The 70,496-nt window shown below is 51.3% G+C and overlaps 4 protein-coding genes across 4 annotated transcripts; all 4 read left to right on the top strand.

Moving 5' to 3' along the window:
• The first annotated feature begins 5,073 nt into the window (after positions 1-5,073).
• Positions 5,074-8,658, top strand: GJB5 (gap junction protein beta 5). The gene is made up of 2 exons (XM_004614268.2): positions 5,074-5,203; positions 7,430-8,658. Exon 2 carries the CDS (start codon positions 7,454-7,456, stop codon positions 8,237-8,239), a length of 786 nt encoding a protein of 261 aa, XP_004614325.1. The 5' UTR covers positions 5,074-5,203; positions 7,430-7,453; the 3' UTR covers positions 8,240-8,658.
• Positions 8,659-11,312: 2,654 nt separating this feature from the next.
• On the top strand, positions 11,313-12,113 carry GJB4 (gap junction protein beta 4). The gene has a single exon (XM_004614334.2). The coding sequence runs from the start codon at positions 11,313-11,315 to the stop codon at positions 12,111-12,113; it is 801 nt and encodes a 266-aa protein (XP_004614391.1).
• A 24,226-nt stretch (positions 12,114-36,339) lies between these two features.
• GJB3 (gap junction protein beta 3) lies at positions 36,340-37,238 on the top strand. Its single transcript, XM_004614267.2, has one exon. The coding sequence runs from the start codon at positions 36,345-36,347 to the stop codon at positions 37,143-37,145; it is 801 nt and encodes a 266-aa protein (XP_004614324.1). The 5' UTR covers positions 36,340-36,344; the 3' UTR covers positions 37,146-37,238.
• Positions 37,239-42,949: 5,711 nt separating this feature from the next.
• GJA4 (gap junction protein alpha 4) lies at positions 42,950-45,635 on the top strand. Its single transcript, XM_004614266.3, has 2 exons — positions 42,950-43,001; positions 44,127-45,635. Exon 2 carries the CDS (start codon positions 44,144-44,146, stop codon positions 45,155-45,157), a length of 1,014 nt encoding a protein of 337 aa, XP_004614323.2. The 5' UTR covers positions 42,950-43,001; positions 44,127-44,143; the 3' UTR covers positions 45,158-45,635.
• The last annotated feature ends 24,861 nt before the right edge of the window (positions 45,636-70,496 follow it).

Below are 70,496 nucleotides of genomic sequence, written 5' to 3'. Positions count from 1 at the left end.
GAGGGAGGGAGGGAGGGTGGGAGAAAGGATTCCTCCCAAGGTCACAAGTTTGGTAGGAGGGCTAGAGCAAGAATCTGAGCATCTGGGTTCTTAAACCAGAATCCTTCCAACGCCCTGTGCTGTGTTGACTCTATTCATTCATTGATCCTCAAATACCCATCAGGTACCTACTCTTGACCAACACCTCTGCACAGTCCAGAAGAGAGTCTGTCTGTCCCGATCCTTGTCCCCGTCCCAAGCTCACTGCTGGGTCCACTTCCCTGCCGTCCCCCGGGCCCTACAGTCTGGCTCTGGGGAGTGAGAAGGGAGGGGGTTCTGGGGGGCTCTCTTCAGCCTCCCCCTCCCTCCGCTGTCTGTGAGCCCTCACTCTCCTCTACTCGCTGCAACTTTGCCCACTTCCTGTCAGAAGTCCCCAGAGCTCTGCCGGGACCCTCTTCTCTCACCCTCTTTTTGTAGGGGTGAGAGGGCCTCAAAGCAGTACTCAGGGGGGATCTTACCAGGCCACGCCAGCAGAGTTTGGGGCCTCAGTAACCACACCCAGCATTGCTTTAAGGGGTGGGGGGAGGCTCTCGGACTACATCCAGTGGAGCTCAAGGATCACGTGGTCCCCCAGGGTTTCACGCAGGGTCTGCGCACCTGACCCTGAGGCCAACGCCCCAAACCTGGGCCTTCTTTCCTTCCTCAGGCCACACCTCCCAAACCCCCTTGTCCAGCCCTTCGCCCTCTGGGAACGGGAAGGCACATCCCAAAGTAGTGTCTGCTGCCAGCTGCTGGCTGTGGGCGGCCCCGTGGCCGTGCCCCACACAGTCCCACCCCACCCACATGGAACATGGACCTCACCGCCTCCCCCACATCTGGGAAGCATCTGTGCCAATCATCCACACTCCCTGGCCCCCTCGCTCGCCTGCTTCTCCCCCGGGACCCTCACTTCTCTCAGAAGGCTTACCTCCTGGGTCCCACACTGAGCCGCCCTCCTCCCTGCAGACCCCTGAACAGTTTCCAAACCCAGCCCCCAGTCTGCTCCCAGGCCTCGGCACGCGGGTTTCCTCCTCTCCCACAGAACTTTCCAAACACACAGAGATCCTGTGAGTCACAGATTCCACATCTGGAGTGTGTCTGCTCCTTGTATATGTTTGGAGCCCAGAGCAGTGCTCTTGGCTTTCTCCACCACTCCCGGACACGCAGGGCAGGGAAAGCATGAGTCACGGGCAGGCACATTCCTGGCTGAAGCTGAGCAAGGCAACTGCCTCCCTGCTTCTACAGAGCCTGTAAGCGTGTCCTGTTTGGGATCGATTTAGTGCCACTTTCCCCACATCTCTGTGCTTTGCGACGGTGATTTTGCTGTTTAAACGGGCCCCGAAGCGCAGAGCTGAAGTGCCGTGTAGCGTTATCAGGATGGCTGGGCCGAGCCAGGAGGAAAATGCACATGGTAGAGTTTACTTCCAGCGTGAATGATGGTGCCGGTGGCCGTGAGGTCAACGCTAATGACGCAATAATGTATATTAAATAAAATGTCTTTAAAGAGAAACACAGACAAAACAAGGTTTTGTACTGATCCATTCAGGGAAATGTTGACAACCGGAAGCTCAGAGGCATTTCCCCTAAAACTTGCAGCATTTGCTAGTTCAGTGTTTATGGAGTCTTTTGCGGGTATAACAAGCACAGATAAACTGCATTGGCACTACCAGTCTGACAGTGGAGCTCCCTTCCTCCCACCAGCTTCCCCCGCAGGCTCTTGAGGCTGCTGCTCTGAGCCCAAAGGTCTTTGATATCCTTCCAGGAACGTGCCCTGGCCCCTTCCCACCAAGGCACGCTCTAAACCTCTTCCATCGCCTTCAAGGGGTCCTGCACCCACTCGGTGCTGTCTGCCTCAAAGGTCTTCCTACTATTGTGCCTCTTGGTAAACTCCTACACACCCTTCAAACCCCACTTCAGCGTCTCCTTTCCTGGGTCTCCCTCTGGCAGAACTCAGCACTCTCTTCTAGTGTCCTGACGTACTTCTCACTAGGACTGTGCCAGATCTGTTATCTCTTCTCGGCAATCACTCCGGGGATATATGCCGTGCAGCATTCTTGCAATAAGCAGAAATGGACACCCAACTGAGCACTGGTCCAGGCCCTGAGGGACAGCGAGGTTCTGGCCCTGTGTGTGCAGCCCCAACCTCCCTGTGTGGGTCTGTGTGTGACCGCGAGTGGGGTTGCTCACTGTAGATGGGGTGGGGGGGTGGGGGGTGGCTGTGAGCACAGCTCCTGACACCTCACCCGCTGACTCCCAGCCCTCTTAGAAAAGGGCATTTTAGAAATTAATCAGGCTAACAAACTACGTCTGTGCGCGCTCATGAGAAGCCTCCCAGGGCACTCCCAGTCTGGCCTCCCCGCCCGTGCCAGCTCACTGCCTTTCACACAAAGGCAATCTCCCTCCACCTGAGACCTTTCTCTCGCCCACCTTCCTGCCCCTGCTACAAGCTCAGAGAGAAAACACGCAGGAACCAGGCAAAAGGGAGGAAAGGTTGGGTGCCCACATGTGCAGGGAGCACCCCTCCATCAGAGACACAGGGGCGGCTTGGTTAAGGCCCTGCCTCTCCGGGCTGGCTCAGTTGGCACCAGCCTTACCAGGTAGATGATGTCGTGGTCCCTTATGGAATGAGCACAGCACGGCTAAGACAGAGCAGAGTCAGGCACAGGCTCTGCACAGCCACTGTGCTACAGACGCTCTGGGCAGCAGGAAATGTCTCAGGGATCAGCAGAGACACTGGACAGCTGCCCAGATCTCAGAGCTGCAGAGTAGACAACACCAGGGGGCTGCTGAGGACCCTTCCGGGGTCAGAGGCCCACATCTAGCACTCCCCATGCGGAGAGGTAAGACTTCCAGTGGGGGGGGGGGGGCCAGGTGCTGGGTGTGCTGCCTTTCCTGATCTGATCTAATGCATCTTCTCCAGGGCGGTCTCTTCCATGCTGGAGCTCACCTGAGGCCTTTCTTTTATCTCTGCAGCTAGGGCCTGTCCCAGCTGGCGACCCTCCCCCATCTTCTTAAACCTCCCTCCTTATCTCTGGAGCCCAGACCAAGCAAGCCCATAGCACATAGCAGGGCCACAAGATAAACTTTTCACTAAACACTAGGGCTGATTGATAAATCTGTATGCGCAGAGTACACTCAAGTATCCAAACTCTGCAAAATCCAGATTTCTGCCCCTTTTCTTTCCCTTTTCTTTCCCCAAACTTAGAAAGACTCTCTGGCATTAAGTCCAAAATTTGCCTGGAGTGATAGGACAGTGGGTAGGGCTCCTGCCTTGCATGCAGTCAACCTGGGTTCTATCCCTGGCATCCTGTATGGTCTGACATGCACACATGGTCCCCTGTGAACTGCCAGAAGTAATTTCTGACCATTACCAGGTATAGCCAAAAAATTAGAGGAAGAAGGAAGCAAGCACCTCCCAGAGAAAGAAAGAAAGAAAGAAAGAAAGAAAGAAAGAAAGAAAGAAAGAAAGAAGAAAGAAAAGAAAGAAAGAAAGAAAGAAAGAAAGAAAGAAAAGAAAGAGAGAGAAAAGAAAGAGAGAGAGGAAGGAAGGAAGGAAGGAAGGAAGGAAGGAAGGAAGAAGGAAGGAAGGAAGGAGGAGGGAGGGAGGGAGGGAGGGAGGAAGGAGGAAGGAAGGAAGGAAGGAAGGAAGGAAGGAAGGAAGGAAGGAAGGAAGGAAGGGAGGGAGGGAGGGAGGGAGGGAGAGGAGGGAGGGAAGGACAAGTGGACGAACGTGTGTATGTGTGTGTGAGAGAGAGAGAGAGAGAGGAGAGAGAGAGAGACAGAGACAGAGACAGAGAAAGAGACAGAGAGACAGAGAGAGAGCCTCCCAGAGGCTGGGAGGTGTGAGGGAAACTGGGACACTGGTGGAGGGAAATTGACACTGGTGGTGGGATTGGTGTTGGATATTATATGCCTGAAACTCCATCATAAATCAAAGATTGATTTACAATCTTCCTTATAAATCATGGAAGGAAGGAAGGAGGGAAGAAAGGAAGGACAGGAAGGAAGGAAGGAAGGAAGGAAGGAAGGAAGGAAGGAAGGAAGGAAGGAAGGAAGGAAGGAAGGGAGGGAGGAAGGGAGGAAGGAAGGAAGGAAGGAAGGGAGGGAGGGAGGGAGGGAGGGAGGAAGGGAGGGAGGGAAGGAAGGAGAAAGGCAGGCAGGCCTGTTAATTTCCTAACAAGTCCCCAAAACCAGCTCGTGGTGGGCTTGGATGTAGCTCAGTGGTAGAGTACTTGCCTCCACGTGTGAGGCCCTGGGTTGGATCCCAGTACTGCTAGGTATGACTCCCCACAACAAACATTACTGTTCTCATTACTATTCGCTCATATTATATGGATTGATTTGGTCATTCCACAGAGAGTCCTACTGAGACAAACCCAGTTGAGATCAAGAACTCCAATACAATCTGATGATGACGTAGAAGTCAGAAAGGGGGCCCTCTGCCCCCTGGAGCAGCACGATCAGGGAGTCTTCCTGGAGGACAAGGCCGGGGCGGGAGAGCTGAGGGTCGAGCATCCGCTTGGAGGTCTCTGAAGGAGCAGCAGTGTTCGAGGTGGAGGTGAGTTTGGCAGTCACGGAGGTTCTGGAGACTGGAAAGTCTTGAAAAAGGAAAAGCCGCAACGGGGCAGCGGAGAGGGCAGTGTCCAGAGCACAGCCCAGAGACGCGGGCAATAACGGGATTTCTGAGTGGGCTCAGCATCTCTCGCACCGGACCAGAGACAGGACACGCGGGGCGTCCCGGTGGGCCTCGCCAGAGGCAGTGTGGGGAGTCTGGGGCCCAGCCCAGAGGAAAGCCAGAGCCAGCCCCAGCCCCAGCCCCAGTCCCAGCCCAGCCCCAGCCCCGCCCCCTACTCCTCCTCCTCCCCCCCCACTACCCCCCAGCCGCAGCACACCCAGCCCCATCCCTAGCTGCAGCTCCAGCTCCTCTAGCTCCTCCTCCTCCTCCTCCTCCTCCTCCTCCTCCTCCTCCTCCTCCTCCTCCTCCACCTCCTCCTCCTCCCCCCTCCCTCTTCCCCCTCCCCCCGGCAGCAGCACACCCAGGCGGGCCCTGGAACAGGTTTCCCCGGGACGTAGGAGACAGCCGTGTCTGCTCCTGTCATGCGTCCGGCTGCGCGGAGGGTGACCAGGGTGCCGGCCGTGGCCAGCCCGGAGTCGTCCTGCTGAGCTCTGAGGAGTAGCCGCTCAGGTAAGGGGCTCCCGGGGCCGGGGCCACACCCCAGCACGCCGGCAGAAGTTTCCGTGATGGGGAGTCAGCGGGGAGGTGGCCGGATGCAACTGGGTCCTGGGGGTGGGGAAAGGAAGGCCCCTCCCTCTCTGCTCCGGGTGCCGCCGCCCCCGCCTAGCGTGGGGGGAGCCCCGCACCGCCTGGAAAAGAGAGGGGGGCTCTCGTGGAGCAGAGGGGACGGACCCGCCCTGCCCGGGCCTGCAGAGCCCCACCCGCGCCCTGCACGGTCCCTGGGGAGGAAGGGCTGGGCCTCCCGGCTTGTTTCTTAAGGAGCTGCCAGGGGTTCCACCCGTTTTAAGAGAGCACTGAGTAAAGACAAGGGATGAATCAGAGCAAGGGCCCGGTGCCTAAAGGGGAGGTGGTGTAGACATAACAGTGGAGAGACAGGGCAGAGTAACAAGGCATCCCATCCTCACCCCGGACCCATGAAGTAAAGAAGCATGTGGACACAGACCAGGTGAGCAGAAAGGCTCAGATTTTTCTAGGGGGCTTCGAGCCACCAAGCCAGCCTGCACGAGTTCAAATCCCAACTCTGTCCCTTTCTAGCTGTGTGACCGCAAGACAGTGAGTCAACCTCTCTGTGTAACTTTTCTCCTCTGTAAATGGCGACTAAAAATTACTACAGCCCTTCTCTGGGTGCTTGTCCTGCTTTCTACAAAGTGCTCAGAGGGGAGCTGGGTTAGTGTCCCAGGCTGGTTCCTGGCCCCTGCTGTGGCCACAGAGTCTTTGGGTGCGGGGGTGAGGGCATCTGTCTGTAGTCTGGACAGTCCTTCGGGAATCAGCAACCCCTGAGAGCTGGCAGGGTCCCTGAGCTCCCAGAAGGTCCTGCAGCATGAAACCAGGGAACATGGGTCTCAGTAGACCCCTGAGGAGGCCGGCACAGGACTTTCAAGGAAGGAAATGAGCACCGTCACTCTGACAGCTCGCTCTCTGCAGAGAATTCCAGTTCCCACCTTCATCAGCCAAACCCACAGCGGGACCAGCCAGAGGGGCCTTTGGTGATGCCTTGGCAAGGTTGTTCCAGAACTGATTTTAAAGGAATTCTAGTGCTGGAAAGATGGTCAGTGGGTAAAGCACCTGTCTTGCACGGACTCTGATCTCCTGCACCCCGAGCCCCGCCAGAAGTGATCCCCGAGCAGAGCCAGGAGTAAGTCCTGAGCACAGCCAGGTGTGGCAAAAACAAACAAAAGTTTCAGGGGACCTCTGTGTCCAAGGAGTTTGGTCCCTACTACATACCTGCCCTCTTCAGAGTCTACACCATGAACTGATTAGCACAGAACAGATAACCTGTTTAACTTGGTTGAATGCAAAAGTTTCTTGAGCACGGAATCCTTCTCTGACTAACCCAAACATCAGCCCATAGAACTGGCTTCCATGGAACGGCAGTTTGGGAAGTCCTGGAATATCAGGGCTCTCTCTGGAGTTGATTTAAAGAAACCCACTGCTTCTTCCTTTAACTTTCCACTCGTGGCTTTAGGCCTTGCTTCCGATGTGCCACCTGCGTAGTTCACTGCCTGGTACCCATGCAGACCAGAGGGGACTGGGGGGCCAAAGTTCCAGATCCTTCTCAATCCCCGAGCCAAGGCAGAGAGAGTCAGCCCCTTCAGGGCAGAGAAAGCAGTGCTGTAAAAGGAGAGACACCTCCAAAGTCTTGATCTCCTGAGAAGGGGACATTGGACCAAAGCAGAAGAGAAAATAGAAGGTTCCACAGCTGTACCTTCACGTAGCACGTAGCAGTTCAGCAAGACCAGCGCCGAGGCACTGGACGCACCTTCACCCACTTTCAGAAGTAAGAGTTCCGTCCTGGACTTAATTACCTGTGCGCAAACCCCAGCTCCACACCTAATACTTGTGTCACCTAGTATAAGCCCTCTAAACTTCCACTTCCTCTACCTGTAAATTGGGAATGGGAATGGAAGTCAGGGGCCAGGGAGGTTAAGGTGCTTGCTTTGCTTGCGTGCAGGTGACCCCAGTTTGACTCCCAGCACCTCAAGAGAAGATCCCTGAGCACAGAGCCAGGAGTAAGCCCTGAGCATCGCCCAATCTGGCCCAAAATCCCCCACACCCAAAATAAAAAAATTAAAATTAGTATCCATAGAAGCTAGCTCACCAGTGAGGATTAAATACACTCATGTATTTGCCCCGAGTCTATGAAGGCAGAAATGACTGACTTTTTTTTCCCTGCAGGAGCGGCTGATACCCAGGTCCACCATGAACTGGGGCATCTTTGAGGGGCTCCTGAGCGGGGTCAACAAGTACTCCACGGCCTTCGGGCGCATCTGGCTGTCTCTGGTCTTCATCTTCCGCGTGCTGGTGTATCTGGTGACAGCAGAGCGCGTGTGGAGCGACGACCACAAGGACTTCTACTGTGACACCCGCCAACCCGGCTGCAACAATGTCTGCTTCGACGAGTTCTTCCCCGTGTCCCACGTGCGCCTCTGGGCGCTGCAGCTCATCCTGGTCACCTGCCCCTCGCTGCTGGTGGTCATGCACGTGGCCTACCGCGAGGCCCGGGAGAAGAAGCACCGGGAGATGGTCGGGGATGAGGGTGGGCGCCTCTACCCGAACCCCGGCAAGAAGCGGGGCGGGCTCTGGTGGACCTACGTCTGCAGCCTGGTGTTCAAGGCCGGCGTGGACACAGCCTTCCTCTACGTGTTCTACTTGCTCTACCCCCACTACACCCTCCCCCGTGTGGTCAAGTGCCAGGCCGCCCCCTGCACCAACACGGTGGACTGCTTCATCTCCAAGACCTCGGAGAAGAACATCTTCACCCTCTTCATGGTCATCGCGGCCGCTGTCTGCATCCTGCTCAACTTGGTGGAGCTGGCCTACCTGGTGAGCAAGAAGTGCCGGGAGTGCGTCGCCTCAAGGAAGGCCCAGGCCCCGGGCAAACAGGCTGACCTCCTCTCGGGGGACCTCATCTTTCTGGGCTCCGACACCCATCCTCCCCTCTTACCCAGCCACCCTCAAGACTACCTGAAGAAGACCATGGTGTGAGGGCTCAGGCCCCTCTGGGAAGGTCCCGACGCCTCTCCTAGTGCATCCTGGGAGTGGCAGAGGCCAGTGGGGGAGGTGGCACCAGGGAGAGTTGGGCAGGCTGAGGTCAAAGCCAATTCCTCAGGGCCAGTGCGATAGGACAGTGGGTAGCGCACCTGCTTTGCGCACGGCCCACCTGGGTTCATCCCCCAAGCCACATATGGTGCCCCAAGCAGTGCCAGGAGTGAGTTCTGAGTGCAGAGCCAGGAGTAACCCCTGAGTATCGCCCAGAGTGGCCTAAATAAATAAATAAATACAACCCAATTGTATTTATTACTCAGTTCCAGTGTGGCCTGGGCAAGAAAGCCCCTTTGCCCTGCTCCCCAGCTGACTTGTATGACACGGTGACACAGAGACCCTCTCCCTCGGGTGACTGCGGCTGTAAGGAGGGGTGTACATGCCCTCAGCACATGGGACCCCCAGTCAGGCTTAATAAAAACTTGTGCATTGACTTAAAGTGTCTTCCAGTATTTCCACCTCTGTGATTCTCACCTGGTCACCAGCTCGACCTTGAAACCCCTCTAAGGCTGTACTTGATGCCCACCCCCCCTGAGTGTCTCCCACCTTGGACACGATTCCCCAGCCCTCCCGGGGGCTCATGCTCCAGCCTGCCCTCTGCCTCCACTGCACTTCGAGGCACTGCCTGGCTGGCCAAGACACGCACGCTTCTGTAGCGCTGGCTGGCGCTGGGAAGTACCACCACTTAGAACACGTGCCGAGAGTCCAGCTTCTCCTGGGAAAGTGACTCCCCCCACCCCAAGCAGGTTAATCACAGCCGCCTGGGGGTTGGCTGTGATTACTGGATGAGCTCATGGCTGTGGACAGGGTTCAGCAGCTGCAAAGGCCACGTAAATGTTAACCACTGGTATTAGGAAGTGCTCCAGCGGTGCTTGTGGGGAAGGAGGCAGCGGAGCCCCTCCCTGGCTACATATTAACTTCACTATCCCAGCCAGCGCCCCACGGCAGCCCCCCACTGTCGCCCTGCGACCACCCCTGCAGCCCAGTGGAGCTCCCAGAAGCCTGGCTCGGAGGAAGACAGGGTCTGGCTGCTCGCCCAGTGCCAGCTGGGGCCTTCCTCGCTGTGGGCTTGCATTCCTTATCTCCATCAGGGCAGTGAGTGGCCCTGTCGAAACAAGTCACAGTCCCTGCCATCACCTGCCTCACCACTCGCGGGCGGCAAGTCTCTGGTCCCCTGAAATGTCCCCACTGGCCAGCCTACGCTACACCTCAGTTGGACAACCCTAAGTTTAGGTGTCGGCAACTCGGGCCCTCAGAGGTGGCCCTTGGAGGAAAAGGCAGAAGGGAAACTGGGGACAGACAGACAGGCCAACAGGCCCATGGGAAGGGGTCAGAGTCCCACAGATGCTGAGCTGGGTCGAGGCACGGGTCGAGGCACGAGGATCCCAGGATCCTGCCCCACCCCCGCCAGCCCGCGCCACAGTCAGTCTCTCCCACATACCTGCGGGCCCCAAGTGCTCGCTCAGATGGGCCGTGCCCAGCCCCACTGGAGGAAAGGCGTGGGCCAGGTGAGAGGAGCCGCAGGTGTTCTGAATATGTGCCCGGGGAAGTCCGCCCCGCAGCCGCCTGCCCACCCCCTCGCGCACCCTTGGCTCATTGGCTCGGAAAGCCCCACCCAGCAGGGGAGCGAGGAACAAAAGCTGCCTCTAGGAGGCCCCGGGGCAGACCAGACCAGCCTGGGACAGGAGCACTGCCGAGCCCCCAACCACGGTGAGGACCGGGCAGGACTGGGCTGGGCAGCAGGGATCAGTTGGGCCTTGGGCAGGACTTCAGGAAGGGGCCCGAGGGTCAGGGTCTCAAGGAAAATGCCAGGGAGGTTTCAAGAGGGGGATGGGGGGACAGTCTGCTGGGCCCAAGGCAGGACCCGAGAGGAGAGGGAGGAGTCAGGATCACCAAGAGGGTTTGGTGAGACCAGGAGGGGGCCAAGGGAATGGGACAAAGGAGGTGCGGAGGTTCCCCTCCTGAGGGTCATGATCTGGCATGGAGGACGGAGAAATGAGCCTTTGGGTGCCACAGATGCACTTGGCCTCCAAAGATAAGGGGGTGGGGGTGCTCCAGAACTGTGCCGGGGCTGTCCACACGGGGGCTGGAGCCGGGCAGGGACTACTGGCTCTCCAGGTAGGGCAGGTGAGCTCAGGGCTCGGTGAACAGAGACAGCAGGAGCCCCTGTGAGTGTGGAGGCAGCACCCTGCCCCTCTCCCTCCCACACACAGGAATGGCTGGAATCCCCGGGGGAACCAGGCATAGCTCTTTCTGTCCTGTGTTCGAGACAGTCAGCCCCCCGGGGCTCAGTGCCGGGAGATGAGGCCAGGGCGCCATGGTTCCAAAGAGCCAGTTCACCGGTTTAGTTTGGGCGTGACTGGCCTGGTCGGAGGCCACCTTGGGCCAAAGCGGAGGAATGAACATGAAGAGGCTGCAGGGGTCTGTGCAAACCGCAGTCAGCATAGGGTCTGTCCCTTGTGGGTGCTCTTGGAAATTGGGGGCGGGGTTCCCTAAGTGTGGGGAGGGGAGCGGGCCTCCTGCCCTGTCTCTGATGGATGAGCCGATCTGGCCATTCCACATGGCTTATACAGCTCTTTAGAACTCATGTGACCCACAGGGCTGAAATTTGGGGTCAGAGAGGGTGGGCGGGGGGTGTCTGAGGTGACCTTCCTCCACTGATCTTTGACTTTGCAGAATAAAATATTCCCTCATTCTGGAACCTCAAGAGGGACATTCAAGATTGACTGACGTGGCCACATCCAGCTGTGAGGCCTTGAGTGGGAGTCTCTCCGGTCCTGCACCCACAGCCCTGTGGCCTGGGGAATCATGGCTGTCACTGCCCCGCACAGCCTGGCAGGCGAGGCTACGACACGGTGGTCTTGAAGGAATTCTGCACCTTAATCCCAGGCACCCTTTTCCGGGTTCTCCTGGGCCCTGTGACACGCGCACCCTCCCCCGACCAAGCCCCCCTCCAGCCCCCGGCCCTGAGGGCACACGCAGGCGGGGCTCCTGAGGAAGCAAGGAGGCCCTCAGCATGAACTGGGCGTCCCTCCAGAAACTCCTGAGCGGGGTCAACAAGTACTCCACGGCCGTGAGCCGCATCTGGCTGTCGGTCGTGTTCATCTTCCGAGTGCTGGTGTACGTGGTGGCGGCCGAGGACGTGTGGGACGATGAGCAGAAGGACTTCGTCTGCAACACCAAGCAGCCCGGCTGCCCCAACGTCTGCTACGACCATTTCTTCCCCGTGTCCCACGTGCGCCTCTGGGCGCTGCAGCTCATCCTGGTCACCTGCCCCTCGCTGCTGGTGGTCATGCACGTGGCCTACCGTGAGGAGCGTGAGCGCAAGCACCGCCTGAAACACGGGCCCAACGCCCCGTCCTTGTACGAGAACCCCAGCAAGAAGCGGGGCGGGCTCTGGTGGACGTACCTGCTGAGTCTCATCTTCAAGGCGGCCGTGGACTCAGGGTTCCTCTACATCTTCCACCGCCTCTACCAGGATTACGACATGCCCCGCGTGGTGGCCTGCACCCAGGACCCCTGCCCCCACACTGTGGACTGCTACATCTCGAGGCCCACAGAGAAGAAGGTCTTCACCTACTTCATGGTGGCCACGGCGGTCATCTGCATCCTGCTCAACCTCAGCGAGGTCATCTTCCTGGTCACCAAGAGGTGCCTAGAGACTCTGGGGCCCCGGCGTCGGCGTTCCCGGCACAGAAACCGCCTCCCTGACACCTGCCCACCTTACGTCCCCTCCCCGGGGGAGCACCCCCAAGACGGGAACTCAGTCCTGATGAAGGCGGGCTCAATCACGCTGGACGTGGGAAGTTATGCATGACCTGGAAGCAAGGTCCTGGGGCCACCGGGTCCCCCACCTGCTCCCTTAGCCCACAGCTGGGATGGGGCACCTTCTCTGCAACAGGGCAAGGGAAGCGTGTTTGGGGGGGTGGGGGTCAGGAAACCTAGCCAGGGGCCAGTGCTGCAGAGCAATTCTGGGTCCTGAGGCTCAGGAGAAAGAAGTCGATGGTTGGGGGGAGGGGGCAATTTTGTATCTGGCAATAGGGTCTTGCCAAACCCTTAATAAATGAGATTTCCCCCAGTATTTTGTAAGCAGAGTGGGGTGTGTTGATGGGAAAATTAATGGGTTCAGTCTGAAACTCAGAGAGAGAGGCTCAAGACTGCTTTGTGGGTACCTGAGCTCCAAAACACTTCAGGTCCAGTTTCTGTAGCAGCACTCTCTCTGTCTCTCTCTGTCTCTGTCTCTGTCTGTCTCTCTATCTCTCTCTCTCACACACACACTGAATGTGTTCCAGGTGTGGAGGAAAGTTCCCAAAGACACAGGCTACTCTGGGGGTTCTTTGGGCTCTGCCATCAGTCAGCCCCAGAGAGAGGTTCCCCCAAATAGCCTGTTCCCAGAGTGGGGGTTCTCAGTGAATATCCACCAGGCAAAAGAATGTGCTCACAGTTTGGGGGTGGGGCTCTGTTTTCCCCATTCCAGCCTCCCTAACCCCAGGACAGGCCCCAGGTTGGGGGAAGCCCTCCTGAGGGTGGAGGGCAGGTCCAGGATGGGCACCCTCCAGGATGTAGAAAGCAGGTCCCCGTGCCCAAGGACGGCTGGGAGTCCTGCCCAGGTCAAGTCTGAGGAATGTCCCTGGAGAGACCTGGAGAAGTGTCCCTGGGACACTCTCTCCCAAAGCCTACCACTCAGGCCTGGAGCACCCCCAAACACTCTCACAGCTGCACCGACCTCTGAGCCCCAGGGAGCCCACGGACCTCATGGAGACCCAGACCTGTCACTCATCAGCTCCCATGCTTGTCATGCCATTTCCCAGACCCTACCCTCCCATAAATGGCATCACTTCCCACCCAGTTGTCCAAGTCAAAAATTGGCCCAACCCTTATCCCTACCCACCTCATCCCTGTCTGCCACGGCCCACGTACCTTACCCACACCTTTACTGCCTCCGGACCACTCCCCACTGACCTCTACCAAGGACACAGACTGGTTTTTCTCCACATAAATGTTACCATGCCATTCCTCTGCTTTCACAAACTTTCCTCGCCACCATCATTCCCTGGGGACCCCTGCCCCCCCGCCCCCGACTCCTCGGCTCCATCCCTGTTTCCTCCCCCACCTACACCCACCTCCCATCGTGGGTCTCCTGTCTCCCCTTCAGCACACCCTGCCTCCTCCTGCCTTGTGCTTTGAATCTGCCCAGATTCCCTCCTCATCCCCTGGAACCTTCCTCCAAGTCCAAGGACAGCCTTGATAGCCTCTCCCTGGGCCCACAGGGCCCCTGGCCTGTCTCCAGGTGCTTGGCTCTCCCCACCTGAGAGTAGAGTACTTACTTCCTTCTGCAGGGGACGCTGAGTCATCCAGGTCCCAGCCACCGTCAATAACGGGGGTCACAAGAGGAAACAGTCCATGAGCTGCCTGGCAGGGGAGACTGTGTCTCATTTCACTCAATCCTCCACCACACCTAAGCCAGGGAGTCCAGCAAGGCCTCCGACTCTCGTCATGGGTTTTGTGGCTGCTTCTGCTAAAGCCAGTCTCACAACCTCACTGCGTCTGAAAAAGGGAAGGGAGCTGGGGCCGGAGTGATAGCACAGCCGGTAGGGCGTTTGCCTTGCACGAAGCCGACCCAGTTTCGATTCCCAGCATCCCATATGGTCCCCCAAGCACACCAGGAGTGATTCCTGAGTGCAGAGCCAGGAGTCAGCTCTGAGCATTGCTGGGTGTGACCCAAAAAGCCAATAAATAAATAAATAAATAAAGGGAAGGAAGCTTCCAAGCCACACAGAGGGGCTGCCTGACCGAGGTTGTTTCCCTTGCAGACTACGGAGAATCTTTGTGTCCACCACTGGTTATAGAATAAGGTCAGAGGGTCGCTCAGAGGTGAGGGCTCCTGGAGGCTAGTGGCAGAATTTGTGTGCAGCTGCAGGCAGAAACAAGGGATGCGGGACAGTAAGGGGCTGAGCAGAGCCCTACAGGGTAAGGGGCATGATGAAAAATCTCACCACCACCACCACCACCCTGACCCCTGCCAGGGGCTCTCCTGCAGAGAAACCCCAAGGGATGAGTCAGTGTTGGCTTCAAGTGAGCCTGAGGGTAGGAGGGCAGGAGGGAGGTGGCATCCGGCCAGTGACATCTATTCTCCAGGGCCAGTAATAAGACCCTACCTGTTGATATGCATATCTGAGAAATGAGGGTTCCCCAGGAAGGGGGACACAGACACGGTTCCCATATCATCTTCTGAACTCCTGACTCCTAGAAACACAGGCAGTTGCCTCTCTTAACCCAGACCAGTGCCGTGACCTCAAAATCTCAAAGGATGGTGCTCACCACTGGCCCAAACCCAGCAGCCTCACATCACTCAGCCAAGGGGATTCCTCAGGGCAGGCCTCAGGCAGCCACAGTCAACTACCCCAAAATTCCAGGCTAACTGTACCTGGGCCAACACTAGATATGCCTGTGATCCACACATGCCAGGCCCCATCTGCCCTCTTCAGGGATGCTAATTCCAGGCCTCTTAAGCCCTAAGGTGGGAGCAAGGTGAACACAGACCCTCTTCTCTTAGACTCTCTCTCTTGCTTGCTCACTTGCTCTCCTGTGCGCTCTCTCTCTCTCTCTCTCTCTCTCTCTCTCTCTCTCTCTCTCTCTCTCTCTCTCTCTCTCTTTCTCTCAGGCTGGGAGGAGCCTTCTAGGAAACACATCTGTCACGGAATTCACCATCATCATGGTGGTTGCCAGTCTACCGTCTGGGGATTCTCCACTCAACCTAGGCCCTTCTTCAACCTTCGACCCCAGCTCTTCTCACTCAGGGTCCCCAGACATTCTCCCAAGAACCAGGCCATGGGCCCACCTGTGCAGCATTTTCCTTTTCCGTCCACAACCTCCGCCTCCACACCACTTAGCTACTCTCAGGACTACGCCCTCATCTTCTTTCGCCAAAACCACTCCACCTCTAGAATCTTCCACTTGATTCAAGTTCACAAATATTGATTGTTTGCTCTTAGGTGACAAGCCCCATGCTACGAGCTGATGATTTGCCCGGGTATAATCAGGCACAGTGCCTGACTTTGTGGACTTGGCATAAGTTCTAGCAAAGAGGGCAGCTCCTCTCAGGGCACACTAGGAGGGCACAGGGTGTCTTGGGGAGGGAGGCAGTGGATCCAACATCCAGGCATTCCATAGAAGATGCCCCAAGATTTCCCACGCTGACACCTAGATAAAGAAGAGGATTTTGGAAAACAAAGTGGGGGGATGGGGGTTATCTTTTTAGGCAGAGGAGACACAGACTACGAAAGAAGGAAAAGAGAGCAAGCCTGATGGCAAAGACAGGAAGTCATCCAAGAGGCCTTGAGCCACACGAGGGGCTTACAGTAAGCTGATGTGAACCAGGGCTGGAGCTCACAGCACTTGCCAAGAAATGACTGCATTCCTGTGGGTCCCGGGCTTTATCTGAAGTTAGGACAGCGAGAAGTTACTAGAGAGACTTAGCACAATGTGAAATGATTCCATTTTCTGGGTGTCTGGTTACAGTGTGGAGGGGCCAGCCCAGGGCGACCTGTTCAGATTCTGGTATAAAACAGTCAAACAAATAAACCAAATTTAAAAAAAAAAAAAAAAGAAGATCCTGAAACAACCTAGGGTGTGTACAGTGGGAATGGAAAGAAATGGCTGTGTTTAAGAAACGCTTACGAAATAGGAAAGATATATTGATTTGGTTGGGTGTGGGGATCAAGTGGAGAGAGGAGCCGAAGTGACACCCAAGTTTTTGGCTCTGGGTGATGGTACCATTTGCCAAGGAAACCCAGAGGAGGTGCCGATTGGAAGGAGATATTCAAAACTTCATTTTCAGACATGATGAGTGTGGGATAATACAAAATAAAATATCTGGTTCTCCACACTCATTCCCAAACCATTTCAGCCTCTGGTTCCCTACTATTCTCCCTCCTATTGCACGTTTTATCATTCTTGGTGACTTTACATCCAACACCTTGACCTCTCGGTTCCTTGACTTCTTTGTTGCCAACAACCTTTCCACCCATGGGCCTCACCCACATGTGGACTCACACCCTAGACCTTATCTGTACCAGCTCCTTCATCATCTCCTATCTATCCAGCTCATGCAGTTCAGTTCATACCATCAATCATTGACCCATCTATTGACTCACCACTAGTTTACTGTCCATCATCCCCTTCACTCCCTCCCTACTCACCTCTCCCAGCTTCAACTCCATGGGCCCCAGAACCAACTCTACTCCCCAGCCTTTCTGTGTTTCTCTAGTCACTCCTCTGGAAAGACCCTCATTCCAGGGAAATCCAACTTATTCATTCAAGAGCATCTGAAGAACAGAACTGGGTTGGTTTGTTTCAAGTCAAACTTGGGACCACAAATCTCGAATGAGCACTCAGGATCTCTCAGAAATTCTGCATTCTCCTAAAACGTTAACCCTATTCTCCTCCTCCTCTTTTTCTGGAAACCCCAGTCCTATGTTCTCTCAATCCACTTTTGGTTGATATCCAGGCCTCTGGGAAATAGAACCAATAGCTAAACATTTGCTAATATCTCAACTCCTAGTCACTAAGTCTGCCAGCCTCCTGCTGGGGGTGCCACTTGCTCTGCCTTCTCTCCAGCAAATGGATAAAGTGTCCCTGAACCTGACACACCCACTCCATAGGGCACTGGACACCAGTATCTGGCCTGACTCTGGACTATGTTCCACAGGTACGCAATTTCTCCTGCCACACAATTTCTTTTCTTATAAATATGTGATAATGTTTTTATTCCCTTTTTGAAAAGAAAAATCTCTCTTGACATCAATTCTTTTTCAGCTACTATCCCATTTACAAAAACCAAAATCATTCCCAAAGCTATCTGTACTGTCTCTCCACTTCCTTAAATTTAACCCTCTCCAGCCTGAATTGATACTGTTAGGGCCACCAGTGGCCAACTAGTTGCCAAGTTAAATAGTTGGTTCTTGAGCTTCAACTTCCCCTTCAACAATATTTGACTCTTCTGAACTAGTGTCTTCCCTTGGTTTTCAGGCAGCCCCTTTTCTGGTACTCCTCCTCACTCCAGGTTCCTTTCTAATGCCCATGGATGCCTGCTCTTCCTTTTGCTGATCTCTAAGCACAGGCTACCCTGGATCTGGTTCTTTTCTCCATATGCAATTTCGCCTCTGAGCTCTTACTCGGGACCATCTATAAAACCATCTATAAAATGATGACTTCCAAACTTCAATGTTCAGACCTAAGCAGACTCATATATCCAGCTTCCTGTTGGTCATCCACAGCTAATCCTAATCCCCTGAGAATAAACGCCCATTCTCTCCCAGTCTTTTCCTCTTTGTAAGATGACATCCCTGTGCACCCACGTGCATAGAGATGTCAACTCAGAAATCTACAAATATCATACCTCATAATCACACATTTAGCAAGACACTGGATTTTATTTCAGGGCCAGAGAGAAAGTCCGGTCATTAAGGCATTTGTCTCGCATTTAGCCAACCTCAGTTCAATCTCCGGCACCAAAAGTGGTCCCCTAAGCACAGCCAAGAGTAACCCCTGATCACAGAGCCATTAGCAAGCCCTGAGCACCACTAGTTGTGACCTCCCAAAAGAAGCATTATTAGGTTTGATTCCAAAATATGCTCAAGCCATCTCCAAGTGCATCCATCCTAGGTCAAGCCACCTCCTTCAGCACCTGGACACCTGCAGCTGGTCCCCTACCTTCACTCTGGGTCCCTCTGTAATTCCTCTTCCAGACGCAGCCTAAGAGAGTTTTCTATCAAGTCCCTCCCTCCCTCCTAACCCTCCAAGTGCCTTTTCATCATGGCCACAAAAAATAGAGATAAACCAAACTCTTTGTCATGGCCTATAGTGCCTTCCTGATTAGGGCTACTTCTGCAAACCCATTTCTTGGGGCCTTTCCCTTATGACCATGCTCACCCCTTATATACTGATCTTCCCCCACTCCCCATCTCAGGGCCTTTGCACTGGTTTCTGCTGCCAAAGCTCTTCCTCAGAGCTTCTTCATAGAACTGTCTCCTGGGTGATCACACCATCACTCTCTCCTCTGGAGGCTCCTTCTGACACTCCCTCCTCTAGTGAAGCATATATACCACACAAAATCTCCTACCGCACAGCCCCATTTGATCTCCTTGGTGCGTTCACTAAACTGGAATGTCTATTGTCCTGCTTCATCACGCTAGAAAGAGCTCCTTGAGAACAGAAAAGAAGTCATGTTCACTCCATTACTCATTGACCCTTAAGGGAGTGCTGGACACATAGTAAGTACTCAGTAAAAATGAACCCTAACCAACTCAGGGAATGACACTAAGCTGCAGACAGTGAGAAGACAGTTGGATATAAGGAGGAAAGACTGGTTGGGAGATACCAGTTTGGCACAGACCACATGCCTGAACGTAAAATAATTTTTTTCTCTAAAATTACCCCTCAGGTAGGAAAGAATTGTCTTTTACCCAAGTCATTGCGACGTCTTCTGAATACTGGGGCATGCTCTCAATTATTGTGTTTTGAACAACAAAAACGCTCTTGGGGGGAACTCATTAGCCTGAAATAACCTCAATCAATGAAGTTTTGGATATTCAAGGAGATTGCCTGGCAGACTCAGGGAAAAAAAGGAAGCAGAGACATTTCACACAGATTTAATCATTATTTCTGAGGGTATGGCCTTGTCATTACAAGTATTGTCTTTTTAAGCAAATCCTTTTTAAAAAATCACTTAAGAACAATAAAGACAGTGACGGTTGTGTGAAGATGACAAATGCATGCTTGTCAGGTTTTTAATTTATGCCATCTAACTTTATGCAAATATGCTTTGTGGTGAGGAATCAACTTTCTAGCATCACTCAGTCAAAAAGTCCTGTGTCACCAGTAAGTTGGGCAAAAATTAAGTTGTGTGTTCTATAAAAGGTTAATAGCAAAAATCTAATGTTATTGCCCCAGATGTTGAAGAATTGTGTTAAAAATTTAAATTAAATTGCTTTATAAAATTTGGAGAAGGAAGGGGCCACTTCTTACTATATTGTTCTATATGTGATTTTCTTTTAATGCATAGGAAACTAAGTTAATAAATTGTTTTTCTGTATATGTATTATGTATTTAAATGAGCTCTTAAATTTTAGAGTGTGGCCTCTTGGCAAGATAAGGAGCTGTTTCTTATTTGGAGTCTTACCCATCTGGGCCTCTCTGCTAGGTGGTAACTGGAGTCAAGAGTGCTTCCTCCTGTACAGACACTGTGGAGGGGAGAGATGAAAAGGTGTCCTAGAATAGAGGCTTGGAGGACAAACAGGATGGGTGGAAGCCATACACAGGACTGTGGAATAAAGAGTCTTCGCAGAAGCCAAGAGAGTATGATTTCACAGAGAAGGAAGATGATGTTACAGAAGCCAAGAGACAGTGTTCTCAAGAACTTTATAGAGCTTCTAGGTGAAGTTCTAGAAGAATTCCTAGAGAAGGAGAAAGTTATCATCAGGGCCAAACAACGCGTGGGTCAATCAGATAAGGACAGAAAGACGTTCATTAGATGAACATGAGGTGGCCATTGGCTCCCATGGCAGGCGTTTGGTCTGTTGAGAATGGAGCTGCAGAGGAGGCTGTCCCAAAGAGGTGCCAGGACAGCGAGAACCAAGCAAATGGAAAGTGGTAGCTATGAGAAGAACAGAAAAATAAAAGTTGCAAAAGAATGGAGATGATCAATAATTTTTTTTAAGTGAGAACCACTTGGCACATTTTAGTGAAGTGATGAATATACCTGAGGAGTTCAAGGTCCCCAAGAGAGCTGGAGAGAGAGCCAGAGGCCAGATGGAGGCTCAGACTTGAACAGGAGGCTCGGTTGGCTGTGGTCAGAGGAGGGAGTGGTGAGCCAGGGCCAGTCGACCCACTGACCACAGCTTCCCCCGTCCTCTCACTTAACACTGTCCTCAATATCTATCTATGGAATTTACACAGATGGGCAGGCGACCACCGTAAGACTTGACCCTTGACCTTCTCCTCTCCTGCCAGCATCATCCCATGTTCATTTTCTTCTTTTTCCTGACTTTGTTTGGGCTCATGTCATCCCAGAGCTGTTCAGCCCATGTCTGCCTTTCACACTGCAAACTCTCTCAGGGCAAGACCATTTCTGTCCTGCCAATGCCCCTTCAGGCCCTCTACCATGGCTGGCATACAGTGCAGGGGTAATGAATATTTGCTGAGATGACTGGAATGAATTGCTGAACTACCAATAACCCCACTGTTCTCCACCCCTCCTACATAAAAAAAAAAAAAATCCAGGTTGGGTTAACTGAGCTGTTTTTCTATCCTGACACCTCTCTCAGCCCCCATGCTGGGCCTTGCTGAAGTGAGTCAAACACACAGAATAAGGCCACTGCAGGTTCAAGTTCTCCAGCCCAACCTGACAACCCTCACTCTCCATCTGCTGCTCTTCAAACCCTCTTCATCATCCTAGAACCTTCAAGCCCACATCATCCTCTTTCTCAGAGAAGGCAGCAGTGTCCAGAGAAGCATGCTCTCAGGGGACGGCCGGACTCCTGTCCCCTCCACCCTGGCTCAGCCTCCCTCTCTCCCCTCCTCCCGGCTCACTCCCAGCTCTTCAACCACTGTGTCTCTCCACCAGCTCAGCTTTAAGCCTGCTGTCTCTCTCCCATCCAATACATAGAATGAAAGGCTTCCTTGAGCCCGTGTGCCCTGCAGCTGCCTCCTTAGCTCCCTCTTTCTTGGCTCCCAAGTCTGTGCCTCTGGAAACAGAAGTCTGCCCTCCTCTGCCTGCACATCCTCCGGTCCCACTCACTCCCACCAGTGAGGAGTTCATCTCTGACCCACCATCCTGCCCAACCTGCCCGACCCTTGCCACACACCCATGGTACATTTGTCACTCACCCAGGTCTTTGCTTGGTGCAATGAGCATTTAACTGGGTAGACACTCTAAACACCCCTCCTCCTCGAGCCTCTTCCCCAAGCCATGGACACCTGTGCCCCCGAGTCTCCTTGCCCTCTACACTGGCTTTCCAGAATGACTGTCTGCCCTGGTCCCTTCAGCTCAGGGTGGACATGTACTCCAGATGAGGCTCCTCGAGCTCCCCCAACTTCCATCCATTACTCGAATTGTTTTCTGCTTGGTGAACAGCAAAACATGGGGAGGTGTAATCAGAGAGAGCCTCTGGCGACAGAGCACCCTGTGCAAAAGCCCACCTGTCCCTGAGAGAAGAAAGCCAGGAGCCAAGGGAGGAGCCAAGGGGAGGTAAGCCCGACCCAACTCCACAGGCATCCAGAACTCTCTCCAGCCAGGCCCTGCTGGGGCCCTTCAGGACCCCTGCCCTGTCCATGGCTCTCCAACCCCATCAACTGCCTTTGTGCTCAAACAAATATGAGTTGGACTTCTGCCCTTTTCCAGCAAAAGTGCCAATACCTGGGGTATTGGGCACTTCAAGTTTCCCTGGTCCCCTCAACCTCCCCCACCCTTCCTCCTTTGGGAGGTCACTTGGGGCTCTGGCCCTGACCTTCCTTTGTCTCCCCAACCTTCTGTGGGGCCTTCATTACCATCCGGACACTCTTGACTCCTAAACAGTTCCATCGCTCTTCTCTCTCCTGCTTTTCAATTTTTAATTATGACAAAATACACACAACAAACGGAACTACTATCTTTTTTTTTCTTTTTGGGTCACACCCAGCTATGCTCAGGGGTTACTCCTGGCTCTGCACTCAGGAATTACCCCTGGCGGTGCTCAGGGGACCATATGGGATGCTGGGAATCGAACCCAGGTCAGCTGCATGCAAGGCAAACGCCCTACCAGCTGTGCTATCGCTCCAGGCCCAGGAACTACTATCTTAACCATTTTTAATGTGCATTTCTGAGATATTTGTTACATCCACAAGTTATGCAACCATCCTCACTATTTCTAAATATTTTTCATCACCCTTAAGCTCTGAACCTACTGAATGATAGAAGCTTTAGCCCTCTCCCAAGGCCCCTTCTCTAAGAATGTACCAAGTCTAGACACGTCATAGGAGTAAAATCATACAGCTTGTGTACTTTGATGTGTGCCTGGCTTATTTCACTAAGCTTAATGTTTTCAACATTTATCATAGTTCAGCAGATGAAAGAACAACTTAAATAGCCCCTTTTATGGATGAATAATACACTAGTTTAGATTCATCCATTCTCCCTTTGATGGCCATCTAGGTTGTCTAGAAACACTGCCTTGGCCAGTGTGAAGAGCGCTGCTATCACAGGTGCCTGCACGTCACTCGTTTGTGTTCCCATTGGGGGCCCTTTCAGGTAGATGCCTCGGCACAGACCTGCTGGGTCACATGGCAGCTCTATTTGGACTTTTTTTTTCTTTCTTTTTTTTTTATTAATGAATCACCGTGAGGTACAGTTACAAACTTATTAACTTTCATGTTTGCATTTGGTTTACATCCCTCCACCAGTGCCCATTCTCCCTCACCAATGTTTCCAGTATCCCTCCCACTACTCCCTCCCCAACCCCCACCACCCTGCCCTGCCTCTGCGGCAGGGCATTCCCTTTTGTTCTCTCTCCTGTTGGGTGTTGTAGTTTGCAACAGAGGTATTGAGTGGCCATCATGTTCGGTCTATAGTCTACTTTTGGTATGCAGCTTTCAACCTGAGTGGGTCCTCCCAAAATTCCCTACTAGGTGTTCCTTTCTCTATCTATTTGAACTTTTTGAGGGGTTGCCCGGTTGCTCTGCCCAGCAATGACACCATCTTGCATGTGCACCAACAATGCATCAGGCTTCCAGTTTCTCTTTCCTGTGGCCCAGTTCATGTATCTACCTGCCTCAGGATGCGTCTTCCACAAGGAACTCAGAAACTCCCCCCCCACACACACACACACACCAGCAGGATGTTTGGATACAGAGAACAATTTGTCAGTGTAAAAACAACAAGCCACACCCCACCCTCAGGCTCTAGGACAGCCTAAATATTAGCTTCGGGTGAGACTCAGGGATGGAGTGTGGGACTGGGCAAAGCTGTGGCTTGCATCATGATAAGGGTTTTACAAGTAAGTCTGAATGTCCCTCTGGTCTTGGGAAATTTCCACATTGGAATATCATTCACCAGCACATATATCATTAGCCAAGCCAAGGCTTCCCTTTTGCGTCTCCCCAGCTCCTCCTCTTCTTGTGCTCTCCAGTTCAGCTGACGACAATCTGCCTACCAGGCACTTATGTGAGTTCAGGAAGCCAGTGTGGGCCCTGATGCCCAGGGCCAACACCACGGCCCAGAATGCAGGAAGTCCCACACTGCAGGCTGCTGGCTGAGTTCATACCCCTCCCCCCTGGGCTGCTTGCCCCAGCACCACGGCCACATATCTGTGTAGCTCAAGGGTAGTCAACAAAAAGCTTATCATGAGGCCAGACACACTTGAACTCTGGGCCTCAAGGCAGGCAGGAAGGGCAGCATATGCGGGCTGGTCCATGTGACCCGCACATGATGTCCCGTCCCCTCAGAGGCATTTATTTCTCAGAATCCTCCTGGATTCCCTCTCCGCATTGAGAGATTCCCAGAACAGTGGATTTTAACCTTTTTGCACCTGTGGGTGATAAAAAAAAAAAAAGATGTTTCATGGGCTGGAAAAAGTGGTGATTGCACACACCCTCCAATGTGTGCTCCTCATTGCAGTAGCTCTGTCCCCGTCCACTCGGCCACAAGATCCAAGAGCACCAAGAGCATCCAAGAGCATCGTGTTAACGGCAATCACTTGGGGTCGGGGGAGGTGCAGGAAATGGCTGTAGACCACTGGAGTAGAAAACCCTTATTCTGGTGAGAGTAGAGGGGCTTGCAGGGTGTCAGAAGGGGGAAAGGGGAGCTGGAAGGGAATAGACAAACAGCTGCCACGTGATAGGCTGGGACAGGAGCCAATTATGCTTTGATGGGTTTCATTCACTCATTTGACAAGAGCTTTGTCGACTAAGTACGTGAGACCCTGGGTTTAGCCCCAAGCAACAACAACAACAAAAAGGAACCAGAGCAATAGTACAGTGGGTAAGGTGTTTGCCTTACATGTGGTTGACCTGGGGCTGATTCTCTGCATCCTCTATGGTTCCCTGAGCCCTGCCAGGGATCACATCCTATGGAATGCTGAGGGTCGAACCTGAGTCAGCCACATGCAAGATAAGTGTCCTACCTGCTGTACTATGTCTCTGGCTCCTGTGGAGCCCTTTAACAAGAGGGGGTGTGCCCTCTTGGCTATGTGAGCACCAAGGACAGAAGCCACTCAGAACTTTATCGTGTACAGGATAAACTGATCACATTGGTGAGATCACACTGGTGAAAAATCCTCCTAAAATAACACAGGATTCCCACCCATAAAATGTGTGGGGTGAGGAGAGAGAGAGAGAGAGAGAGAGAGAGAGAGAGAGAGAGAGAGAGAGAGAGAGAGAGAGAGAGAGAACCGAGTCTTTCTTGTGACTTAAGGAAAAAGAGAACTAAGTCACTTGAAGTTTGGGGCCGGAATAAGTAGGTGAAATTGCCATTTACTGGAAAAGCAAGTGAGAAGAGAAACAGAATGGAGGTAATACCTGCTAAATGAAATTAACTAAACATAAACATAAATCCTACCTGAATAATAAATAAGGATTTTAGTCCCACACACTACCTGAGATTCATATCTAACTAAACATTCTAGGTTTGTTATCATTGTTTTTTTGTGGGGGAGGTTAGAGAGGAAAACTGCCCCCAATTCCATCCTAAGTCAATGCCCAAGAGCCCAGGGACCCCCCGATTCTCTACAACCCGCTTGGTCCCAAAGATGCAATGCTGTTGTAAAGGCAGACTGGACTGCAGGTGGGGGGTGGAAGGAGGGAAACTAAGGACATTGGTGGTGGGAAATGTACACTGGTGAAGGGATGGGTGTTGGATATGTTCAAATCCAAATCATGAACAACTTTGTGACTATGTATCTCATGGTGGTATAATTTAAAAAATAAAATAAAATAAAGGATGTGGCACTGCTCGGGTCCTACAGTGCCCAGAAGTATTCAGGAACCCCCAGGGCTGTACTTGGCAATGATCGGGAGACCATGTGGTACCAAGTGTCAGCTGCTTGCAGACCTGTGCCTTATCCCGCGTGCTATACCTCCATCCCCATGGTTTGTTTTTTGTGTATTTATTTGTTTTTTGTTTTGGAGGGGTGCTGCTGGCTCATCCTTAAGTCTGACCATCCAAATAAGAATGAAGCTTCCTTTGGGGGTGGCAGAGACTGGCAGTGTCTGGCAGACCCCAGCCACAGAGACAGGGCCCACAGGACTTTGCAGTCTGGATGGAGGGCAGAGTCTGTGCGAGAGTTGTTGTCAGCCTAGTTCGGGCATTGTGAATCCAGAGACTGGAGGACATTGCCAAGAGAGTAAGGACAGGGCCTGGAGCGATAGTACAGCAGGGAGGGTGTTTGCCTTGCATGCAGCCAACCCGGGTTCTATTCCCAGCATCCCATATGGTCCCCTGAGCACCTCCAGGAGTAATTCCTGAGTGCAAAGCCAGGAGTAACCCCTGTGCATCACATTGCCCAAAAAGCAAAAAAAAAAAAAAAAAAAAAAAAGACTCACAAGAGAGTAAAGACAGAGAAGAACTCTGGGGACTGAGCCCTAAGGCACCCCAGTAGTCAGGAATCAGGGAGATCTGGAGGAACCTGCAAAGCAGCTAAAAAAGTAGAGTCTGCGCACTCTCCACCTAGACGAGACCCTGAGCAGCCGCACATGAACGGCTCCTCCGCTCCTAAAAGACCATGATCCCGGAGGCCCACTAACTACTTTTGGCACCCAGAGGCTTCTTGCAGAAATGCTTCCAGACTGTGAACTAAGCTACGGCCCCATGCTGTCCCGGGAGGGGAAAGGTTTTCTCTCAGCCTTTCCTTTTGGTGGCAATATGGCGACCACCATCTTATGGAGCCCACTAACCAGAGGTACGAGCTTGCAGTGACGCGACTTCTGGCAGAAATTTCCCTGGACTTAATTACTAGAATACAGGAAATCCAATCTCATATGCTCTTCATTCTCAGCAACGGAAAACAAATTATCAAATGATGCCTTTTCGGCAGCTCTGATTGTTGGGGGGAAATTCCAAATAATAATAGTGAGTTTCCTGTTGAAATATTGAATATAATCAAAGTAAAGAGAAAGTAAAGTAAAGTGAAAATCGTCAGCCACACAGGTGGAGAGTGGGTGGGATGGGAGGTATACTGGGGTTCTTGGTGGTGGAACATGTGCACTGGTGAAGGGATGGGTGTTTGATCATTGTATGACTGAGGCTTTGTATTCAATTAATAAAAAAAAAAAGAAGAGTCTGAAAGGAAGCAAGAGTCTGGCTGTGCGATACTCCAAGGCAGAGGGAAGAAGCATTCCTGGGACAGAGGTCTGTCGAGAACACACCAATGGTCACAGCTGATTTAGTTGCCTTTAGGTATGGTTGGTCCCTGGGACTTAGCCCCGGGAACCTTAGCAAGATTGTTTTGGGTCATGATAACCTCTCAGCATCTGTACTGCAAATCCTAAAAGGAGGGAGAGGGACAGGGAGAGGAAGAGGAAGAGGGAGAAGGATAGGGAGAGAGAAAGAGAGAGGGAGAGGGAGAAGAAGGAAAGTGCCTGCCTGCCATAAAGACAGGTTGGGGTGAGGGAGGGAAACTGAGGACATTGGTTATGGGAAATGTGCACTGGTAGAGGGATGGGTGTTAGAATATTGTATGAATGAGACCCAACCATGAACAGCTTTGTAACTGTGATATCTCATGGTGATCCAATTTATTTTTTAAAAAGCTGCAAAGTTTGGGGCTGGAGAGATAGCACAGCGGGTAGGGCGTTTGCCTTACACGCGGCCGACCCAGGTTCAAATCCCAGTATCCCATATGGTCCCCTGAGCACAGCCAGGGGTAATTCCTGAGTGCAGAGCCAGGAGTAACCCCTGTGCGTTGCCAGGTGTGACCCAAAAAGCAAAAAAAAAAAAAAAAAGCTGCAAAGTTTTGTTGAGATAAAAAGAAACCCCAAAAGATTGGTTTGCATGAAGAATAGGGAGCAAACACCTGGTGTGAGTTCAAAAAAGGAGGAAAGAAGAAGAAAAAAAATGGAGTCAATGAATCAAGGCAATTTTCTGGGGGATTTGCAGAGGATCCCAACACTATTTGGCTCACCACCTGCCCCGCAGAAATCATATGGTGCCCTTCAATTACATCCCAAGCTACTATCGCACCCTGGATCAACCCAGCACCCTTGGGGGAAGTATGATCTATTTGGGGAAAGACTTCTGTAAGGGAAAGAAAGAAGAACATGCCTGAAGGGGCCAAGGGAGTAAAGCTTGTCGCTAAGATGGAAAGTACCAGGGATGGAGCAATAGCACAGCTGGTAAGGCATTTGCCTTGCACGCGGCTGACCCAGGTTCGATTCCCAGCATCCCATATGGTCCCCTGAGCAACGGCAGGAGTAATTCCTGAGTGCAGAGCCAGGAGTAACCCCTGTACATAGCCAGGCGTGACCCAAAAAGAAAAAAAGAAAGATGGAAAATACCAGCTGGCTTACTGTAATGGGGAAGTAAAGACCCAAAGGTTAATGATGGCGGTGGGTGGATGGAGAATGACGGGGTGGGGGACAAGGGAGCTTTTCTGCACAACACCTACAGTGGGTGTGCCCTGAGCACAACCAGAAGGTCACGGACTTTCTGCCATTTGCTGATCAAGTTGTGTGGGCAGAATTCTGTTGCAGATGACTCTGGGCGCAGCCTGAACAGGAGCCTCCTCCATCCGGCTGCCTCACTCCCAGTGCCTTCTGCCTGCCCCCACCTGTCTACTCCTCGGTCACACGCACAAACATAAGGGAAGTCCCAGCCTGAGAGGGAAGGTCCTGCCCCTTCCCAGGAAGCCCCTGCCTGAGGTCTGGGCAGTGTTCCAGACACAGGGGAGGCCTGGCAGCAAGACCAGAATGGGCAAAGGCCCGGGCTGGGAGCGGTTCTGGGACAGGCTGAGGGCCTGCCGCCCCCGCCCCCCAGAGCAGGTGGAGGCCCTGAGGGGAGTGGGGGAGGCCGGCAGCTGCCAAGCTCTGCTGAAACAGGCCTCACCCCAAGGGCCAGGGGTGTGGGTGGCCCAGATGGCCTCCTCCACATTCCCCAGCTCCAGGAGCAGAACAGAGAGGAACCACAGGACCGTGGGGTTCCCAGAACCTCTTTCTGAGAATGGGGGACTCTGCCAGCACACTCCAGAAAAAGCATCAGTCAGTGCTGGGCGCCCAGCCTGCTGTCAAGAGTGAGCTGACAGCATCCAGCAGAGGCAGAATGGCAGGATCTGGGCAATGGAATCATTTGGTCACCAGAGCAGATTAACCCAAGCACCCCAGAGACAGCCCATCTCCCACACACACAGACAGAGGCACCCACCTCACACACGCACACAGTCACCCACCTCACACATGCACACAGTCACCCACCTCACACATGCACACAGACAAGTCACCCACACATGCTAACACTCTACCTCACACATGCACACAGTCACCCACCTCACACATTCACACAGACAAGCCACCCACACATGCTAACACTCCAACTCACACATGCAGACACCCTACATCTCACACACACACACACCCCATCTCACACAAGCACACAGACACCCACCTCACACAAGCCCACACACACTCCACCTCACACAAGCATACAGACAAGTCACCCACACATGCTGACACTCTGCCTCACACATGTAGCACCCCATATCACATACACACACGCACACACACCACCTCACACAAGCATATACACACCCCACCTCACACAAGCACACACACACCCCACCTCACACACACTCCACCTCACAAACACTTCCTAATCACACACATCCACAGCACACGAGCACCCCCACCTCACCTGCAGAGAAACTCAGACCTGGCCACAAAGCACTCAACATCTGCTTTTTTATATATACAAAGGGAAACTGGGGGAGGGCTGCCTCCCTAGCCATGGCATTGGGTAGGCTGAGGTCCTCGGCTAAGTTCCCTGCCCTCTTGGGGATCCTTTCTGAGACTGTTCTGAAGTGTGGGTGCTGCAGACACGTGTGAGGTCACTACAGATGAGATGACCAAGGAAGAGCTCTAAAGATGGGGAAGCCAGGGTCAGGAGAACCCCATAGGGAAGACAGTCCCAGCAGAGGGAACAGTGAAGGCCAAGCCAGGAACAGCACTGAGGTGACCATGAGTGACTGCAGAGGGGCGGCCCAGGGTTGTATGATGGTGGGGGTGGGGGCGAGGTCACTGTATGCCAATGTCCAGAGAGCAGGTGTCACTAAGGGCAAAGTTCACCGCCTTCGGGGGTTGAATGGGTGAGTGACATGCTTGGATTCCTGTCACTGAAGCATTACTCAGCTAGAAGAAACAACAGAGGAAAGTTTTCCATTCTCAGGCTAAAATGATAGTAAGGGTTAAGGCAGTTGCCTTGTACACAGTTGACCTTAATTCCATTTCTGCATGCTGTCCCCCCAGGCCTGCCCACCAAGCACCACCAAGAATGATACCTGACAGCAGGGTGAGGAGTAAGCCCTGAGCGTTGCTGCAGCCGGGTGTGGCCCAGAAGTCAAGCAAAATAGAAAGAAAAGAAAGAAAGAAAGAAAGAAAGAAAGAAAGAAAGAAAGAAAGAAAGAAAGAAAGAAAGAAAGAAAGAAAGAAAGAAAGAAAGAAAGAAAGAAAGAAAGAAAGAAAGAAAGAAAGAAAGAAAGAAAGAAAGAAAGAAAGAGAGAGAGAGAGAGGAAGGAAGGAAGGAAGGAAGGAAGGAAGGAAGGAAGGAAGGAAGGAAGGAAGGAAGGAAGGAAGGAAGGAAGGAAGGAAGGAAGGGAGGAAGGGAGGAAGGGAGGGAGGGAGGGAGGGAGGGAGGGAGGGAGGAAGGAAGGAAGGAAGGAAGGAAGGAAGGAAGGAAGGAAGGAAGGAAGGAAGGAAGGAAGGAAGGAAGGAAGGAAGGAAGGAAGGTTAGTTTTCCATTTTCAGCCTAGGGAAATCATTTCTAATTATGGCCAAACCCAGAGCCATAACAGATATCACTGACATATCTTGTCATGTGCTTTTTAAAAGTTTTTTTGGGGGCCAGGGAGAAGGCTCAAAGGGCTGGAGCATATCCTCTGTCAGCAGAAGGCCTGAGTGTTATCCCCGGCACCATATGGTCTCCCAAGCGCTGTTATGACACCACCTGCCAGAAAGCAAAGCTTACTTTTAGGTGGCAAAAACTCCAAGTATGATATAAAATAACAAGGGTCAACCTGGGGGTGAAGCACTCTGTTTGTATCATAGACAGAGACAGAAATACAAGATTACAAACAGGCTTAATTGTCACTGACTTGCAGCTGACTGAATATATCAGCTGTGTCTTGTTATTATTTAAGAGACAGCCAGGAAATGGATCCCTAGAGAGCATCACAACCAGAACTTGCGTGCCTCAACTAAGAATGTGACTCCCTTGGGGCCAGAGAGATAGTACAAAGTATAAGGCACTTGCCTTGCACATACCCAGACCAGGTTTGGTTCCTGACAACAACACATATAGTCCCTCAAACCCTGCCAGGAGTGATTCCTGAGCACACAGACAGGAGTAAGCCCTGAGCACTGCTGGGTGTGCCTCCCCAAAAATGGCAGGGAGGGGAGAGAGGGGGGTGGAGAGAGGGAGAGGGAGTGAGAGATTCTCATCTACTCATGGGGGGAATGGAATCTCATTCAGCTGTTTAAAAAGAGAGAAAGAGAGCAAACTCTTCTAACGAGAAGAAAATGTCTAATTTTTCAAGTGAAAGTAAAGAAGTGTGAATGTGAAGAGAAAGCCTTCATTTTGTTTCAGGGCCACACCCAGCGGTGCTCAGTAATGCCCCAGAACTGGGGTGCCCTCCCTGGAGAGACAAGACTGAGCCTGGGTGGAAGAAGGGAGCTGGGCCCGTAGCTCCGGGCCAGGGAAGAAAGGGCCAGGCAGGCGGGGACCGTGAGGCTGCAGGATGGGAGGCTGCAAGGATTTTGTCTTGGAACTTTGGGGACATCCAGAGCCCAGTGGGTGCCAGGGATGGAGCTGTTCTCACACAGGAGGGGAAGATGCAGGGAAGGGGTCTGCTCTGAGCCGGGTGCTGGGGGGCAGGGTGCTCTCTATTCACATCCCCACAGACCGTGCACTCACCCCCACACAAACACCCCAACACGTTCAGCCATTGAGACCTTCCGCTTTTCTTTTTCCTTCTTTTTCTTGGTGGGTGGGGGAGGGAGAGGCTCACCCAGTGATGCTCAGGGCTGACTCATAGCTCTGAGTTCAGCGGTCACTTTTTTTTTTTTGTATTTGCTTTAACTTTTTTTTTAATTTTTATTTTTTAATGAATCATGGTGAGGTACAGTTACAGACTTACAAACTTTCGTGCTTACATTTCAGCCATACAATGATTGAGTACCCATTCCTCCACCAGTGCCCATTTTCCACCACCAATGTTCCCAGTATCCCTCCCATCTCCAACCCCATTCCTCCCACCCCACCCTACCCCACCTCTGTGGCAGGCACATCCCCTTTTACTCTCTCTCTTCAGGGGTCACTCGTGGCAGTGCTCAGAGGACCACGTGAGATGCCAGAGAGCCAACTGCGGTGGGCTGTGTGAAAGACAAATGTCTTCCCCGCCATACTGTACCTCTCTCTGGCCCATTGAGCACCCCTTTTCAAGGGCTATCTATGGCCATCGTGGCCTCAACTGACCTCTACCCTGTGGCCTGGCTCTGTCCAGAGACTCACCATCTGTGGTAACCAGATGTGGGGGGCGGGGAGGGGGGGGAGGAGAACCCAACCCGCTGCCCATTTACATGCATTTATATGCATCAAACCAGGAGCTTTTTACAGCAGTTTTAAGTTGCAACAGTTAAGTTTACAGCAGTTAACCTGCACCGGGCCTGGAGTCCCAGGCAGGGGCGGGGGAGTGGTACCCCCCTAAATGAAGGGGCACTTTGGAACGTCAAAGGGGGTACGGTTCATTGGCCCAAGCCCGGGTCGGGTCAGAAACCGTACAGTCCTGGGAAGACGCGAGGCCTCCCCTGCCGGCTGGGCTGGTCGTTTTGGTGGAAATAGGACTCGCCCGTTGGTGACTAAGTCCCCGAGCTGCCGGGGAGGCCGGAAATTCTGCGGCTTCTCCCACAAGGCGAGGGCGCCAGGGGCTCTCATTAGCTGCCGTCACGGGGCACTCTGCAATTAGACAAAGCGTCCTTGTCCGCAGCCCAGCGCGTCCACCTCCTGGGGCGGGGGGGTGGTGTTCCGGGGTGTCCCAGCTCCACTCCCGCCCCCCAACACCCCTCCACGTACACACGAGGGTCTGCCCCTCAAGTGAGTGCCAGCAACGACCTCCCGGCATCCGGCGCTCAGCCCTGAACGAAGGGCCCCCACCCCCCTCCTCCCGCGGAGGGCGCAGGTGCTGCCGTCCCGCGTTGTCCCAGGTGCGCTCTGACACCGCGCCCCGAGGACCCTCGCGGACCCCCGGAGCGGGCCGGGCGCAGGCGGGACGCGCGGGCAGGGCGCGGGCGCCTCTCGGGGCGATGCGCGTGGGCGAGGCGACTGCGCCCGTCCCGGCCCTCGGCACCGAGCAGTTGGCAATGTCTCACGCCCCACTTCTCACTGGAGCCGGGGCCACCGTCCTGCCCGGGGCCACCGACGCCCCCGTCTCACGCCCGGAGAAACCGAGGCTCGGACGAGGGAGCAGAGCCTCCGCTGGACACCCCGGGAACTAGACCCTGACCCTCGGCCCCGAGCTCCTCCCCCGACGCTCCCTCCTCCACGCCGCCCGCTGGGTGTGCCTTGCGCCGGCCGCCGGCCAGCACCCGGACCGCCACGGCGCAGCCCGAGCTGCGGCCTCCACTCGCCTCTGCTGCTGGCCACGAGCACGCGGGGTCCCGGCCCCGCGCGGGTAAGTGCCCAAGGCGGACGGGCCCCCAGCCCCAGCCCCCCCAAGCCTCTCCCCTCAACACACACACACATACACACACACACACACACACACACACACACACACACACACACACACACACACACACACACACACACACACACGGGGCTCTCCACTCTCCCCAGAGTCCCCGTCTTGCAGCAGGGCTGGGGCTTGATCCCTCTTGTCCAGCCAGGCTGGGGATGGGGGCGAGGGGACGCGGAGGGGACGCGGAGGGGACGCGCTCCCCCTGTACCCCTGCCGCCTCACCCCTCCCTTCTGGACGAAGTAGAGACGCCCGCAGGACACCCCGGTCTGAAAACTCCCAAACTGCCTGCAGTGGTTCTGGGAGGAGGTGGGGGAGCAGCAGGGATAGGGGCCAATTCTGGTTCTGGAATGGGAAGGGGTTGGGGCCGACTGAGTCCTGGACCCTCTGGGGAAAAAGCCGTCCCCCTGGTGGGGATCTCCGTGCAGAGCCGGCAGAGGGAGCCAGAACCAGCTCCACCAGTCCCCGCCTGCCCTTGGAGGGAAATTCTTTTCCACTGAGCTGTGTCCCCGGGTGTGTCTGTAGGAAAGATCCATCAGGATTGGAAGGTGGAAAGTGAGGGTCCACAGCGCGGCTGCCATGGGAGGGCTGCACGTGAAAACGCAGGAGGAGTGGAGGGCGGTGGGGGAGGGCACCCCTCCAAGGCTGCAGCCACCACTGCCCCTGTCCTTAAACTCTTACCCGGTGAGGGTGGGCTGAGAGGTCTCTCAGGACCTGACAGTAGCAAGGAAAGTCTGTTTCACGGCCCCTCGGGGCTCAGGACAAGAACGGGGTGCAGAGTGGAGGTGTGGATCCAGATGTGGCTGCACGTCAGTGCACACTTTGCTGCCCACTGCAAAGGCCAGCTCTTAGAAGGCATGGAAGGAGGGGGAGAGGGTTCCCGGGATGGGGCCCGTTGCCCCCCCATCACCACGCCCCCCCCCCCGAGTCTGGAGAAGCAGCCCCTTGGAGGGCTGAGATCCTGAGAAGGCACAGCCCCCTCTCTCTCTCCAGAGCAAGGAAGCCTTTCCCCAACACCGTTCCCCGGACCCTGCAGCTCCTCACCCCATCCTGCGCTGCCTCTGAGGGCTCAGCCCCCACTGTAGCCTGTACGGTGAGGCACTAGAAGGCAGGACTGAGCTGGCCGCTGACTGGGGCAGTCAAAAGACACAGCACCAACCAATGCTTGTACTTCTAATGGTAATTAAAAGCTAGGGGGAAATTAAGGGGACAAAAGCAGAGTGGCTGGGGACTTAACCCTCCCAGATTGAGGGCTAACTGGGGAGATCTCTAAGGAGCCAGTGGAGCAGAAACCTCAGAGGTAAGAATCCAGCCCTGCAAGTTTCTGGAGCAAGACCATTCCAGAAAAATTTTTACAAGAGGCCTTGGGGTGGCTAGGGCCGAGAGAGGGACCGGGTTTCCTTCTAAGTGTGATGAGAAGCTAGCAGGCGGCTTTAAATAGGGGCAGTACAATCCGACCTCCTGCACAGGCAGATGCTGAAAGACCAGTGAGGAGGCCGTGGCCATCACATGGGTAAGGGAGAAGGCAAGGTGGGAAAGGCCGGCCAGGGTGGCGGCTGGGGAGGGGTGGTCGTGTGGGGTCCGGGGCAGCTGTGGCGCACTCCTGCACGCACGTAGGCTGCACAGGCACGTGGAGAGAAGCCTGCTCACACTCAGGGCAGCCAGCACAGCCTGGCACACCCACCACACCCTCTGAGTCACTGGGCGACCAGAGAGAGGAGTGTGGTTCGGGGGCCTGAACAACTCATGACTTCCCATCACAAAGCCCTGACACCCAGCACAGACAGAGGTCTGGGGTTCCCCCAGGACTCGGCACAGAGTGGGGTGTGGGAGGTTCTCTCGTTTCCCTGGGTCTGGAATCTTCTCCAACGTCAGACCATTACCTACCCAGCCCTGTACCGCCAACCTAAGCTGATTGCCAGCTTCACCACACATTGGGGTGTAAGACCTTGGGGAGATAACTTCCCTCTCGCTGCCTTCAGGTCCCTTCTGTAGAAAGGGCTCGGAACCCCAACCTCAGCAAGGTAAGTGTGAACACCTTCTCTGGGGCAAGCATCCAGCAGATAAAGGAAGAGGAGGGTGTGGGTCCCTCAGCTCTGGCCACAGAGGCCTGAATCCTGCTGTAGTTTGAAGGTTACTGGGGGTAGGGTGAGGGGATTATTGGTTGTGAGGGAGGGTTGGTTTTGGAGCCACACCTAGCTGTGATCAGGATTTACTCCTGGCTCTTTGCTCAGGGATCACTCCTGGCAGGCTCAGGGGACCATATCGGGCTGGGGATGGAACTTAGGTCAGCCACTGTAGCACTGTCATCCCGTTGTTCATTGATTTGCTCGAGTGAGCATTGTAAGACTTCTTGTTACTGTTTTTGGCATATCGAATACGCCATGGGTAGCTTGCCAGGCTCTGCCGTGCGAGCGGGACACTCTCGGTAACTTGCCAGGCTCTCCGAGAGGGACGGAGGAATTGAACCCGGGTCGGCCACATGCAAGGCAGACGCCCTACCCGTTGTGCTATCACTCCAGTCCACAAGCAAAGCAAATGCCCTACACATGGCACTGTGGCTCTGGCCCCTGAATCCCTGGTTTTAAATGAGCCCCCTAACCTCTCTGACTTCACAGGTGAGGAGCATTTGTTGAACACATACAATGGGCAAAATACTTTGTAACCGTTATCTCCTTGGTTTGCTGATTCTTTCATCTGTTAGTGGGGAATAGAAAAGTATCTGCTTTGTGGGATCCTTATTAGGATTAAATGTGCTCTTTTACATACAGTATTTAGCAATGCGGTGGCTCATAAATGCCCCATAGGTGATGCTTGTTATAACCTGCAAGTGTTGGCCCTCTTCTTTCCGGCAGAACTGCCCTATGACTTTAACTCTATCTGTTCCTCAGGGAAGAAAACCCTCTGGATTTCTGGAGGGCCCTGTGATGAGCTCATGACCACAGGTGTCCATCCACCTAAGGAACCCAGAACAGCGTCCGGCGCAGGCCAAGCCCCGGGCCCAGGCCCTCTTTCCCATTAACGTTCTGTTTCCTACTATTCCACCAGTTGGGCCCGGCCCCCGGCACCCCCACCAGGCATCATGGACTGGAAGACGCTCCAGGCCCTTCTGAGCGGCGTGAACAAGTACTCCACGGCCTTCGGGCGCATCTGGCTGTCGGTGGTGTTCGTCTTCCGTGTACTGGTGTACGTGGTGGCCGCGGAGCGCGTGTGGGGTGACGAGCAGAAGGACTTTGATTGCAACACCAGGCAGCCCGGCTGCACCAACGTCTGCTACGACAACTTCTTCCCCATCTCCAACATCCGCCTCTGGGCGCTGCAGCTCATCTTCGTCACATGCCCCTCGCTGCTGGTCATCCTGCATGTGGCCTACCGCGAGGAGCGTGAGCGGCGCCACCGCCAGAAGCACGGGGACCAGTGCGCCAAGCTGTATAGCGACGCGGGCAAGAAGCACGGCGGGCTCTGGTGGACCTACCTGCTCAGCCTGGTCTTCAAGCTCCTCATCGAGTTCCTCTTCCTCTACCTGCTGCACACCCTCTGGCGGGGCTTCGAGATGCCGCGCCTGGTGCAGTGCGCCAGCGTGGCCCCCTGCCCCAACACCGTGGACTGCTACATCGCGCGGCCCACGGAGAAGAAAATCTTCACCTACTTCATGGTGGGCGCCTCGGCGGTCTGCATCGTGCTCACCATCTGCGAGATCTGCTACCTCATCTTCCACCGGATCCTGCGGCGCCTGCACAAGAACGGCTCCTCCCGGGGCCGCGGCCCCACCTCCTCCTCCAGCCGGGCCTCCACCTGCCGCTGCCACCACAAGCTGGTGGAGGGTCCTGACCCCGGCAATGACAAGTTGCATGCTTCGGCGCCCACTCTGACCCCCATCTGAGTGCGTGCTGCCGCCCCCGGGGACACTGGGGCTGCCGACAGGAAGGTTTTGCACCGGTGGAGGGGTCCTACAGGGGCTTTGAACTCACTAACCTAACCCATTTCTTTGGGGGGGGGCAGGGACTTTTTGGGCAGTCGGCACTGTGCTGTCTACCTGGGTCTGGGTTGTACCCCACATCCAGTGCCAGTCCTCGGGAGTGAAGACATTTTGTTGTTGTTCTGTTTGGGGGCCACACCTGGTGATGTTCAGAGGTTACTGTGCTGAGAATTTACTCCTGGAGGTACTCGGGAAACTGTATGGGATGCCAGGGATCCAACACAGTTGGCCACACACAAGGCAGATGCCCTACCCGCTGCACTTTCTGTCCAGCCCAGAAGACAGTTAAACAAGCAAACAAACTGCTGCACACCAGGAGACTTGGCAGGGCTCATAAAGGGCTCCTCTCTGAGCCCAGAAGGGGTGCTCGTGAGGTGCTCAAGGCAGGTATGTTTAAAACAGGAGAGAAGCACACCCCTGCAGGGAGAATGGCAAAGGTGTGGAAGCCACAAAAAGGTACTTGCTAACCCAAGGGAACCATCCTGCCCTTTGGGGAATAAGCAGATTCCTGGGGGGGGGGGTTGCCCCTGTAGTGGGAGGTCAAGGGCCCGATGGGGAGCTTGGGGAGGGCAGGGCTGGCGACTCCCACCCTGGTCAGATGCCCGCTGGGTAAGCCATTCTCTCCCATGCCTACCCCCACTTCCAGGCAGCTTTGCTCCCGTCTTCCTACCTGCCAGTGTGCTCGGTCAAGGGCCAGTTCAGACCCTGTGCCCAGGTGCTAGGGGTGGACACGCTGATAGGCATGATCCCAAGACAATTTTCTTGCAATCAATAAAGGCTATTTTATATAGGTTGGCTCTGTTTTCTGTTCCCCCACACGCTCAACCACAAGACTGGGAGAGCAGGGGAGAGCTCCCTGGCTGGGACTGAAGCCAGGGTGAGGGCTGGGACCAAGGTTGACACAGTGGGGAGCTTAACCAGTCTGAGAGGGAGAAGGAGGCGGGAGGGGGGGGGGGAGGAGGAGAGGAAGGAGGGGGAGGGGGGGGGAGGGGGAGGAGGAGAGGAAGGAGGGGGAGGGGGGGAGGGGGGACGAGGGGGGTGTGATTTGTGCTATTCCTGATGTTGTCACTAGAGGGCAATGTGCTCCCTCTGCAATAGCACCCGATCCCTTTGCACATAGCGTTCTCACAGACCAAATCCCTCCTCCTCCATAACTCAATCACTGCCCTGCACAGCCCCAGCCCTGCCCTATGTACACAAAATCCCTATTACTCATACTCTCGTTCCTTCTGCCCATTGGCTCCTCTCAAGTCTGCAGCCCCAGCTTCACCTGAGTGTTAGTCAGCACCTCCTATTTCCCGGAGCCTTTTCTGCAGACGGGGCCTCTGGCAAGATCCTGGGGTGCACTGGGAGTAGGACCTCAGCGCCCAGGGCTCAGAGCCCGGGAGGACCAAAACACATCCATCTCCCGCACATGCGTGGACACGGCTCCTGGCACCGAGTGGTGAATTAAAATTTAGGAGATACCCCCTTAGGAGCCAGGTTGGGAGGGAGAGCAAAAGGGCTACACTAACCAGAGGCGCCGTCTGTGGTCGTCAGAGCCAAGGTCAGAAGCCAAGAATCCTGGAGGCAGCGAGCCAAGAGCCGATGCAGGCAGGGAGGGCCCGGCCACTGCGCAGACAGAAGAGGCCGTGGGTCACCTTTGCTTTCACGTGTGCCCCAGTGGAGTGGATGCCCCAGTCAGATTGAAGAGGCCCAGGGCTGGGCCAACACACAACCCCAGAGGGGAACGGTTTAACCACGGCCTGCCCTCAGCTCCACCACACGGCACCGTGGTCAAGCTTGCAGAAACTCGGTCTTTCATCAACACAAGAACTGTTTCAAAGAGGCTTCCGGCAGGAAACAGGTGGCACTGTCTCTCTGAGCTAACCTCAAAGGTCCCCACGGGGCAATCAACCTGATCGTGGAAACCCACAAAGGAAACATAGCACCCCAGGGCTGGGCCCAGGGTGGCCACAGACAGGATGGCCACACAGGAACTCTAGCCGCAGCCACCACACGAACACCCTGTCCACTCTGTCCTCTTCTGCTCGCTTGTCAGCTTCTCCCACTGGCCGGCCCAAACCTGAAGACAGAGAGCAAGGGAGCCCACTGGGGTCAGGTCAGGTCAGCCCCACACCCCTGCTCAGAGCAGAGGAGACTGGGCCCGAAGGGCAAAGAGAACCCTTGGGCCTGTGAGAGAGAGAGAGAGAGAAAGAGAGAGAGAGAGAGAGAGAGAGAGAGAGAGAGAGAGAGAGAGAGAGAGAGAGAGAGAGACTCAGGGAACACAGAACCAGCCCAATCCCACCCCAAGAACCTTCCACCCACTGCCCAGGCCACATGGCACGCCCATGTCCGGCACTGACTCAGATCACGTCAGTATTTCCCAAAGTGCATGGTACCACCCTGAGCCCCAGTGGTCCAAGCGGGCAATTGTTGAGGGCACTTTCTCTTTGCTTAAAGAAGGTCCTTTCCCAGGGAGCACAGGATCATTTTTCTGAAATTAAAAAGAAAAGAAAAATAAAGGGCAGTAAGTCAAATAAGTGGTAATGGGGAAACGGGGGCCTGGAGGGCTGCCAGGGAGAGGTGACGGCTTACCGGCAACCATGCCTTCCAGCTGAGTCCAGCTGAGTCCAGGCCCATACAAAGGTTGCTCAGAGGCTGGAGCAGTGAGAACCACGCCTGCTCCCTGGCGTGGACTGGGTTTCGGACACACCGTCCCAAGGAAAAGGCGCGCTGGAGATGCTCACGGAACTGAGAGCCGGCCCAAGGGGGCAGCTCCTTCACATGCTGGGTGGTTGTCCATCCCTGGTCTGCAGAGCACATCGCTGCCCCCAGACGGCGGTCTCCTGGCCCTGCGGCCTCCCCCTTTTCAATTCTACCTCCACCACCTCCTTCCCCATCACGAGGACGCACAGCACCTGCGTCTGCACACCTGGGCATCGACCGTGTCATCCTGGGAATTTCTCTCCTCCCTCAATACTGACACCTGCACCCCTTCCCCCTCCACCTCCTCACCCGCCTCTGCTCTCCACGGGGCATTCATCACCACCAGAGGTTCTGCTGTAGCTCTTACTGCATTCACCTGCCCCACCCCCACCCCCACGCCCCTGCTAGAGTGGACAACCCATAAGCGCTGAGGTTCTTGTTGCTCTGTCCCAGCTCTGTGGTGTGGGCAACTGGGACACGGAGCTGGGGGAGCTCTGGGAAATGTGTTGAATTCGATGATCCATATGTGAGCCGGCTGCTCTGCTGGGCTCCAGGCACGAGAACAAGGTTCCTAGTGTGTTGGGGTAAAGACAGGTGAGCGCCATGCCAAGCTTTCGGGGAGGGCAGGTGAGGAGTTTCCAGCGCATCCTGGTGGCTGTGTCAGGAGATGGAGATGTCCCAGACTGCGTTCTGGCCACGTGCATGAACTCAACACGAAAATGTGCACTCACACACGGTTAAGGGGGTAACTTTACGTCCTGTGTTTTCTGCCACAAGTAAAAATAGTTTGTTTTTTTTACTGACAGTGCTCGGGGACTTCTCTTGGTGGTGCTCAGGGGCACTGCTGAGCTATCTTTCTGGCAATAAAAATAAATGTTTTGGGGCCAGAGCAATAGCACAGCAGATGGGGCATTTGCCTTGCACCTGGCTGACCCAGGTTTGATCCCCAGCATCCCATATGGTCCCCTGAGCGCCACCAGGAGTGATTCCTGAGTGCAGAGCCAGGAGTAACCCCTGAGCATCTCCAGGTATGACCTAAAATAAATACATAAACAAGTAAACATTTTAAACAAATAAAAACCCCAGAAGACTGTAGGACTACCAGTAGGTCCTTGACCTAGAGCCAAGCTGAGATTTTCAGGGGTCACCTGGCAAGGGACCCCTGGGCAGTGGGAAGTCTAGAGGGCTGTGTTGGTGCAGTATGGCCCCCCCACCAAAGACAGGGTGGGGGTGCTCGGGGAGGTAGGGAGGACGTTTCTGGGAAAGGGTGGAGGCTGGAGGCCAGGAGACCCATTGGGAAGTGGCTGCAATGGAAGAGGCCTGAATGGAGTCAGGACAGTGGGGAGGGGCGGGCAGGGAGACGCGCCCCAAATGGCGTGGCCAGGATGGAGATTATTGGGTGGGGGATATTCTGCTCCTCTTTCCTGTGGGGAAGGGACAAGACCATTCAAACCCTGTCCTGCCCTTCCCAGCCCCCAGAAGGAGTCAGAGTTGGGTGAAGGCTGCCCTCCGGGCTGCACCCTGCCTCCCTCCTTCCAGAACATGGAATGAGAAAGGCTTTAGGAGAGGCTGGTCCGGCCCCCGGTGAGGAATTCTGGGAGCAGAGCTGCAGTGGGGCGTGCTGAGAACGGGCCTCCAGGGACCTCCGTTCTCATGCCCTTCGGGGTCAGGACTAAAGTGGGTGCAGTTGTCAGCTCTGGAAGCTCTGAAGTCCAGGAGGCTCTGAGCAGGCCGGCCCTGAGGGACAGGCCTGGCTGGGAAGGCAGAGCCGCCTGAGGCCTGGGGGCTGAGCCGAGCCCCCCTCGCAGGCTCCCCCACTGTGGGCCACCTGCCCTGAAGCCCTCCTGCTCTGAAGGAAGGCTGGGCCCTTGGGAGCCCAAGAATCCTCTTGTGGATGAGCATGGGCCTCTCTGCCACCAGTGCCAGGCCACGGCCGTCACCTACCCTAGTCCCTTTCCTGACCGCAGCAGCCCTTCCTGGGCCACAGACCCTCTGTCACCGGGTCTCCAGCACTGCCCACGTGCATGCGTCCCGTGCACCCCTGGGGCCCCTGAGCACCTCCTGCTGCATCTTGCACGGCGGTCTCTGCTCTGAGGCCTGAGCGGCAGAAACTCACCCCGCCTGTGGGAGTCAGCTGAGGCGTCTCGGCCCAGCACTGAGGCCTCCTCTCCTCCCCAGCAGCACTACAGCCGGCGGGCAACTGGCCAGGGCCCTGGGCCCAGGGCCTTTGCTCCTCCTGGTGCTTTGAATGTTCATGCCTGCCACCTGCCTACCGACGTCTCCTCCTGGAAAGAGGAAGAGCCAAGCCCCAGGGCTCACCCCCCCTTGTCAAGCTGGTGGTGCCCAAGGAGCTGTTCCGTCAACCCCCGCCTCTTGAGCCCACCACCTGGTGGTTTCAGGGGAATCCCTAGCCCCTCACGCAGAGCTGGACCTCATCATGGCCAGGAGGTGCCCGATTTAACAACAGGGGTTCCACGGATCCCTTCAAGCCTTTGGACCCCCCATTTAGGGGCATGAGAAGGTGCCTAAGCTGAAGGTGGCAGGAGCCCCTGATTGTGGAGTCCCCCCTCCTTCCTCCCCCACTCCCCCAGACTGGCACTCCTCTCTCCAGGTCTACCGCACCTGGTACCCGGGGTGCACACCCTTAGAGGGCCTGTTCCTTCCTGCCAAGGCGAGAACCCGCCAGGGTCCAGGCGCCCCCACGGCATCCCAGCCCCTCACAGCCGGCCGCGCAGGCGGGCTGCAGTCCTGCCCAGCCGCGATCTCGGGCGCGCTCCCCCTGCGGGGAGAGTTCGGGGGACCCTGCAACACGCCCGAGGCGCCCAGGATAGCCCGGGGCGGGGAGGAAGAGGGCCCGCGGCGCCCCCACCCCACCCGCTCCCCCCCCCCCCCCGCCGCCAGCCCGCGGCGCCTCCCAGTCCCCGCCCCCCGGCCCGAGCGCCCGGGCCGCCGCTTCCTGCCCCCACCCGCCGCCCCGCGCTATTTAAGGCGCCCCCGCCGGCCGGCACCGTCCAGCGGGGCTCGCAGGCCGTCGCGTGTCCCACGCCACCTGGGCTGGCCAACAGGCAGGCGGTGAGTTGAGCCGGGCTGGGCTGGGCAGCGGGAGTGGGAGTGGGGCCACCTGTCAGCGACCCAGTAAGCAGGGGACTCCCGGTGCCACCAGCCGGGGTCTGGTGTAAAGGGCCCAGCCTGATGTCCCCCACAGCCTGTCTCCCCCCTCAGACTTCTTCTAAGGGTGGGGAGGTGGGTCCCAAGTGTTGTTCTGGGGGAGACATCCAGGCTCCGTGAGACCATCCCCCATCCAAGCTCCCAGCACAGAGAAAGGGCCATTTGGAACCCAGGTCCGGGCAGGAGCCTGGCTAAGAGCCTTCTCCCCCTTCCCACACCCCAGCCTTCCTTCCCTCCACGCCCCCTCCCCCAGATGTCCCCAGACCCCAAGACCCCCAACCCTGCTCCTCTCCAGACCCTTGTGTCCCCCACCCAGCTCTTCTCTGGACCCTGTGCCCCCCCAGCTCCTCTCTGGACCCTGCGCCCCCCACCCAGCTCCTCTCTGGACCCTGTGCCCCCCACCCAGCTCCTCTCCAGAGGCTAGAGGCAGCCACAGCTGAGGGTGCGCAGAGGGGCGGGTCAACCCTCCCCCAGGAGGTGCTGACAGGTGGAGCCAGTGCAGGTGCAACCTTTCCACCGCAGCCCCCACCTACCCTCCAACACAAGCTCAAGGTTAGCGAGAGGCCAGTGGGGAGAGGGGTGATGTGGCAGGGATAAACCCCCCTCCCAAGCGTATGTACACAGTCAGGAACAAGCACTTGGGGCAGAGCGAGAGGGGTTCATGCCCGCTGGGTTCTGGGAGAAGGTGCTGGAATTCTGTTTGTGGGCTCAGGCCCTCATCCTGACCGCATCTGCAGCCGTGATCCCCCTGGGACTCTGGCTGGGAACCGGGGGACACAGGCAGGGAGCCGAGCTCCACAGCGGGGGGCCTGGTTGCACCCCTGTAGAGTTCAGCAGCGCCGGGCAGAGATCTGCCTGTACTCCTGACCACTCTGCTGGGTGTGACGTCCCGGCCAGTCCCTGCCCCATCTCGAGCCTCAGTTTCCCTATCAGGAAGATGGGCAGGGGGAACTCTCTGCAAGTTTGTGGCCGGGGTGAAGTCACCCGATGACCGTGTCTCTGTCTGTCTGTCTGTCTGTCTGTCTGCAGTCGGAGGCCCGGGAGCCATGGGCGACTGGGGCTTCCTGGAGAAGCTGCTGGACCAGGTCCAGGAGCACTCGACTGTGGTGGGCAAGATCTGGCTGACGGTGCTCTTCGTCTTCCGCATCCTCATCCTGGGCCTGGCGGGCGAGTCGGTGTGGGGTGACGAGCAGTCCGACTTCGAGTGTAACACCGCGCAGCCGGGCTGCACCAACGTCTGCTACGACCAGGCCTTCCCCATCTCCCACATCCGCTACTGGGTGCTGCAGTTCCTCTTCGTCAGCACGCCCACCCTGGTCTACCTGGGCCACGTCATCTACCTGTCCCGGCGCGAGGAGCGGCTGCGGCAGAAGGAGGGGGAGCTGCGCGCGCTGCCCGCCAAGGACCCCCAGGTGGAGCGGGCGCTGGCGGCCATCGAGCGGCAGATGGCCAAGATCTCCGTGGCCGAGGATGGCCGGCTGCGGATCCGCGGGGCGCTGATGGGCACCTACGTGGCCAGCGTGCTCTGCAAGAGCTTGCTCGAGGCAGGCTTCCTGTACGGCCAGTGGCGCCTCTACGGCTGGAACATGGAGCCCGTGTTCGTGTGCCAGCGCGCGCCCTGCCCCTACCTCGTGGACTGCTTCGTGTCCCGCCCCACGGAGAAGACCATCTTCATCATCTTCATGCTGGTGGTCGGACTCATCTCCCTGGTGCTCAACCTCCTGGAGCTGGTGTACCTGACGGGCCGCTGCCTAAGCCGGGGGGTGAGGGTCCGGCAGGGTGGGGAGGCCCCCCCGGGCCCCCCGGGCCCCCCAGGCCCAACCTCAGAGCCTTACGCTGACCAGGTCTTCTTCTACCTCCCCATGGGCGAGGGGCCCTCGTCGCCCCCGTGCCCCACCTATAACGGGCTCTCCTCCACGGAGCAGAACTGGGCCAACCTGACCACGGAGGAGCGGCTCGCGGCTGCCCAGCCGCCCCTCTTCCCGGACCCGGCGTCCCAGGATGGCCGGAAATCCCCCAGTCGCCCCAGCAGCTCTGCTTCCAAGAAGCAATATGTGTAGGGGCCCTGGAGCTCATGTCGTCCCCACAAAGAGGTCCGGGGGTGTCTGGCAGTCTGGGGTGCCCTTTGTGGGTGGCACAGCAGGATGACTAGGGGTGGGGGAGCGGGGAGAGGTGCTTGCTGGCCAGACACTCCTCGTGACCTTACAGCAGGTTGTCCTGGAACATCTGGGGCCTTCCTGGTGGCCTAGGGTCACTGGTTTCCCTGCAGGTACAGGCAGAGTAGTTCTGGGGATCTGGGCGAAGGTGTGAGGGGCCCGCTGGCCTTTCCCTCCTGCTCCTGAGGGCCCAGAGCTGATCCACCCCATCCCTGGAAGAGTCCCTCAGCCGGGGCTGTCTGTGCTCATGACTAACCTGTCCTCAGAAGGGCTGGTAGAGGCTGCTGGGTCGGCCTTGCTCACACACGCAGCCGGGACTGGATCCCCCCCCCACACCCTCACCCGGGGCACCGCCCTCCCTCCCCTCCCACTGAAATAAACAGGCCTTGATCACGAGCCATGTCTCTGCTTTTGTGATGTGCCGCCAGGCAGCGTGTGGAGGAGTCACTGGCTCTGCCCAGCTTCTCTGACCCTGCCCAGTCTCCTCGAGCCATTCTGCCTCTCAAAGCGCCCTGCGTGCGAACCCTCCCCGCCGGCCGCCTTTGCAAACGTCCTGAGTGCCACCCTCTTCCCACCCCCACTCCCATGGCACCGCCCGAGACATGCCCATTGCCTCAGGCTATGTCCACAGCTGACCCCACAGTTCCCCCAAGGCCGACATGCTCCAGCACCCGCGCCCAGTTCACCTGGATCTGGTCTTGGTCGGGGAGAGAGCATGTCCCTCCTCCCTTGGCCCTGTCTGCTCGGTCCCCCACCCAGGAGCAACTCGAATGCCTTTGTGAGGTCGCCATCCCTCCCTGCTGGCATTCAGGTGATAGCGGCACACAGTGGAGGGGACGTTCGGGGTGAGTAGAGGAAGCAGATGCTGCCTCTGGGCGACAGAGCCTGCAGGGAGAACCACATGCCGTCAGACCGTCAGACCTCCCGCTTGAGGGGAAGTTCATCAGGAGCCTCAGCAGACGCGGGTACCCAGGGAGACGGCAGACCCCTGGAGGCAGAGCACTGGGGGCAAGGGGTGACTGAGGGCTGAGGTGCATTCTAGATGATGGGAGGTTTGGCTGAGGATGAGGCCACCACTGGCAAGGCCGCGTGTCTCTATGCCAGCAGCTCTGGGCAAGCTGGCACTAACTCCCTACCCAGGCGGGCCTGGGGCTACGCTCAGGGGACCAGCTCGGCTCTCCGGCCCCTTGTTTCTCCTACAGTCAAACCCCTTTGTGGCTGGTTGGAAACGAGGCCCCTCTCCCAGTCGGGTGGGTCTCCTCACGGCCAGCCCTGAACTAACTTCCCTCACTTTTGTCCATCCGCCTGGGCGCTCAGTCTAATAAGCTTCAGGCTCTGCCTCTGCAGCCCCCTCAGTGTTCTCCTGAGCCTTGTCCCAGGTCCGCAGGCCCCTTTGGCATGTCCCATCCTCTCCTCTGCCAGCCCACAGCACTCCTTCCCCCACACTGCCCAGCCCTGAAAATTTTTCAGCACTCCTGCACCCCGGGAAAGGCAGAAAGGTGAGAGCTGCCCTCCGGGGCTCCCGTTTAACTGCTGCCTCCGAGCTGCAGTGAGCCATCAGGTCTTCGTCAATCATCTCACATCTCTGCTCTCAGCTTTCTCGTCTATAAAAGAACATTGCCTGCCTCACCAGTGACAAGAAATATAGTAAGAAAACACATGTGAGTGTGCCTGACTCGAAGCGGTCATGCAGTAAAATTCCTCTCACCCTCTGCAGCAAAACTTCCTTCAGGAAGCCCTCCTGCATTTCTGCCGCTAATTTCCAATGACAATCTCTCCAACCTCTCTCGTCTCTCTCTCTCTTCTTCTCTGTGTATGTCTCTGTCTCTCTCTGTCTCTGTCTCTTTCCCTCCCTCCCTCCCTCCTGGGATCTGGTCCACTGCTTAGGAGTCTATTCTAAGCTAGTATGAGATACCCCAGCACGTCTGTAAGACTCCCCAGGGAAACCCTTATATTCCCATAGGCCTCATTCATTTGTCCATTCCATGAGAGATTGAACTGCACCGGGAAGGAAGTGGGCTACTCCCACTTCATTCCAGGAGGCAGAGAGTCTCTTGCAAGGGATTCACCTTTTTCCAGGGTAAGAGGCCAACGGTGTAGTAGAGGTCAATTCTTAGATCTGCCTGGCCTCAGGCCCCAAGGGCCGGTGTTTGGGGTCAGTATCTCCTGGCTCCCACCTCCCAGCCTGGAAAGGCAGAAACAGGTTTATTTGAGGAGTTGGAGGAGGAGGGTAACTCCCTCTCTAAATTGCTTGCTCTGAACTTGTGAGGGCTGGGAACAGGGCCTTCACTCATTGGCAAGACTAGGGTTGGGTTCTAACCCAGGACCCCACAAACTCAAGGACAATGGTGTGGGGGTGAAGGAATGGGGAATGTAGAAGGGATGGGAGCACACAGATCAGGGAGTAATGAGACAGTGGGGTGAAGACTTAGGCCACAGGAACGGTCATTAGCTTCTCGCACCTGTGCCTGTTTCCCAGGCTGTGTTTCGAGAGTACCACAGACAAAGGCCTTCAGAGGCAGAACTTACTGCCTCACAGTTCCGGGGGCGGGAAGTCCTAGATCAGGTGCTGGCAGAGTCGGTTGCTTCTGAGGCTGTGAGGGGAGCCTGTTGCAGGACTCTCCCCAGCAGCAGGTGGGCTGACCGCCATCTTTGTCAGTCTTTGACCTGTAGAAGCATCACCCCCTTCTCTGCCTCCATCTTCTGTCTCCGTGGCTCTGAGCTCTCTTCATGAATCCCAGGTCTGACTGGATTGTTCTACTCAGACACTTTCCTTTAACTGATTACTTTCTCTAGGAAGACCTGATTTCCAAACCAGGCCACTTTCTAAGGTATGCCCCTCAGCAAGGAGGGATGTAGCTCAAGCCATGCCCCAGCTTGCCAGTCCCCTTCACCTGCAGGGGGAGGCTGAGGAGAACATGTGAGTCTCCATCAGACTCAGGCCTCTGCTTGGAGATGCAGCCTGGGAGCGTCACATCTCGCTCCTCCTCAGCTGCCTCCTTCTCCCTCCCCCCCCCCCATCCCTCAGCACCACCATAATTTAAACTGATAACAGGTCACAGAAAGAGCCCTAGTCTACAGTGAGGTGGCCTGACACCTTCTGCCACACTCATTTGACTGTGACCCCTTCTGCTTGCTGAGCCTCACTTTCCCCATTGTGAAAGGAAAGGGGCGGAGGTGAAGCCGGTGGGTGGTAATTAAGTCTGAGGAGCACTGTGGGGAGGACCTTGACCCCTACCCTGGGTCATAGCTCACATGTGATGGCTGGTCTGTCACAAATCAGAGCGGGTCCCTTGACTTGAATTCATGTTGATCTTCTAAGGAGCAAAGAAATGGGTGGAGTCACGTGGGGTGCACTGGGAAGTCTGCGAACTCCAAGGTCATTTTATCCATGACGTGAGGGAGCATGTGAACATCACAGGCCGCACAGGGACAGAAAGTGTGGGCTGCATGACGGCAAACCCCGTCCCACCCAGCATGCGGCCTCACTGCCCCCAGGGGCTGACCCCAGGGGTGACCTCCAGGGTTTTTGCTTCCCTTTCCCACAAACTCCAGCAGGACAGAAAACGGCTCCTGGGACCTTCTTCCTCACCTCCAGCTCCTCCCACCCTGTTTTTGACCCAGAGGGTTGCTTGAAGTTCCAGTGTCTGTCCTTCCCCATCACGCCTTGCACTCGCATGTGGCAACGTGCCATGTGGGTCGGTCCTGAGCCCACTCTGGGCCTGTTCCTCCATCTAACTGGATTCTATAAAGCTCTGACCAGCCTTTGGTTTATTGTTTGTTTGTTTGTTTGTTTGTTTGTTTTGGTGGTTGGTTGGTTTTTGAGAGGCCACACCCAGCAGTGCTCAGAGTTTACTCCTAGCTCTGTGCAGTGGGGTCACTCCTGACAGGGCTCCAGGGACTATCTGTGATGGTAGGGATGCAGCCTGGGTGAGCCATGTGCTGGGCAAGCACCCTACCCACTGTGCTAGCTCTCTGGCCCCAACCTGCAGTTTGTCTTCTTTCCTCTTACTAAGTGTCATTCTCCCTTGGGTCCTCTAGAACTTGCACTGTAGTGTAGCTCCTACACAGAACCACTTTCCAAATGCTGTTTCCTTAAAGGAAAGACATTCCAAAAAGTGAAGTTAGTAGGTCAAAGGCATAAGTACTTAAATTAAAAAGTTAGGGGCTTTTTTGGGTTGTGAAAGCCGTTCATTGTGGCTGATTCTTAAAGTCAGAAATGCCCGAGCAAGTGACAATATCCCCCTGCACAGACTGTCTCGGAGGGTCAGAGAGAATGTGGGGGAGTACAGCAGCAGGCGGCGAGCCTGGATCCAGCCTCCAAGCTAAGCCAGCGGGAAGGAAGCTTGCTCTCTGTGGAGAATGGAACACAAGGGAAACGCCATGCAGAGTAGAAAGGTTGGGACTGGGGCAACAGTACACGGTGACTGACCAGGGCTCAATCCCCAGTATCCCATATGGTGCCCCCAGCCCTGCCAGGAGTGGTCCCTGAGCTTCAGCAGGTGTGACCACCCCCACTCCAACCAAAAAGGAGAATAGAAAGAAATGAAGTGGATTTTTATGTACTACAGGGCCAGATCCTCAAACATCTCTCTCGAAAACGCTCCCAGGATGCCAATCCTAGATCAAGTGCTAAAGAGGATCTGACTCCACTCTAGGAAGTGCCAGGAAGATTATTTTAGGTGCTGGCTGCACATCAGCACCTAAAAGAGGACCGATCCAGGCCAATGAGGAGGAAGAGCATCAGGGCAGCAGGAACAGCATCCTCCAAGGCTTGGAAAGGGAGAGACTACGGGTTCACTATTGAAGTTTGATTTTGAGGCGCTCTCAAAGAGTACAGTGGATAAGGTGCTTGCCTTGCATGCAGCTGACCAGGATTCAATCCCTGGCACCCCATCCCTGGTTCAGGAGTGACCCTGAGTAGAGAGCCAGGAGTAAGCCCTGGGCAGTGTGGCCCCAAAACAAACAAAAAAAATAGCAAAACAAATATTTTAAAGTAAGAGCAGCAAGATTTTTTCCAGATAAAAACACTAATGTTCAATAGTATTATATGAAAGTGCTCATTCTGAGGTACCCACACCAGCATTCTGAAAAATGTGTAATTCCAGATGGCAGGCTGGGGGTAGGGGTTAGGAGAGGGATCCTGGGAGCACTGGTAGAGGGAAATTGACACTGGTGGTGGGACTGGTACCAGAACATTGTATATTTAAGACCAACTATGAATAACTTTGTAAAACACAGTGCATTAATAAAATATTTTTTTAATTTTTAATTAAAATTCTCCCTCTCGGAGAACCCAGCAAGCTACCAAGAGTATCCTGCTGCATGGCAGAGCCTGGCAAGCTCCCCGTGGCGTATTTGATATGCCAAAAACAGTAACAATGATGGGTCTCATTCCACTGACCCTGAATGAGCCTCCAATATGACACTGTTAAGAAGGAGGAGTGAAGAGAGGAGCTAAAATCTCAGGGCTAGAACCAATGGAGACATTACTAAGACCGCTCACGCAAATCAATGAACAACGGGATGACAGTGATACAGTGATTAAAATTAATTTTATTAATTTTTGTTAATTTTATTAAATATTAATAAAATAAACTTTTATTTTATTAAATTTTATTGATTTTGTTAAATATTAAATTTGTAATTCCTTGGGCTTCCTGTGGAAGAGAGCTCAGTGGGTAGGAGTGTGTGCCTGGCAGACACAAGGACCCAAGTTTGATTCCAGTACCACATGCCCTGCGGCACCCGGGAGGCACCCAGCCCTGCTAGCCTGATCAGCTCTGAATTGCTGGGCCAGAGCACTGAATCCAGCAGCTGATTATGGCCAGGAGTAGCCTCGGGCTCCCCTGAGCACTGCTTGGGAGACCAGATTGTTTTTATTCCTTTATTAATCACTCAGCAGTAAAAAATATGTATATTTCCTTTCAACACAGAAGCTGGGGCACTTGTGAAGTAAGACATTTTACATTTTCTTCTCAGCACTCAACAACTCTCTGTTTCTACTATTCCTGTTTCTACTATGAATTTGGGTGGTTTTTTAAAAAATTTGTTTTTGGTGTTTTGGGGGGCTCATTTTTCTCTCCAGTTTTTATATCTTCTGATCAATTTGTGTAAGTGCTTTATAGAAAGAAAATATCAACTCTGTTGGCATTTATTTTTATTTTTAAAAGTCTGTTATTTTGTCCTCCTTAATATACATGTTAAATTTATCAATATTTTCCCTTCCAACTAGAATATAAAGACAACCCACACTCTGGGAGAAATTAATTGCTCACCCCTCATCTGACAAAAAGTAAATATCCAAGATATATAAGGCATTGGAAGAACTCTACAAGAAAAAGAAACACCCAACCCTGTAGGGAAAAAAATGGGACAAGAGATGAACAGGAGCTTTTTCAAAGAAGAAATATTTTATAAAGTCAAAAAAACATATGAAAAAATGCTCTATATCACTAATCATCAGGGAAATGCAAATAAAAACAACAATGAGATATTATCTCACACCACAGAGACTGGCACTCATCAACAAGAACAACAACCAGTGTTGATGAGGAAGTGGGGAAAAGGGGACACTCATTCACTGCTGGTGGGAATGTCGATTGTCACAGCCTCTTTGGAAGACATTATGGGAATTCCTTAAAAAACTAAAAATTTATCCCAGCAATTTCATTCCTGGGAATATACCCCTAGCGCCCAAAAGCACAATGCAGAGAAGACATCTGCACTGCTATGCTCATTACAGTACTATATACGATAGCCAAACTATAGAAACAGATGACTGGATAGAGCAACTATGGTACAGATACACAATGGAATACTACTTGGCTATAAGAAAAGATAAAGTCATACATTTGCTGCATCATGGATAGATCTGGAGAGTATCATGTTGAGTGAAACCAGTCAGAGAGAGAGGAACAGACTCAGAATGATCTCTCACATGTGGGATATAAAGAAACTTCCTAGGTGAATAACAAATGCTCAATAGCAATAGAAGTGAAGAGCAGGAGAACCAATAATCTTCAATAGGAAGCTTGCCAGTGGGGCAGGAGGGGGGCATAAGTTATGGAAGGGAACAGCAGGACAATGAGGAAGGGGACAAATGTCTGCCACAGAGGTAGGCTGAGGTGTGGTAGCAAAACTGGGAATATTGGTGGAGAGGAGAGGGCACTGGTGAAGGAATTGGTATTAGCACATTATGCCTGAAACTCAATCAGAAGTATCTCTGTAATTTTGTAATTGACAGTGATTCAGTTAAAAAAACTAAAAACTTAAATATTTTTCTTTATAATAATTCATGCTTATATAATTTCCCACTTTCTAGATTATTTTTAATAGTTAATATTTTAACCTATCTTGATCATTACAGGAGGGAAATAGTTGTTAAATAAAATGAAAGAAATAATAAATACATTAGGGGCTGGAGTGATAGTACAGCCAGTAGGGCATTTGCCTTGCATACGGCCAACCCGGGTTTGATTCCCAGTATCCCATATGGTCCTCTGAGCACTGCCAGGAGTAATTCCTGAGTGCAGAGCCAGGAGTAACCCCTGTGCATTTCCAGGTGTGACCCAAAAAGCAAAAACAAAACAAATGAAAAGAATAAATACATTAATTTTATTTATTTTTTAAATTATTTTTTATTAATGAACCACCATGAGGGTACAGATACAGGTTTACATATTTTCATGCTTGTGTTTCAGTCATACCCTGCTGAGTGAGTACCCATCACTCCACCAGTGCCCGTTCTCCTCCACCGATGACCCCAGCACCCCCCCCCACCCTGCCTCTGTGGCAGGGCATTCCCTTTTGTTTTCTCTCTCCTTTTGGGTATTGTGGTTTGCAATGGAGGTATTGGGTGGCCATCATGTTCAATCTATAGTCTACTTTCAGCACGCCTCTCCCATCCCGAGCGGGTCCTCCAACCACACTTTACTTGGCATTCCCTTCTCTATCTGAACTGCCTTTTCCCCTAGCATGTGAGGCTGGCTTCCAAGCCATGGAGCAAACCTGGTACTTATTTCTACTCTTCTTGGGTGTTAGTCTCCTATTCTGTTGTTTTGTATTCCGCAGATGAGTGCAATTCTTCTATGTCTGTCTCTCTCTTTCTGACTCATTTCACTTAGCATGATACTTTCCATGTTGATCCACTTATAGGCAAAGGTCATGACTTCATCTTTTCTGTACACCTCCAGGAGTGATCTCTTGAGCAAAGTCTGAAGTAGCTCCCTAAATACTGCTGGGTATGGCTCCAACACTCAATGAAAATAATAATAATAATAATAATAATAATAATAATAATAATCACTGTCATCCCATTGCTCATCGATTTGTTTGAGCGTGCACCAGTAACATCTCTCATTGAGAGACTTATTGTTACTGTTTTTGGCATATCCAATATGCACAAGTAGCTTGCCAGGCTCTGCCGCGTGGGAATAATAATATCAACAATAAATTAAATAAGGTGCTAACTGCCCGCCTCCCCTCCATTATTAACGTGGTACTTATTGGACTACACTAATCCATAATATTGGCTTGGGCATTTACTATTTTTCTATCTATAAAAGTTAATTTCAGAGTGGTGGTGCTGGGTGATAGTAGAGGACAGGGTGTTTGCCTTCTACAAGACCACCCGAGTTCCATCCCCTGCATCCCACATGGTCCCCTAAGCCTGCCAGGAGTGATCCCTGTGCACAGAGCCAGAAGTAAGCTCTAAGCACCGCAGGGTGTGTCTCCCCCCTAAAAAATTATTTATTTCTGGGGGCTGGAGCAATAGCACAGCGGGTAGGGCATTTGCCTTGCACATGGCCAACCCGGGTTTGATTCCCAGCATCCCATATGGTCCTCTGAGCACTGCCAGGGTTGATTCCTGAGTGCAGAGCCAGGAGTAACTCCTGTGCACTTCCAGGTGTGTCCCAAAAAGAAAAAAATTATTTATTTCTGGACTGCATATAGTTCTATTTATCTGTAAGTCTTTATAATATCCCTACTCTCTTCATTGATGTGGCTTTGTAATGCATTTTAATGTATGGTAGAATACATAGTCCCTTTACTACTTCTACTTTTCTAAAGAATTCTGGAAGTCAGCATTATCCTGGAAGGATTATCCAGCCAAGGACTTGGAGGATTTTTCTTGGTGCAACCTGAGAGACCAAAATAAAATCCCTAACAACATGGGTGCTAGGGAACCCCGAGGAAAACAGCTAGAATCCCATAAATTATGCTGGTCAGGAGCCCCAACCATTCACTCAGGACATCCACTTTTTTGTGCTGTGTTGAGCCCCTTTGTCAATAGAATTATCCTAATTTGATAAATAATAATAATAATTTGGAAACTTTCCAATCAAACTCTCAAGACTTTTACATGTAGGCTGCCACTAAGCTACTTCTAAACAGGAGCTTATATGATTGGAATTTGGGTAATAAAAACAAATCTGAAATCTGCATCAGTGAAATGCCCTTTGGTCTGCTTCAGCCCTTTGCTCCAATTGATGAGAATTCCTTAAATCTGAACCCTGCCCATCCAGAGTATTAGCTGCTCCTAATTCCACATCATTATAAAGGGAAATATATATATATGCCTCTCGGAGAGTCCTGAGAGTATCCCGCCCACACAGCTACTGAGAGTATCCCGCCCACACAGAAGAACCTGACAAGCTCCCTGTGGCATATTCAATATGCCAAATACAGTAACAATAACAGGTCTCATTCCCCTGACCCTGAAAAGAGCCTCCAATCGTTCAGGAAAAACGAGTAAGGAAAGGCTGCTAAAATCTCAGGGCTGGGACGAATGGAGACATTACTGATGCTCGCTCGAGTAAATTAATGAATAATGGGATGACAGTGATGACAGTGAATTTTGAGAAACCAAACTTTACCCATCCTATGAGAAATCTGAGAATCTAATGCACTTAAATGGTGTTCCCTGTTGAATTCCATATTTATCCTGGGTCCCAAATTATTACTTGATTTTAAGAAAGAGTTTGGTTTGTTTGTGTTTGTGGGCCACACCAGGCTGTGCTCGGGACTTGCTCCTCGCTGCGTGCTAAGGGATTACTCCTAGTGGTGCTTGAGAAACCATAGACATTGCAGGTGATCAGAGCCCTGGTCTGTTGCATACAAGTCAAGTACTTGACATGCTGGATTCTTACCACCACTACCACCACCAGCATATTCTTTCCATCACCCCAGCCCCATGTTCTTTAGTGCCTCTGCAATCATCATAAAAGGACCCCCGAGTGGGAGATACTCTTGAGTGTGCCAGGGTCGCATATGCACACTCAAAAAGAAAACCTTCCCAGCTGAGTATTAACAAGCAATTATAGAAAGGCTGCAAGATGATAAATTAATATCCAAGTGTCAGTCACATCCTTATATTCCAGCAACGGACAAGTAGAATTTGAAATTTAGAACATAATACCATTTGCATCCTCCCCCGCAAAACAATGAAATGTTATAAATCTAATAAAATAGATAAGTAGAATTATAAAAGTATTTTTAAAATCAAAGAAGAACTAAATAAATGGAGAGATGATCCATGCTCAACAGGAAAAAACTCAATATTATCAATATGTCAGTTCTTCCCAACCTGACCTATCAATTCAAAATCAAAATCCAAAGTCCAAACAAAATCCCAGCAAGTTGCTTTGTAGATATAGACAAACCGATCCTAAAATTTATTTGTAGAGACAAAATGCCCAGAATATTCAACACAATATTGAAAAAGAAGATCAAAGTTGGAAGATTGATTCTATTGACTTCAAGACTGACTAAAAAGCTTTAACTATCAAAAAACAATGTAGTATGGATGAAAGGACCAACATACGGGTCAATAGAATGTAATAGACATTCCAGAAACAGGCTCACAAAAATATAGTATATCGAGATGTAGCACAAGAGCTCTCAGGAACTACAATGGACAAAAGATCATGTTCTCAAAAAACGGTGTCAGCAATAGGATATCTGTATGTTTAAGAAAAAAATCCTACAGATTATCTCCCTACAGAGATGTCCCTGGACCACAATATGTCAGAAGAACTGAGCTGACATATTGATAATATTGGATCTTTCCCTGCTGAGCATGGATCACCTATCCATTTAGTTCTTCTTTGATTTTTTATACTTGTATTATGTATATACTTTTACAACGATATACAATTACAGCATCCCAGGAACACACGGCCTCTTTTGCAGCTGTGCAACCTCTCATGATACCCACAGTGAGCTGTAGAAAATCAATTATCTAGCATCTGCCTGTGGCAGGCAGGCTTGAAGGGTGGTGGGAAAGTGTAATGGTGGTGGGATTGGTGTTGAAATATTGAATGTAGTCAATTAATGTGAGCAATTTTAAAATAAACTTTTAAAATTAAAAAAAAAATCTAGAGCCCAGGATATGACGTTAAAGAGGCTGGGATACAGACTTTGCACATGGTAGTCCCAGATTGCATCCCCAGCGCTGCATGGTCCTACAAGCACTGACAGAAGTGTCCCCCACATAAAAAACTAATCTAAATACAGATCTTGTGTTCCTTACAAATAATAATTTTGCAATGCCTATTGCAATGAATATATGATGTGTAAGTCATATTCAGGGCCTTACACATGCAGTACATGTACTCTTATCACTGAGCCACATCCTCAACCCACTCTTCACAAAAATAAACTCAAAATAGATTATAGATATCACTGTAGCACTGTTGTCCCATTGTTCACCGATTTGCTCAAGCGGGCACCAGTAAGGTCTCCACTGTGAGACTTGTTGTTTCTGTTTTTGGCATATTAAATATACCACAGGTAGCTTGCCAGACTCTGCCGTGGGGGCGGGAGACTCTCGGTAGCTTGCCGGGCTCTCCGAGAGGGATGGAGGAATTGAACCCAGGTCGGTCACGTGCAAGGCAAATGCCCTACCTGCTGTGCTATCACTCCAGTCCTGATTATAGATATAAAGGTATAATATAAAACTTTAAAGTGCCTTGAAGGGGCTGGAGAGATAGCACAGCGGGTAGGGCGTTTGCCTTGCACACGGCGGACCCGGGTTCAAATCCCAGCATCCCATATGGTCCCCTGAGCACGGCCAGGGGTAATTCCTGAGTGCAGAGCCAAGAGTAACCCCTGTGCATCGCCAGGTGTGACCCAAAAAGCAAAAAATAAATAAATAAATAAATAAAGTGCCTTGAAGATATCATAAGAGAAAACACTATGGCATTGGGTCTGATGAATACTTCTTAGATATAAAACCAAAGTCATGATCCATAAGAGAAGTGATTGATAAACGAGGCTTTATTACTTAAATTTTCTTTTCTATGGAAGTTACTGTACAGAGAATGAAAAGACATATCACAGATAGAGAAAAAATGCAAAAGACATCTGGTTAAAAGATGCTTGTTATTCAAATGTTGATAGTAGGACATGCTGGATAGGGACAAAATATACAAGAACCCTCTATACTTTCTGCTTGTTTTCGCTTTGAACTTAAAAATTCAATAAAAAACAGAGCCATATAAATAAAGACTGTGAAGACTGGCGAAAGAACAGACAAGTGGATCAATCAAACAGAGTAGAGATCTCCAAACTACTCACATAAATATAGCTAAGTGTTCTTTTACAGAGCGCTTAGCCAATGAAATAGGAAAGACCATCTTTCCCCAGGCAATAATGCAACCACATGTAAAAATAAATAAATAAGCTTACACACAGCCATTGTGCTCTTCACAAATGTTAGTTCAGATAGACTAGATGCAAATACAAAACAAAAAAATTTAAAATCCAAGAAGAACTTCAGATAGTTATAAATGCTACAAAATCTATTTTAGGTCAAATGAATAAAACATATATATGACATAGAAACTAACACATTTGAGTAACTATATTAACTTCATACAAGATAGACTCTAAAATAAAGACTCTGACCAGGAAAAAGAGGAAACTGAATAATATATGGGTACCAATTCAAGAAGATACAACGCAAGGCCACTTTCCACACGCTCAGACAAGCCTCACCCATGAAGGAACTAACAGAGGAACCCAGGTATGTGGGGAACTCATGGCTGAAAACTCCAAGCCTGCTTGGATCGGGACTGGGCCTCCTCCACCCAGATCCATAGTTTTCCAGCAGCTTGGCAGTCACAACCACAAATTGCCCCTGGCGCCATGTAATCTCTTCAACAGCCAAGATCCAGAGATTATAAAACAAAGCTCCCAGAAGAGAGCAATGCAATTTTTCCTGGAGCGTGCAGCCACATACATGGCCGTGCAACCTTATACTCTAGCCCACTAATGTACCTAAAGCAGCACACATGTGTTTGGTTTTAATCTACTTGCTTGTATTCTCTTATATACGGGCTTAAAGGGCCCCAGAATGAAATCAACAACCTTTACACACTTTCCTCTTATTTTGGTGGGAAGATACTTGCTGGTTGGGTGGGTGTTTGAATATTATCTGTAATGAACTACTATGAACTAAATTATGAAAATAAAATGTACAAAAATCGCAAAAATTAAAAAATTTTAAAAATAAAATAAAAGAGAAGATACAACGGCCCTAAATGCACCTGGTAATAGTTTCATAATTTCACCCAACCTGAAATAATGCCTGGAGAGATAGTACAGAAGGTGGGGCATTTTTCCTGTATGCGGCTGATCTGGGTTTGATCCCCAGCACCCCATATGGTTCCCCGAGCACTGCCAGGAATAATTCCTTAGTGCAGAGCCAGGATAAATCCCTAAACATTGTCAGGCATGGCCCCCCAAAACCAAACTGAAATAAAAACTGGTAGAACTGAAGAAATAGATGAATCTATAATTACAGTTGAAGATTTCAGCTTCCTTTCTTTACAGCAGTTGATCACCTTCAACACTACCAACCAAACTGACCAACTGACATAGCTGCAGCTCTCCACCAAAAGAGCAGAATACATGTGTTTTATTACTATTGTTAATGTAATTTTAATTAACAAGGCTTTACGTGATTTTATTGGACGTGTGTTTTTATTTGGGGCCACACTTGGTAGTCTCAGGTTCTTTGCTCAAGGGTCACTCCTGGTGGTGTTCAGGGTGCCAGGGATTGAATTGGGGTTGGCCACGTGCAAAGCAAACACCTTACTCACTCTCCTATCTCTTCAGCCCAATATTTGTTTCAGGAGTGCCATTCCATTCTTCCTCTAAATGTATGTTACTATACTATACCTGCCATTTAAGTATCAATATCTCTCCCCCACCACCCAGTGAATACCCTCCACTCTTCCAACCCTCTCCCCCACTATCCATTTTTCTAAATAATTTAGTGTACATGTAGCATCACCAGAATAGCTAATTGAGCTATAAGATCAATCTCAATAAATTTTATAGGATTTTAACTAAGCAAAACATGCTCTTAACCACAATGTAATTGAGCTTGAAGTCAATAATTGAAAAAGAGCTTGAGGGAATAAAAGACAAAATATTTTTAAATGATATACTTTTAAGTAATCCAAAAGTCAAAGAAGTCACCAAAAATTAGAAAATGTTTTTAAGTGAATTTAAATTAAAACACAATGTAGCAAAATTTGTGTGGTGTAGCCCTAACAGTGCTGTATGGAAATTTATCTTTATCTAAAATATTTTAGATGTTCATATTAGTAAAAGAACAAGTTCCAAAATTAATTATCTAGATTTGCTCTTTAAGAGGCTAGATACATGAGATAAACTGACTCTGTTAAAGAAAAGACACAATAAACATAAGAAATCTATGAAATATAAAAAATAAAGAGAAAAACCAAGGAAACAAAACTGTTTCTTTAAAAATATATATAAAATTGATAAAGCACCAACCAGATTGATCAAAACAAAGAGATACAACTTACAAATATAATGCATGAAAGAGTAACAATCCCATAGACATCAAAAGATAATAATAATATATAATAAACAACTACATACCAACAAATTCAACAATTTAGATAAAATAAACAAGTTGTTACAAATAAATAAATAATTAAAGAACACTAAAAAAAGAAAGACGGGGAGGAGCAACAGTACAGTAGGTAGGGTGCTGGGCTTGCACTCAACCAACCCAGGTTTAATCCCTGGCACCCCAGATAGTCCCCCAGCCTGCAGGAGTAATCCCTGAGTACAGAGCCAGGAGTAAACTCTGCACTCCTGGGTGTGGACCCCAAAAAAGAAAATAAAAAGAAAAACAGGTAACTTGAACATCTAATAGCTATTTTTAAATAGAATTTGTTGTTTAAAACCCTTCTGAGAGACACCATGTAAATGGAACTACCAGGTACATCAGTTTGGGGGCTGAAAACTATGGCATCTTCTCTGAGTGGGATGGGCAGTCTTTCCCCTGCCCACTCGACTGCCAAAAGCCCCAGAAGACACACCTACATCCCACAGACCTGCCAAATAAATGGTCCAGCTCCACAACCTCACAACTAATTTCAAAAGACATGAAAGCCAAGCCAATGAAACCCAAAGGGACTTTGGTCTTCAGGTTAAAAACTCTGGGGTACCCTCAGGAGGGGTACGAGATAAGACTCTTCCCTGCCAGGGTCCCAAGAGCTGCACCCCTGCCAAGGTCCCAAGAGCTGCACCCAACCCCACACCCATCACCATACAAATGGCCCAATGTCACTGCTTCATGACAAATCCCTGAAGAGACAGCAAGCCAATGAAATTCCCAGGTCCACAGAACTTGTGGCTCCTGCAGTGCATTGCCGCTGCGTAGGCTGCAGTATAACACCTCTAATTTCCACAATACTCACAGAAACACAATAAATTAGATGGAAAAGTAACAAAGACACCAACTAAGCCCAGTATAATAACACAGAAGTTTCAGTTAGCAACAAATGGCTCAGTAAAATCCTCAGACAATGACTTTAATAACACCATTGTGATAAAATAATAATTTCCACCACTTTCTTTTACTAAATAGTTTTTTATGTTTTGTTTATATTTTGTTTGGGGACCACATATAGGAATGCTCAGGGGTTTCTCCTGGCTTTGCATTCAGGAGTCACTCCTAGGTGCTCAGGAGACCATATGGAATGACAGGGATTGAACCTGGGTCTGATGCATGAAAGGCAGGCACCTTATAAACTATACTATCACTCTGGCCCCTGAACTATTTTTTAAGAATTCCACTTACCATGTTGTTGTGACAAACAATATAAAATAAAGTATTCTGTGGCTGCCAACAGGGCAAGCTTGAGGGGTGGGTGGGAAACTGGTGGAGGGAAGATCACACTGATGGTGGGATGGGTGTTGGAACATTGAATGGTTGAAACAGCTGTGTCATGAACAACTTTGTAAGTCACAGTGTATAAATACTTTTAATAAAATAAAACCCTCCTACAAAGAAAAATTGAAGCCCAGATGATATCAGTGCCAAATTTGACCAAACATGTAAGAATTAACAATCAACATAAACCCATACAAAAACTAGAAAAGGAAAACAAATATCCAAACCCAGTTTATAAAGTAAGCATTGCACTGTTGCATTGTCGTCCTACTGATCATCCATTTGCTCGAGCGGGCACCAGTAACGTCTCCATTGTGAGACTTGTCATTACTGTTTTTCAGCATATTGAAAACGCCACAGGTAGCTTGCCAGGCTCTGCCGCGCGTGGGATACTCTCAGTAGTTTACCGGGCTCTCCGAGACGGATGGAGGAAACGAACCCAGGTCAGCCGCATGCAAGGCAAACGCCCTACCCACTGTACTATCTGGCTGCGACATGTCACCCCATTGATCACCAGAGTTGATTCGGCTGGTATGGCTGGCTAGGCGGGTGTCCCCTTCCTCCCTCACGCTCCATGTGCGTCCCTCCCGAAGCTGTACACTAGGTCGAAGAGGATGGCCTTCCCCGAATAGAGACTGACCGGTCTTCAGTCTAGGGTATACGAGTAGCTGCGCTCCACTGCTAGAACCTCTAAACAAGCTCTCAAAGTAAGCATTATCCTGATAAAAATGAGAGAAAGAGAAAAAGGAGGAAGGAAGGAAGGAAGGAAGGAAGGAAGGAAGGAAGGAAGGAAGGAAGGAAGGAAGGAAGGAAGGAAGGAAGGAAGGAAGGAAGGAAGGAAGGAAGGAAGGAAGGAAGGGAGGGAGGAAGGAAGGGAGGGAGGGAGGGAGGGATAATGGATTATAGACCAGTACCACTACTGAATATAGATACAAAAGATGAAAAAAAGTAGTGATATAAGAAAATGATGATACATTACTACTGAGTTTTATTCTAGAAATACAAGTTTAGTTTTCCTGAAAATCATGTGATCATTCAAAAGATTTAAGAAAAGCTTATATATATATACATATTCATATATATATGCATATATATGCACACAAGGCTCAACCTTTAACAACATGTTAGTGATGTCCTATAGAAGGGCTTAATGGCCCCTAGGTGAAATACAACAATCTTCAATCTTCACACAATTTCCTCTAAGGAAACTTTTTTGGAGCATTTTCAGCAGTTTATTCATAACAAACAATACAAAATAAATTATTAGATTATTTCAGTTCTGCTTTAGGGCAGGGGTTGGGGCTTGGGATAGAAACATTAGAAATATGATGGTGGGAAGGTATAATGATGGTGGCATTGGTGTCCAAATATTAACTGTAATCAAATTTGAGAACTACTTTATAAAAATTAAATAAAATTATTTTTTAAAAAGAAAAGCTTTTAATAAAATCTGATACATTTTTTGGCTTTGGGGCCACACCCCATGGTGTTCACGGGTTTCTCCTGGCTCTGCACTTAAGAATCACTCCTGGCGGGCTCAGGGGAATAAATGGGATGCTGGGGATTGAATCCAAGTTGGCTATGTGCAAGGCAAATGCCTACTCACTGTAATATCACTCCAACCCAAAATTCAATATATATTCTTTTTTAAAACTCCCAGTAAGCTACAAAGAGAAAAAATTCCTAAATCTGATGTGGAATGTCTACCAAAATGTCCACTAACATTATACTTGATTGTGTAAAGCACAAAAATAAAAAGGGAAGGGGGCACTGGAGGAGCGCCTCACCGCACCGAGCCAGGCACAGGGCGAATGAAGGAACAACGGAGGCAAGATGGTTGGTCTCCACCGCAGTTTATTCCAAACTTCTTTCTCCATTCTCCTCTGATTCTCTTCCTGCTTCTTCCTCCCCCATCCTACTTCATTCTCTCTCTCTGCCTCTCCTCGAACCCTCCAGCCCCCTCTCACAGCCTCGTTAAATCCCCCTGCATCCAGGGTCCCCCCCCAGGGGCTTACACAATAGGTGTGGTTACAGTCAATAGGGGGTAAAGTTCTATCCCTTGGGGGGGGCTTTCTTTTTTTTTTTATTTTATCACCATGTGGAAAGTTACAAAGTTCTCAGGTTTATGTCTCAGTTATACCGTATTCAAACACCATCCCTTCACCAGTGCCCATATTCCACCACCAAAATCCCCGGTATACCCCCCCGCCCCCCACCCCAACTGTATAACTGATGAATTTCACTTCATTTTCTCTTCACCCTGATTACCTTCCATATTTCAACACAAAACTCACTATTGTTGTGGGAGTTATACCCCCAAACAAGATAACCCTACTAAGGAAGCATTTGATAATTAGTTTTCCATTAAAAGATTGTATGTTTTCAGGTTTAGAAAAGGTCGCACGGCCGCATTAGCGGCTGCGCGGCTCAGATGTGTCCCAGTCCCGAATCCCGGAGCCGTGTTAGTTGCTGCTCAGTGTCACCAGGGCTCCATCTGGAGAAGGTGTGCTGGCTGCACCTCCACCTTCCGGCTCCCCGGTGTTGTTGGCCCCAATTTGGGTCCGGAGCATTTTCCGGGCCGCGTTGCTCACCAGAATGCCTGGCTGCTTCTCTGCTGGTTGTGGCAAGATGGCGCCGAGGGTGGGTCGAGGGCGTGACTTCTGGCGGCCCGGACCACTTGGAGTTTGGGCTGGCGCCGCCCCACTCCAGTGCATCCCTCAGTGGGGGCTTTCACTAGGACAGAATCTCTTTCAGCAGGACATCCGCCCAAGAGCGGAATCCCATGGGTATGTTTCTCCTCTCTTTGTCCGACTAGCATATAAGTATTCATATTATAAATCATTTTGCATGGACATAGCAAGAGACGCATTAAGCTTATAGAATTGCTCTCCGGGGGTCACCTCGATCTCAGACTACAGTGCTCAGGACAGATTAGTCTTTCCTAGCCCTAGCAGGGCCTAGTCTCATCGTTGCTTTTGGATCATGACATGACAAGCCCATGACCAAGCTCTTAACATATAGTTAAGCATTAGGCGCTTTGGCCAGGCCCATCTCGATGCCAGGGTAGAACATAACTCACCGCTTGCCCTGGGTCCATCCCGTCCCTCATTGGGACCCTGCTTTTGAGGGTGGTAGGAAGTAAGGCCAGCTGAGGCTTAAGTCAAGAAAGCAGATGTCCAGTAATAAATAATATTTGAAGCCAATTAAATCCCATGTTACCAAAGCATATTAATAAATGTCTTTCTTTGTCCATACAAAGAGGATATTGTTTTAAGGTAAACTATTCAAAAGACATAAGAGAGGAGAAAGACAATATTAACTTACAATACAAGTTCACTGTCTTAGCAAGGTCTGACCTTACAAATTAACAATTTGATTAGAGGAAGAGCAGATAAACTGGTAGAAGTGGTTACAGATAAACAAAGGAATGGGAGTGACTCGGGAGCACTTTGATGGGCGTGACTGATAAACCTAAGCTCCTTGTGGCAAGGGGAGCAGGACAAACCAATGATATCCAACACTTGATGATGAATTAGACCAAGATAGCTGATTTAGTAACTTCTATTCAACTTTTTCTGGTCAATGCAATAAGACAAGAAAGAGGTTTGGAGAGATAGTGCAGGGGTTAAGACTCCTCCTTTGCACATAGTCTGCCTGGTTTAATCTCTGGCACTGCATATCGTCTCCCAATCCCTACCAGGAGATATCTCTGAGGACCGAATTAGGGTAAGCCCTGAGTCCTACCAGACCTGGCTTTGTAACACCACCCTAGTAAAGAAAGAAAAAAAATGATACATATTTATAAAGAAGGAAGTAAAATTATCTTTATTTTCACATATGATTTTTCAAAAATTAAGGAATCTAAAAAGAGAGATACTAGAACAAATAGTTAAATTTAGTAACAATTGAAATTCTTTGTTAAGAAAAATTTACATATTAATGAAAATCAAATGTATTTTTGGTTTTTCGTTAGCTCGTTTGGGGGTAACAACCAGCAATGCTCAGAGGTTACTTCTGGTTCTGCACTCAGGAATTACTCCTGGCAGTGTTCAGCAACCAGTGTTCAGGGATGCCAGGACTTGAACCTGGGTTTGCCATATGCCCTACCTGCTGTACTACTGCTTTGGCCCCTCAACTGTATTTTCATACAAAATACAAATAACAATAGAGAATTTGGAATTTTTAAGATACCATTTGCAACAGTATCTAAACTATGCAAAACTAAAATCAATTTAACAAAATGTATAAAATTTGTACCCTGACCATTATAACATATTTTGGAGAAAAAACTAAAAAATATAAATAGCCATAAGATGTAACTATTCATAGATACAAAGACTCATTTGTATACTTTTTTTATTGAATCACCATGTGGAAAGTTACAAAGCATTCAGGCTTAAGCCTCAGTTATACAATGATCGAACACCCATCCCTTCACCAGTGCACATATTCCACCACTAAGAACCCCAGTATACCTGCCCTCCCACCCCCACCCCCCTGTGTAGCTGATAATTTTCACTTTACTTTCTCTTTACTTTGATTACATTCAATATTTCCCAAAAAAACTCACTATTATTGTTTGGCGTTTCCCCCCCCAAAATTAGACCTGCTGAAAAGGAAGCATTTGATAATTTGTTTTCCATTGCTGAGAATGAAGAGATATGAGGTTTTGGGTTTCTGTATTTTAGTATTTTAGTAACTAAGTCCAGAAAAATTTTTGCCAGAAATTTCATCATTGCAAGCTTGTACCTCTCTTTAGTGGTCCTTATAATATGGCAATCGCCATGCCTATCCCCTTCCCCCCGCCCCGAAAGGAAAAGCCAAGAGAGAAAAACCTTTCTCCTCCTGGGGCGGCATGGGGCCGTGGCTTAGTTCACAGTCTTGAGACATTTCTGCAAGAAGCTGCTGGTACCAAAAGTAGTTTAGCTGGCCTCCGGGATCATGGTCATCCAGCAACAGAGAGGCCGCACACGTGAGGCCACTTGGGTCACGTCTCGGCGGAGAGTGACATTTGTATACATTTTTAAGAAGTTGATTTCCCTTAAAAGTTTTTATAGATTAAATACAATGTAAGTTAAGATAAATGAAATGCAATCACAAGATATCAAAAGACTCTTTGGGTAGAAATTAACCATATTAATTCTAACTTAAATTCCCCAATTCATACTTTACAAAACATACCTAGGGCTCTGTGGTCAGGAGCACATGTCTTGCATGCCCAAGGACCCCCGAGCAAACACAAGGCTCACCAAGCAACACGAGGTGTAGCCCTCAAGGGGTAGTGATAGGATGTTCTTAGAGGCCCTCAGCATCGAGGGCCTGGAATCATCTGACCATTTGCCCAGGTATCATACAGAGTAGTCCCAGACTCCCTGACCACTGCTTAGGGACCCATCCCCTGCTCTATGCTAAAACAATTCATAGGAAGAAACTAGGTTGGAAGATATACACTACCTGTGTATATCTTACTGTAAACTATAATTTTTAAGTATGACACCAATGTAAGTATAGATATATAGATCAATTAAACAAAGCAGAAGGTTCCTGAATATACCCCAACTAATGTGGTAAGATGCTGAGGTATATCTGTGGGGAAGGACTTTTTAAAAAATTCAAACAGTGCTGAAACAACTGGATATGAAAACAGAAAATGAACCTGAGCCCTAATCTCACACTTATACATAAAAATTAACCCAAATTAGGTCATAAAGATAAACTTTAGAAGATAATAATACAAAATGGAGGGAAGGAAAAGAAGAGAAAGTCTTAAGGGGCAAAGAGATAGTGTAGTCAGTAGTGCTTGTGGTTGACCCAGTTTCAATTTCAACATCCCATATGTTCCCTGAGGCCTGACAGAATAGTACTGCTGGCTTGGCCCCAAAAGGGGGAGAAAAGGATCGAGAAAGACTTGGATTAAATAAGGATTTCTTTGATAAAAACAAAAATCACAAGCCATAAAAAAATGACAGCTATGTTATCTCATTAAAAATAACAACTAAAGGGGGCCTCAGAGCAATACTACAGCAGGTGGGCGCTTGCCTTGCACATGGCCAACCCAGGTTCAATCCCCAGCATCCCATAAAGTCCCTAGAGCACCACCAGGAGTGTTCCCTGAGCACAGATCCAGAAATAAGCCCTGAATACTACCAAGTGTGACCCAAAACAAAAACAAAAAGATAAATAAATAATATAAAGAATGGATCTCTGGGAAAATACACAGGTTGAAACAGCCAACTCTGCTTTTTAAAATAAATAAATAACTAAATACACCGGGAAATGATGATCGATAATAAATACACTGGGAAATGACAATCAATAATAACACAATTCAAAATCATAACATAATACCACTACAAAACTGACTAGAAAAGCTAAAATAAGAAAGACTAATGGCACCAACATGATGAATCTCAAAATCAAAGCAAATGGAAAACCAAATATAAGACAATATACTCTATGACTCTATTTATTTTGTAATGAAAATATTGAATCTGAGTGCCTTACTAAATTCACTTCTTATTATATATAATGCCTTGACACATCTTACTTTCTAGTTGTGAGTCCTAACTATCCAGACATTGAGGAGAGTGGGGTGTGATAGATAGACAGATAGATAGATAGATAGATAGATAGATAGATAGATATCATGATCATCCCATTGATCGTCGATTTTCTCGAGCAGTCTCAGTAACGTCTCCATTCGTCCTAGCCCTGAGATTTTAGAAGCCTCTCTTTACTCTTTTTTTTTATTTATTTACTCTCTTTACTCTCTTTATTCCTTCCCAATGGTGCCACATTGGAGGTTCTTTCAGGGTCAGGGGAATGAGACCCATCATTGTTACTGGTTTTGGCATATGAATGTGCCACAGGGAGTTTGTCAGGCTCTCCCATGCGGGCAGGAAACTCTCAGTACCTTGCCAGGTTCTCCGAGAGGGAGAAATAGGCTATGAGATGTCTAGGCTTCTGGGAGCTTGGTTTTATAGTCTCCAGCTTTCTATGATTCTGTTTATATGAAATTCTAGAAAAGACAAAGTTTGAGAAAACAGATGTTGCCAGTTTCCTTCCTGAGCTACGAGGTGAGCCGTCGGTTCCATGGTACCAACCTCACAGGTGGTTGCCAGACTAAGACTAAAATGAAATAAGCTCTGTTGGGAATTTAGCACAGCACCATGCACAAAAATAGTCCAATAACTGTTACCTACTTATTCTAAATCATTAATAATTTGTGGAACAGAACCTACTAGGGCTCACCCGCATCCTGTTGTCTTCTTCTTCCTGGTCTCATTGGTAGACTCCTGCACCAAGGCAGTGCATGCACCCAGTTATCATCAACTGAATGTCCATAAAAGTTGCATGAGCTACTCTGGGCAAAGAGGTTAAGAGGGGGTGGCTGTTTCCATGTTCTTCCCTTGGTAGAGGGTGGAGAGGATCCAGGGGCAGATTCTGAGATGCTGAGACTCTAGAAGACGATGAAACCACATGTGAAAAGAGTCTGGTCCCTGAACAACGACAGCATAAAGCAGAGATCAACCCTCAGAACTACAGGATATGCAAAAAAGCCCCAATCCTTTATTGTATTCATCCTTGGAGCATTGGGTTTTTATTGTTATTGTTGTTACAGCATTAGCTTGCATAGACAATTCCTAATGCACACACACACATTATTACTCTAGGCTTATCCTGTGTTTGGGAACACAATTCCCCCAAAAGTCTAGTTCCTGCTAGACTCAGCTCCCTCCTCTTCAATTTCCATCCCTGGCTCTGCACTCAAGCCTCCATCTTTTCTTCCTACTGCAACCCCGAGTGCCAAATCATGAAGAGAGCAAACCTCACTGACAATTAGAAGTTTCAGGTGCACATCTTTGTCTCTGAGCCATGAAGCGCAATAAAATGAACACGGGTTAATAGCCTAGATCCAAACGTCTTCATAAATGATAAGCCATGTGACCTTGATCATGTGAGCCTGTCTCTCTGGGCCTCAGTATCCCCATTTGGGAGGCAAGAATAACAACCTCCCCTCTGGGGGGTGGTTGTAAAGACAAAACTAGGTCACTACTAGTAAGGACCTGCATAGCACCTGATACACATCAGTTCCCCACACTACTTGCTTCACATCCTGGACAGGATCTCAAGATCCTATCTGCAATTCAGGGGGTCATGAATGAGTGGGGAAAGGCATTCCTGAACCCAGGAGGGAAAGTATCTGCTCAGTGCCCCTTCTTGTACCCATGGAGGTGAAACTACAAACCTCTTACTGCAAAGATAGTAGCAATCTGCTCCAAATCATACACTGATAATAATACCAATGGAAGTGATCGTAGACTACAATATTAGCTACGATCTACTGGGTGGGTTTACATTGTATATTCCACAGGGAGAAATGCCAAGATGTTTTCAATTTCCATAACAACTCTATGTGGCACCTATTCACAAATAAAGAAAGCCAAATTCAGAGAGGTTAAGTAATCTGCTGAAGATCACACAGCTGTGCACTAGCATGGCAGGAAATTAAACCTATTCAGACCTTCCATCTTTCCTCAATCTAGTCAATGCCACCTGCTCTATGCCAGGGCCTGTGCTGGGTCTGAAGACACAAAAATTCAGGGAGACAAAGTGGTTGAGGTGTTTGGGGGGGGAAATAGACCCTTAGCTCTAGTCCCAGAACTGAGCCTGTACATTGTTGGTCCCTCCTGGTCCCCTCCCCCACCCCCACCCCTGCTGCTCACTCCCAGGCAGTAAAACCCCAAGGACAGCCCAGAGATGTTTCCTGAGGCCGCTGTTTGCCTTGGCCCCTGGGTGGGAGACAGCGGCCCGACAAGGTGGAAAACAAGACAGGCGCTGAAGAGGTATGTGGGGAGCGGCAGGCACGCCACAACCTGCTCTGGGGCTGCCCTGCTCCCCAGCCACCAGCTCACCAGGCCATTGTTCCCGTGTTGTGACAGGGGCTTCGGCGGGGGCCCGCAGACCAGGGGCTTCCTCCCCAGCCCGCCGTGCTTGGACAGCTGGAGGAAACAGGCGGCCGGC

The sequence above is a fragment of the Sorex araneus genome, chromosome 5, assembly GCF_027595985.1.
Source record: "Sorex araneus isolate mSorAra2 chromosome 5, mSorAra2.pri, whole genome shotgun sequence".
Lineage (NCBI taxonomy): Eukaryota > Metazoa > Chordata > Mammalia > Eulipotyphla > Soricidae > Sorex > Sorex araneus.
Note: the sequence above shows the minus strand (reverse complement) of the source record. Positions and strands in the feature narration are given on the sequence as shown.

Bases quoted from the DNA above. Each gene is read 5' to 3' on its own strand.
- GJB3 (XM_004614267.2), top strand. From the start codon at position 36,345: ATGGACTGGAAGACGCTCCAGGCCCTTCTGAGCGGCGTGAACAAGTAC.
- GJB4 (XM_004614334.2), top strand. From the start codon at position 11,313: ATGAACTGGGCGTCCCTCCAGAAACTCCTGAGCGGGGTCAACAAGTAC.
- GJB5 (XM_004614268.2), top strand. From the start codon at position 7,454: ATGAACTGGGGCATCTTTGAGGGGCTCCTGAGCGGGGTCAACAAGTAC.
- GJA4 (XM_004614266.3), top strand. From the start codon at position 44,144: ATGGGCGACTGGGGCTTCCTGGAGAAGCTGCTGGACCAGGTCCAGGAG.